Here is a 72,089-nt window from a genome sequence, read left to right as displayed (position 1 = left end):
CACATTCTGTTAAAGTTCCCCAAAGCACACACATCCCTGGGTCGCTCATCTTTTCAGTTTGCTGTAGCTAGTGACTTGAAAGAGCTGAAAAAAAACACTCAAACAATTTGATCTCAATCTCTTCATTCAAAGACACAATCAAGGACACTCTTACTGACAGTTGTGGCTGCTTCGTGTGATGTATTGCTGTCTCTACCTTCTTGCCCTTTGTGCTGTTGTCTGCGCCCAATAATGTTTGTACCATATTTTGTGCTGCTACCATGTTCTGTTAGTACCCTATTGTTGTCCTGTTGTGTTGCTACCCTGCTGTGTTTTTTGTCTTAGGTCTCTCTTTAAATAGTGTTGTGGTGTCCCTTTTGTCGTGATGTGTGTTTTGTCCTATATCTTACCATTTTTTTATCCCAGCTCCCGTCCCCTGCAGGAGGCCTTTTCCCTTTTGGTAGGCCGTCATTGTAAATAAGAATTTGTTCTTAACTGACATACCTAGTTAAATAAAGGTTAAATAAAAAATCTAAATGGTCAATATTCTGAGAATTTAATTGGGGCCTTAGATAGTGTATCCACATTGGAAATAAAAGCTCCAGAAGAAAGTTGAGGGTCTTTGTCTTCCACTCACTGGTTTCGGTCCTGGTCCGTTGCGTGGGCTGAGAAATTCTTCTCCACCATATCCTCCCTCAGTCTGACAAGCAGAGATTTACCTGCTCCCCCTGGCCACCTGAGAAAACAGCCCAGAATGGAGAAGGAAATTAACTCTCTAGTTATATCAAGAATACAATACATCTACAATGCATCACATTTCTGTTGATGTTTTTTGACTTTTTCTATTGTACATGGTCCCTGTCAAATAAAAGTAATAAAAATACATTTCGTTATAGAAATGATTCACTTGAGGGCCAGGGTAACTAAGCAGATGGAGATGGACATTATGCTACTTAAGTTAACGTTCTCATGAACTTCCCTGAATAGACAGGCCAAGTCCCAGGCCAGGCGTCCTCAAACAAAGAGCATTATTCACATAAACAACAGAGTCCAAACAGAATGTTGGCCAGGCCAGACAGGACGTTGACAGAAGTGTTCCATGCTCCTAGCCAATGCATCATAGGCAGATGGGAATGTATGATGCACAGAAGTAGTATTCTTTCCTCCTCAGTGAGATCCCATTGATTGGTCTCACTACTTCGACAGTGCTGTAAACGTTCTCATGTGTACAGAAATGCCAGCACCCTCCTGTATGATCAATAAAGTCTTAGCTTGCTACTAGATCCCTAAATGAATGATGTTATGTTGAACCATTCCTTTGTAGTTTCTTTCAAATACTAGCCTTTGTGGCAGGCTAGTTGTTTGACAGGTAGCTAGTTACAATGGCAAAAAGGGGCCATATTCAAATTCCGTTGATAGGAGCCAAAATACATGATTCAACTGACATGATGAATGTGTCTTATAAGCCTTTAAGATGTGAAACAAACTGCATTCGGCGTTTACTGGCAAGAAACACATTGTGCTGGTGTGATTCACTGACAGACACAAGCCTAAATATATGTTGCACGGCACAAACTGCTCCAAGAGTTCTATTCTCTAGTGCAGTGGTTCCCAAACGTGTTATTGTCCCGTACCCCTTCAAACATTCAACCTCCAGCTGTGTACCTCCTCTAGCATCAGGGTCAGCGCACTCCCAAATGTTGCTTTTTCCATCATTGTAAGCCTGCCACACACACACACACACACACACACACTATACGATACATTTATTAAACATAAGAATGTATGAGTTTTGTCACAGTGACAGGGAACAAATAATATTATAATAATCAACAATTTTGCTCTTTATTTAGCCATCTTACATATATAACCTTATTTGTTAATCAACAATTGTGAATAACTCACCACAGGTTAATGAGAAGGGTTACCACTCCACTATGTCTCCCAGTCATGGTTTTTGCACCATCAGTACAGATATCAACACATCTTGACCACCAACGTCCATTGGATATAACAAAGCTGTCCAGTACTTTAAAATATCCTCTCCTGTTGTCCTGTTGTCCTGGTTTCCAGTGGTTTGCAGAAGAGGACATCTTCCTTAATTGACCCCCCATAAATGTAATGGACATATAGCAGGAACTGGGACAGGCCCGCCACGTCTGTTTACTCATCCAGCTGTATTGCATATAATTCACTGCCTTGTATGTGAAGCAGTAATTGCTTCAAAACATCTCCTGCCATGTCACTGATGCATCTTGAAACAGTGTTGTTTGATGAAGTCATTGACTGTATAATTCTTTGGGCCTTTTCCCCCAGCATTGTCCCAGCCTCCAGTATTTATGCTGCAAAAGTTTGTGTCAGGGGGCTAGGGTCAGTCTCTTATATCTCGAGTATTTCTGTCTTATCCAGTGTCCTGTGTGAATTTAAGCATGCTCTCTATTTCTTCTCTCTCAGAGGACCTGAGCCCTAAGACCATGCCTCAGGACTACCTGGCCTGATGACTCCTTGCTGTCCCCAGTCCACCTGGTCGTGCTGCTGCTCCAGTTTCAACTGTTCTTCCTACGGCTATGGAACCCTGACCTGTTCACCAGACGTGCTACCTTGTCCCAGACCTGCTGTTCTCAACTCCCTGGACAGATACTCTGAATGATCGGCTATGAAAATCCAACTCACATTTACTCCTGAGGTGCTGCCCTGTTGCACCCTCTACAACCACTGTGATTTTTATTATTTGACCCTTCTGGTCATCTATGAACATTTGAACATCTTGGCCATGTTCTGTTATATTCTCCACCCAGCACAGCCAGAAGAGGACTGGCCACCCTGCATAGCCTGATTCCTCTAGGTTTCTTCCTAGGTTCCGGCCTGTCTAGGGAGTTTTTCCTAGCCACCGTGCTTCTACACCTGCATTGCTTGCTGTTTGGGGTTTTAAGCTGGGTTCCTGTACAGCACTTTGTGACATCAGCTGATGTAAGAAGGGCTTTATATATACACATTTGATTGATTGAAGAGATGCCATGAAATGAGAAGCACAACTAGTTTCCTTTTCACAGTATTTCCCCGAGCCCGAAACAACATTCAAACACACACACACACACACACACACACACACACACACACACACACACACACACACACACACACACACACACACACACACACACACACACACACACACACACACACACACACACACACACACACACACACACACACACACACACACACACACACACACACACAACATTTCTAAAAACTATATCCACAACCTGAACATATACTATATGAATGATTTTTCTGTTTTAAAGCGTTTCCGTCTGTTTGTTCCTACTGAACGTAAACCAGATATAGGCTCTGGCTCACTAGATTATCTGGTAGGTGAAGCAGTCATGCAGGAGACTCCTGGCCACAGTCTTCTCTAGCTCGCCCATCCTGGTGGCTTCCTCGTGTTCCTCGGAGAAGATCTTGTGCAGCTCTACTCTCCTCCACTCCACAATGTGCCTCTGGACCTTGGCAGCTTCCTCCTCGTGTCTCGCCAGCAGGGTGCGCTGGAGCTTCTCCAGGAGGGCACTGCATTGGAGGAGCTCCTGGAGAATCAACCAGACCTGCGTCAAAGAAAAGTGTGAAATACTTTATTTCTAAATATAAATATGTATTGTTTGTGCCATGGAGAGCTATTCAGTGTGCAGGCTTTTGCTCCAGTCCATACCTGCTTCAAATAATCACCTAACCATTGTCTTCAGCATTATTAGCTGAATCAAGGGGGGTTAGCGCAATGCTGGTGCAAAAGCATGCACACCCACACTTTCCAGGAACAGTGTTAGCCAAGCCAGCCCTGGACTAGGGGGTTGGTTCTCCATCTACATTTACATTTACATTTAAGTCATTTAGCAGACGCTCTTATCCAGAGCGACTTACAAATTGGTGCATTCACCTTATGACATCCAGTGGAACAACCACTTTACAATAGTGCATCTAAATATTTTAAGGGGGGGGGGGGGGTGAGAAGGATTACTTTATCCTATCCTAGGTATTCCTTAAAGAGGTGGGGTTTCAGGTGTCTCCGGAAGGTGGTGATTGACTCCGCTGTCCTGGCGTCGTGAGGGAGTTTGTTCCACCATTGGGGAGCCAGAGCAGCGAACAGTTTTGACTGAGCTGAGCGGGAACTGTACTTCCTCAGTGGTAGGGAGGCGAGCAGGCCAGAGGTGGATGAACGCAGTGCCCTTATTTGGGTGTAGGGCCTGATCAGAGCCTGGAGGTACTGAGGTGCCGTTCCCCTCACAGCTCCGTAGGCAAGCACCATGGTCTTGTAGCGGATGCGAGCTTCAACTGGAAGCCAGTGGAGAGAGCGGAGGAGCGGGGTGACGTGAGAGAACTTGGGAAGGTTGAACACTAGACGGGCTGCGGCGTTCTGGATGAGTTGTAGGGGTTTAATGGCACAGGCAGGGAGCCCAGCCAACAGCGAGTTGCAGTAATCCAGACGGGAGATGACAAGTGCCTGGATTAGGACCTGCGCCGCTTCCTGTGTGAGGCAGGGTCGTACTCTGCGGATGTTGTAGAGCATGAACCTACAGGAACGGGCCACCGCCTTGATGTTAGTTGAGAACGACAGTTTGTTGTCCAGGATCACGCCAAGGTTCTTAGCGCTCTGGGAGGAGGACACAATGGAGTTGTCAACCGTGATGGCGAGATCATGGAACGGGCAGTCCTTCCCGGGAGGAAGAGCAGCTCCGTCTTGCCGAAGTTCAGCTTGAGGTGGTGATCCGTCATCCACACTGATATGTCTGCCAGACATGCAGAGATGCGATTCGCCACCTGGTCATCAGAAGGGGGAAAGGAGAAGATTAATTGTGTGTCATCTGCATAGCAATGATAGGAGAGACCATGTGAGGTTATGACAGAGCCAAGTGACTTGGTGTATAGTGAGAATAGGAGAGGGCCTAGAACAGAGCCCTGGGGGACACCAGTGGTGAGAGCGCGTGGTGAGGAGACAGATTCTCGCCACGCCACCTGGTAGGAGCGACCTGTCAGGTAGGACGCAATCCAAGCGTGGGCCGCGCCGGAGATGCCCAACTCGGAGAGGGTGGAGAGGAGAATCTGATGGTTCACAGTATCGAAGGCAGCCGATAGGTCTAGAAGGATGAGAGCAGAGGAGAGAGAGTTAGCTTTAGCGGTGCGGAGCGCCTCCGTGATACAGAGAAGAGCAGTCTCAGTTGAATGACTAGTCTTGAAACCTGACTGATTTGGATCAAGAAGGTCATTCTGAGAGAGATAGCGGGAGAGCTGACCAAGGACGGCACGTTCAAGAGTTTTGGAGAGAAAAGAAAGAAGGGATACTGGTCTGTAGTTGTTGACATCGGAGGGATCGAGTGTAGGTTTTTTCAGAAGGGGTGCAACTCTCGCTCTCTTGAAGACGGAAGGGACGTAGCCAGCGGTCAGGGATAAGTTGATGAGCGAGGTGAGGTAAGGGAGAAGGTCTCCGGAAATGGTCTGGAGAAGAGAGGAGGGGATAGGGTCGAGCGGGCAGGTTGTTGGGCGGCCGGCCGTCACAAGACGCGAGATTTCATCTGGAGAGAGAGGGAGAAAGAGGTCAGAGCACAGGGTAGGGCAGTGTGAGCAGAACCAGCGGTGTTGTTTGACTTAGCAAACGAGGATCGGATGTCGTCGATCTTCTTTTCAAAATGGTTGACGAAGTCATCTGCAGAGAGGGAGGAGGGGGGAGGGGGAGGAGGATTCAGGAGGGAGGAGAATGTGGCAAAGAGCTTCCTAGGGTTAGAGGCAGATGCTTGGAATTTAGAGTGGTAGAAAGTGGCTTTAGCAGCAGAGACAGAGGAGGAAAATGTAGAGAGGAGGGAGTGAAAGGATGCCAGGTCCGCAGGGAGGCGAGTTTTCCTCCATTTCCGCTCGGCCTTCCGGAGCCCTGTTCTGTGAGCTCGCATTGAGTCGTCAAGCCACGGAGCGGGAGGGGAGGACCGAGCCGGCCTGGAAGATAGGGGACATAGAGAGTCAAAGGATGCAGAAAGGGAGGAGAGGAGGGTTGAGGAGGCAGAATCAGGAGATAGGTTGGAGAAGGTTTGAGCAGAGGGAAGAGATGATAGGATGGAAGAGGAGAGAGTAGCGGGGGAGAGAGAGCGAAGGTTGGGACGGCGCGATACCATCCGAGTAGGGGCAGTGTGGGAAGTGTTGGATGAGAGCGAGAGGGAAAAGGATACAAGGTAGTGGTCGGAGACTTGGAGGGGAGTTGCAATGAGGTTAGTGGAAGAACAGCATCTAGTAAAGATGAGGTCGAGCGTATTGCCTGCCTTGTGAGTAGGGGGGAAGGTGAGAGGGTGAGGTCAAAAGAGGAGAGGAGTGGAAAGAAGGAGGCAGAGAGGAATGAGTCAAAGGTAGACGTGGGGAGGTTAAAGTCGCCCAGAACTGTGAGAGGTGAGCCGTCCTCAGGAAAGGAGCTTATCAAGGCATCAAGCTCATTGATGAACTCTCCGAGGGGACCTGGAGGGCGATAAATGATAAGGATGTTAAGCTTGAAAGGGCTGGTAACTGTGACAGCATGAAATTCAAAGGAGGCGATAGACAGATGGGTAAGGGGAGAAAGAGAGAATGACCACATGGGAGAGATAAGGATCCCTATGCCACCACCCCGCTGACCAGAAGCTCTCGGGGTGTGCGAGAACACGTGGGCGGACGAAGAGAGAGCAGTAGGAGTAGCAGTGTTATCTGTGGTGATCCATGTTTCTGTCAGTGCCAAGAAGTCGAGGGACTGGAGGGAGGCATAGGCTGAGATGAACTCTGCCTTGTTGGCTGCAGATCGGCAGTTCCAGAGGCTACCGGAGACCTGGAACTCCACGTGGGTCGTGCGCGCTGGGACCACCAGATTAGGGTGGCAGCGGCCACGCGGTGTGGAGCGTTTGTATGGTCTGTGCAGAGAGGAGAGAACAGGGATAGACAGACACATAGTTGACAGGCTACAGAAGAGGCTACGCTAATGCAAGGAGATTGGAATGACAAGTGGACTACACGTCTCGAATGTTCAGAAAGTTAAGCTTACGTAGCAAGAATCTTATTGACTGAAATTATTAAAAATGATACAGTACTGCTGAAGTAGGCTAGCTGGCAGTGGCTGCGTTGTTGACTTTGTAGGCTAGCTGACAGTGGCTGCGTTGTTGACACTACACTAATCAAGTCGTTCCGTTGAGTGTAGTAGTTTCTACAGTGCTGCTATTCGGGGGCTAGCTGGCTAGCTAGCACTGTTGATTACGTTATGTTGCGTTAAAAGAACGACAATAGCTGGCTAGCTAACCTAGAAAATCGCTCTAGACTACACAATTATCTTTGATACACAGACGGCTATGTAGCTAGCTATGTAGCTAGCTACGATCAAACAAATCAAACCGTTGTGCTGTAATGAAATGAAATGAAAAATGTGATACTACCTGTGGAGCGAAGCGGAATGCGACCGGGTTGTTGAGTGCGGAAGTTCTATTCAGTAGACGTTGGCTAGCTGTTGGCTAGCTAGCAGTGTCTCCTACGTTAAGGACGACAAATAGCTGGCTAGCTAACCTCGGTAAATTAAGATAATCACTCTAAGACTACACGCTCTAAACTACACAATTATCTTGGATACGAAGACAGCAAAGACAACTATGTAGCTAGCTAACACTACACTAATCAAGTCGTTCAGTTGAGTGTAATAGTTTCTACAGTGCTGCTATTCGGTAGACGGTGGACGTTTGCTAGCTGGCTAGCTGCTGGGCAGATAGCAGTGTAGACTACGTTAGGACGACGAAATACGAAGTTGCAATAGAAGTGCTGACTGTTTCACTTTGTTGTCCTCTTTCTTTTCCTTTTTCTTCTGTCCTTCTTTTGTCCTTATTTTGTCTTCCTTTCTTCTGTTAACTAGATATTTTTTGTTGTATCCATCTGTGCCCGTAGGAGCCATTTCTGGCCTGTTTAACCAATTTCTTGTCCACAAGTCACATTGATCTCTACCTCAGCCAGTGATTTTTGGATTGGCGATAGTCCCTACAGACAGTACCTGTTGGCCGGCGTGCTGAAACAGCACCTCTGCCCGGGTTTCTCCTGGGCCTCTCTGCAGTGCTCCGCCGCCATCTGCTCCATGGTCTCCAGGTTACACTGGGCTGCCATGAACCACGTGCGCCTCCTTCAGCTTGCCCCCCATGCCCATCAGCTGGCTGTGAAGCACGCTCAGGAGGCGCTGCTCAGCCTGCTGGGACATGTGATTCTGGGAGCGCAGCGTGACCAGCAGGGTGGCGATCACATCCTTGTACATCTGAACATGGCTGCTCTCCAGACTGGAGGTAGCCCCCAGCAGGCTGTACCTTAACTTCTAAGCATCCTGACATAATGATGCTGACTAAATTGCAACTACTTCAGTCTAGTCAGAATATAAATATATCATATAAGTACAAGACACAATTGTAATGAACACGAGGGGTGACAGAGAGCTGGTTTCAAGCGCAGGGCGCAGCAGGTGTTTTACAAAGGACCACAGGAGGAGGCAGGTAGCTGGGTCCAGGGGCCGTTAGGTCAAACACACTGGTCCAAAAGGACAACAGTACAGGCAGGGAAAAGGCTAGTAACGTAGTCTGGGGGAAATCCGTCAATGGGTAGATAACAGGAAATCCGATAGGCTAAAGTACAAGCAGGGAATAGGCAAAAGGCGTCGTTAGTGAGGCAGGCAAAAACTATCATACATGGGAGGAGTAAATCACAGGAAAAAACAGAGCTACGAAAGAAGTCAGCAAAGTGGACACCGTGATTGGGGTGACTCTGAAAGTAGGTCATATGAGATATTTACATAATATTCAATATAGAGAAGGAAATTAGTATCAGGGCCATGGCCAAACCTGTGACCTGATAACTGTAATAAAACATCTGTAAGGTGAGGCAGGTTACTGTATTAAAAAGTCCATACTAAGTTACCTTGTCCATGGAGTTCACCCTTAGTGCTCAATTAGCCACCGCTGGACCAAACATACTGATGCCATTCTGTGGAGCGAGAACAGTTAAAGTTATCCTGAAATAATGCCTATCAGAGGAGGCTGGTGGGTGGAGCTATAGGAGAATGAGTTCATTGTAAAGACTGGAATGGAATTAATGGAATGGTATCAAAAACACGGAATCCACGTTTGACCCTGTTCCATTAATTCCATTCCAGCCCTTACAATGAGCTTGTCCTCCGATAGCTCTTCCCACCAGCCTCCTCTGATGCCTATGTACAGTAATGTAAAGTGTTTCAGATGACGAGAAGCAAAAAGAGCAAGTTAAATATGAAAAAATAAGTGTGAGTTCAGTACCAGTGAGGCATTGGAGAACATTAGGAGGGCTGACAGGTCCAGAATTTCACTCGTGACCATTGATGAGGGCAGTATACATCACAGCATAATGAGACCCAGCTGTAGAAACACAACCAAACCAATGTAAAAATCCATATTGTAATCATTCTCACAATGGTCATGTTTGATAGTTCAAGTGGAGCCTGAGGTCCTGTTCAGTGGGACACACTAGCAGAACCTTTTGAAACAGAAAACAAAAGTGAACCTAATCTGTTATTAGACAGGTTCAGGTGGAACCTAACCATTCATAATCTGTTAGTAGACAGGTTCAGGTGGTACCTAACCATTCATAATCTGTTATTAGACAGGTTCAGGTGGTACCTAACCATTCATAATCTGTTATTAGAAAGGTTCAGGTGGTACCTAACCATTCAATCAAATGTATAATAAAAATGTACTCTTCTTGCGTTTTATGGCTACCTAACACAAACTGTGTGACAGACAGACTGAGGAGAGACAGATTTCTCATGACTTACAGTACCAGTTAAAAGTTTGGACACCTACTCATTCTAGCATTTCTTTATTTTTACTATTTTATACATTGTAGAATAATATTGAAGACATCAAAACTATGAAATAACACATGGAATCATGTAGAAGCTAAAATAAAGTGTTAAACAAATCTAAATATATTTGATATTTGAGATTCTTAAAAGTAGCCACCCTTTGCCTTGATGACAGCTTTGCACACTCTTGGCATTCTCTCAACCAGCTATGAGTTAGTTACCTGGAATACATTTCAATTAACATGCGTGCCTGGTTAAAAGATCATTTATGGAATTTCTTTCCTTCTTAATGCATTTGAGACAATCAGTTGTGTTGTGACAAGGTACGGGTGGTATACAGAAGATAGTCCTATTTGGCAAAAGACCAAGTCCATATTATGGCAGGAACAGCTCAAATAAGTAGAGAGAAATGACAGTCCATCATTACTTTAAGACATGAAAGTCAGTTAATCTGGAAAATGTCAAGAACTTTTAAAGTTTCTTCAAGTGCAATCGCAAAAACCATCAAGAAAACTGTCTTTCATGAGGACCGCCACAGGAAAGTAATACCCAGAGCTACCTCTGCTGCAGAGGATAAGTTCATTAGAGTTAACTGGACCTCAGATTGCAGCACAAATACATTCTTCACAGAGTTCAAGTAACAGACACATCTCAACATCAACTGTTCAGAGGACACTTCCTGAATCAGGCCTTCACGGTCAAATTGTTGTAAAGAAACCAACACTACTAAAGGACACCAATAAGAAGGAGAGACTTGCTTGGGCTATGAAACACAAGCAATTGACATTAGACCAGTGGAAATCTGTCCTTTGGTCTCATGAGTCCAAATTTGACATTTTTGGTTCCAACCTCTGTGTGTATGTGAGACGGATGATCTCCGCATGTGTGGTTCCCACCTTGAAGCATGGAAGAGGAGGTGGTATAGTGTGGTGGTGCTTTGCTGGTGACACTGTCTGTGATTTAAGTAGAAGTCAAGGCAAACTTAACCAGCATGGTTATGACAGCATTCTGCAGTGATAAGCCATCCCATCTGGTTTGCGCACAGTGGGACTATCATTTTTTTCCAGCAGGACAATGAACTAAAACACACCTCCAGGCTGTGTAAGGGGTATTTGACCAAGAAGGAAAGTGATTGAGTGCTGCATCAGATGACCTGGCATCAACAATCCCCCGAATTAAACCCAATTGAGATGGTTTGGGATGAGTTGGACCGCAGCGTGAAGGAAAAAAGAAAATTAGCCAACAGCATATGTGGGAACTCCTTCAAGACTGTTGGAAAAGCATTCCTCATTTTCTATTTCAACATTATTTAACCAGGTAGGCCAGTTGAGAACAAGTACTCATTTAAAACTGCGACGTGGCCAAGATAAAGCAAAGCGACAAAAAGCAACAGAGTTACACATGGGATTAACAAACGTACAGTCAATAACACTATAGAAGAATCTGTATACAGTGTGTGCAAATGAAGCAAGGAGGTAAGGCAATAAATAGGCCAAAAGTGGAGAAGAAATTACAATTTATCAGTTTACACTGGAGTGATATATGTGTAGATGAGGATGTCTAAATAAAAAAATAAAAAAATAGAAATACAACAAAAACAAATACGGGGATGAGGTAGGTAGTTGGTTGGATGGGCTATTTACAGATGGGCTGTGTACAGTTCCAGAGATCTGTAAGCAATTCTGACAGCTGACGCTTAAAGTTAGTGAGGGAGATATAAGTCTCCAACTTCAGTGATTTTTGCAATTCTTTCCAGTCATTGGCAGCAGAGAACTAGAAGGAAACGTGGCCAAAGGAGGTGTTGGCTTTGGGGATGACCAGTAAAATATACCTGCTGGAGTGCGTACTACGAGTGGGTGTTGCCATGGTGACCAGTGAGTAATATTGAAGCTGATTGAGAGAATGAGAAGAGTGGGCAAAACTGTCATCAAAGCAAAGGGTGGCTATTTGAAGAATCTCAAATATAAAATATATTTAGATTTGTTTAACACTTTGGTTACTACATGATTCCATAGTTTTGATGTCTTCAATATTATTCTACAATGTAGAAAATTGTAAAAGAAAAAAAAAATTAAGAAAACCCTTGTATGAGTATCCAAACTTTTGACTGGTACTGTATACCTGGAAGTGAGTCGATGGTGAAGGTCTGGAAGCCTTTTACCACCATCTCCCCCACTCTGAAAGGGTGCTATCTCAGATATGAAGTCCCTGATGGCCAGTTTGGACAGGTTGGTGCCCCCTGTAGGCCGAATGTTGTGGGTGAGCAGGAAGAACGTCAGATGGGGGAAATCAGTCCCCGCCTCCACCTGTGTCCCAAAGGATCATATGGATAATAGTGCAATGGGAAATATGAGGACATGAGAGAGCGAGAGAAAAATATATATAGTGTTGAGGACATGATGTGATAGCTGTGAAGTCTTCCACTTTGACTACAAATGTCGCGTGGGCACACGTATAGACTACCACAAAGCCGGTCTACATGAACAGTAACAAGCAATAAGCAAAGGAAGCCTGTCCGTTACACAGTCAAAAGGACTTACCCAGGAACATGTGTGAAATGTGAGTCCAAACGCTGATGGCTGTGCATCACTCTGAAAATAAAGGAGAGCCGCACACTCTAGGAGCTCAGATGCAAAAATGTAATATCCTCAGGGTATAATCACAAACACTGCGGGATGAGTCGTTTTTATAGTGTCAAAAGACACACAGGTGTCTAATCATGGCCAAGAGTGGCCTAATATCATTGATTAATTCTCAAATATTAAAATGGCATACAAAGAACAGCATACAAAAAACAAATGGATAGCATACGATCATAGATTCATTTTAGACTACACAAGCTACAAACAATTACAATGGCAAAGTCACAAAATACTTATTTAACTTAAAGACTCTTGCTCCCTTCGGTCTCAACGTAGACTTCTGATCTGAAGCCATTCTTGTGATTATTGTGACTTTGCCATTGTAATTGCTTGTAAGCTTGTGTGAATGGCATGGAGTTTCATGATGGGTTACATTGTAGAACCCATACAAATGAAAGGGGAGGTGTTGTAGACGTTGCATCCAAAATATATGCCTATATTCTAGTTGAAAATAGTGAATACAGTGACTTCCATGAAGAAATGTACCTGAAGAATTTGTTTGTGTCCTAAAACTTTCACTACTTCTGAAATCAGTTACATCTTTCATCCTCCTGCTACTGTGACCGAAAGTTGCACATACAACGTCAACATTGTAATTGTTCTCTGATAACACGACATTGTGCTATATTATATAAAACAAATGTGTCAAGGAAAATAGACAAAAAACAGTAGGCTAAACAGTTTGTCCACTGTAAAAACCCTGGTCATGGAAGTTGGTCATCCAAACTTCCTTGAAGACTTCCCCAAAACTATGAAGAAAATGACAAGCTCCACCCTAACGTGCGTATCATCAAATCTGTTCAATAATTGGTTGAATATGACATCTGTGAAACATCGACTCTGTTAATCTAAAAAAAGGTACTTTGTAACCTTGGTGCCTTAGTATATTGCTGTTTTGTTATTTGCTGTGTCGTACCTCAAGTTATTACTTTCTCTACCATAAAAAGGTAATTAGAAGTAACTTTTAGGGTTGTTTTCTGTAACGCAATGCTGTGCGATGTTAATCCATGGTCAGTTTGAGTTGTTGTCCTGATTCATTCTATCAGACCTAGCCTAAAAAATTTTCTGGAGAAATGCATGTGTTTTTCGGCTATTTTCTTCCATTGCACCAGGGAATTATCAAAAAATGAACGACCAGGATATGATTACTGAATGCTCCAATGACGTCTTGGTTCAGTTTGCCGAATCTCTGCATATATTTACAGGATATGTATGCAGGGGTTTTCTGGAATCATAGCAGGAGCCCTTCTGTATGTGATTAACCTAAAGCCTATGCTTCTCACTCGACAATAAGTTTGTAAAGGTGATTATTATTAGTTTGTGTCATAGCATGTTGGTTGAAATGGCCAAATACTGTACTGAGAATACTAACAGCAATATTCAATAACAGTACAGTCATATAAGCACACTATTTGGCAAACATCAATGTAATATTAGCACTATTTCAACCAATGCGTTGTAACCGTTTAACTTTGGGATAGGGGGCAGTATTTTGACGTCCGGATGAAAAGCGTGCCCAAAGTAAACTGCCTGTTACTCAGGCCCCGAATATGCTAGTGTAACGGATGTGAAACGGCTAGCTAGTTAGCGGTGGTGCGCGCTAAATAGCGTTTCAATCGGTGACGTCACTTGCTCTGAGACCTTGAAGTAGTGGTTCCCCTTGCTCTGCAAGGGCCGTGTCTTTTGTGGCGCGATGGGTAACGATGCTTCGTGGGTGACTGTTGACGTGTGCAGAGGGTCCCTGCTTCGCGCCCGGGTATGGGCGAGGGGATGGTCTAGAGTTATACTGTTACACTAGGATATGCATATAATTGGTAGATTTGGATAGAAAACACTCTAGAGAAAATAATGTATGTGAGTATAACAGAACTGATACTAATTTAGTTTGAATTTGGCGCTCTGCAATTTCACCGGATGTTGTCGAGGTGTCCCGCTAGCGGCACGCCTTTCCCAAACAGGTTTTAACAACTTAAAGTCAGGAGTAGTCCTTTTGAATACACCCCGGTAAAAATATATCGTTCTGCCCCTGAACAAGAAAGTTAAAATCTAAACATACGCATGTTTAGCAGATGTTATAGCGGGTGTAGCGAAATGCTACCCACCGTTCCTTGGGCGCCAAAGACTTGGATGTCGATTGAGGCAGCCCTCCGCACCTCTCAGATACAGAGGGTTTAATGCGGAAAACACATTTCAGTTGAATACATTCAGTTGATCAACTGACTATGTATCCCCCTTTCCATGGTCATGTAATCTATGCACTGATAGTTGAACTGTCTTCCTTTCCACCAGGGCTATGATGCCAAAAGACTGTTTGAGGGAGACGACCTGAATAGGGAGAACAACCAAAGTGACTGTGTCAGCAAGAAGCGATTGAGATAAACGTCAGCTTCAAATGAGAACAAGTGTTTGTTGTTTGAAAAACTAAACCATAACATACAGTATGTGTTAAATAAAAGCTGATTTGGCTTTCATTGACTTTCCATAACAATTCACTGTGTTTATTAATTTATCAGGAAAAGAAGAAGCCACGCTTGAACTGCGATGTGGCTGCTTTTGCATCACAGGCAAAGGTGGTGTACCCCATAAACCAGAAATATAGAGTAAGATCCTTTATTTAACCTTTATTTAACTAGGTAAGTCAGTAAAGAACAAACTCTTATTTTATAATGACGGCCTACCCGGACAACGCTGGGCCAATTGTGCACCTCCCTATGGGACTCCTGAACCTGGCTGGTTGTGATACAGCTTGGGATCAAACCAGGATCTGTAGTGAGGCCTCTAGCACTGAGATGCAGTGCCTTAGACCGCTATGCCACTCGGGATATCTGTTTATATTACAGACTTCATACCACAGAAGCTATAAAAGGTTCTAAGAAAATCTATCCAGATTGTAACCCTAATTGGAAGGTAATTTTGCCTTCATTCCAAGAGCATGGGATGGGGCTCAAGGGATAGTTCAGCACAAATACCTATTTTATTTCCCTTTCCTTGAAAGCAGTCTATGGCTGAATTTTCCATTTTAAGACCACATTAATTAAATAGGACTGAATACATCTGGCAAACTTTGACTTTGATGCGAACTGTCTCTTTAATGTCAATTCCCAACGACAGCCCTTAGCGGATGGAGCCTCCATCCCATCGCTGCACGAGCACTCCAAGCTTCCCATCCTCCCCAAAGGAGTGTCCTCATCTGACTCTAGCGGGGTCACTGAGCCATGGCCAGGACGATGATGACAGCAGCCAGTTAATCTCCTCGCTGGTCCCCAAGAGCCTCCAGAACGAGAGTTTCACCCGGGTGGCCCACTACCCCCACACAGTCTCTCAGACAGTGTGAGCTGATGTGGGATAGATATTCAGTTAAAGGGATAATTCAGAGAAATTACATATTAAGATATGTTTTTGCTTACCATGAAATCAGTCTTCACTCTTAGAAAAAAGGGATCCAAAAAGGTTATTTGCCTATCCACATGGGAGAACCTTTTTGGGTTCCATGTATATCCCTCTATTGAAAGGTTTCTACATGGAACCCAAAAGGGTATAGACAATCCTCAATTTAATGTAGATAAACTATCCCTTGGACTGGATCATCAAAGTTCTAGCTATGTATGATGTCATATTTCTGAGTACCTTTAATGCGTTCTACTGTATATACAAGCTGTTTCTAGTGTAGCTGTTATCATTGTAGATTTGAGTGCAGGATCAGCCTATACTGTCTGGCTCTGCAGGAACATGCAGCAACACTGTTCACAGGTCCTGAAGGAGAAATGTGTGGTGGGTGACCTCTTTATTTCATCACACACGAAGCAAACTATTTATAATGCTAACATTGACTGACTGGTCTGTTGTGACAAAGCTCTTAAAAGAAAAGGAGAAAAAAAGTGAGAATGGACTCTACCTACGTGTGTATTTATCCTACTGTTTTTTACCAAACTAAGCCAAATATTCATGTTATGAATTCTCTTATAGTGCCTATTATATCCCCATATAGCATTATAAGACATGATATAAGCTTTTTTTTGTCCATTTCTATCGATAATACTTGCTATGTAATGTCAAATCAAATATAAATGTATTTGTCGCGTGCCGAATACAACAGGTGTAGTAGACCTTACAGTGAAATGTTTACTTATAAGCCCTTAACCAACAATGCAGTTTTAAGAAAATACCTAAAAAAGTAAGAGATAAGAATAACAAATAATTCAAGAGCAGCAGTAAAATAGAAGCCTCCTGGACCTAGACTTGGTGCTTCGGTACCGCTTGCTGTGCGGTAGCAGAGAGAACAGTCTTTGACTAGGGTGGCTGGAGTCTTTTACAATTTTTAGAGCCTTCCCATGACACCGCCTGGTATAGAGGTCCTGGTTGGCAGGAAGCTTGGCTCCAGTGATGTACTGGGCCGTGCGCATTACCCACTGTAGTGCCTTGCTGTCAGAGGCCGAGCAGTTGCCATTCCAGGCAGTAATGCAACCCGTCAGGATGCTCTCAATGGTGAAGCTTTTGAGGATCTCAGGACCCATGCCAAACCTTTTCAGTCTCCTGAGGGGGAATAGGTATTGTCGTGCCCTCTTCATGACTGTCTTGGTGAGCTTGGACCATGTCAGTTAATTGGTGATATGAATGCCAAGGAACTTGAAGCTTTCAACCTGCACCACTACAGCCCTGTCAATGAGAATGGGGGCATGCTTGAATGAGGGCATCCTCTAGTTGCAGAGGGAGGTGTTTAATCCCAGGGTCCTTAGCTTATTTTTTATTTTGAAATATTTTTTGAACCATGCCTCGAACAAAGGAGATCTCAGAAGACCTAAGATTAAGACTTGTTTACTTGCGTAAAGCTGGATATTGTTACAAAAGTATCTCTTAAAGCCTTGATGTTTATCACTCCACGGTAAGACAAATTGTCTATAAATTGAGAAAGTTCAGCACTGTTGCTACTCTCCCTAGGAGTGGCCCTCCTGCAAAGATGACTGCAAGAGAACAGCCCAGTATGCTCATTGATGTTCATAAGAATCCTAGAGTGTCAGCTAAAGACTTACAGAAATCTCAGGAATTTGCTAACATCTCTGTTGACGAGTCTACGATACATAAAATACTAAACAAGGAGAATGTTCATAGGAGGACACCACGGAAGAAGCCACTGCTGTCCAAAAAAAACTTTCTGCAAATCTGAAGTGCACCTGGCTGATCTACAGCGCTACTGGCTAAATATTCTGTGGACAGATTAAACTGCAGTTGAGTTGTTTGGAAGGAACACCCAGCACTATGTGTGGAGAAGAAAATGCACAGCACACCAACATCAAAACCTCATCCTAACTGTAAAGTATGGTGGAGGCAGCATCATGGTTTAAGCAGCCTCAGGGCCTGGACAGCTTGCTATCATTGACAGAAAAATGAATTCTCAAGTTCGCCAAGACATTTTGCAGGAGAATGTTAGGCTGTCTGCCAATTTAAGCTCAACAGAAGTTGGGTGAAGCAACAGAATGGCTTCAACAGTAGAAAATACACCTTCTGTAGTGGCCCATTCAGAGTCCGGACCTCAACCTGATTGAGATGCTGTGGCATGACCTCAAGAGAGGAGTTCACACCAGACATCCCAAGAATATTGCTGAACTGAAACAGTTTTGTAAAGAGGAATGTTCCAAAATTCCTCCTGATCATTGTGCATGTCTAATCTGCAACTACAGAAAATGTTTGGTTGAGGTTATTGCTGCCAAAGGAGGGTTTACATAAATCCAAGGGTTCACATACTTTTTCCAGTCTGCACTGTGAATGTTTACACGGTGTGTTAAATGAAGACATGAAAACATATAAAACGTTGTCTACGTAGTAGACTAGCACAATCAAACCTTTCAACCCGCATAGTATGTAATTAACATTATACAAATTAAACCGCCAAGTCTGAACCATATTATTTGCTCAGGCAAGTAAGACTTGATTTAAATGGGGTGAATTAACCTTATGGGGAAACTTTAAAAAATACATCTTGAAGTTTGTGGGATTTTTTTTCTTCGAAAAAGATCTTAAAGTTTGGTGGGAAACTGTAAGTACTGTATGTGTCGCTCCACAGACAAAGGGCTTTTAGCAAACAGGTGGAGGCCTTCTGCCAGAGACTGCTGGGCAGGTCCAGTATTCTCCCCAGAAACGAGGCCCAGGATGTTATCCACACCCTCATCCACTGTCTCCTATTGGTGGAAAACCAGTTGACTGAGACTCAGGCCGCAGACATGAAGGTGAGAAACTGTAAGAATGAGTCAAAATAAGGGAGAGACATCATCTCTACTCAATACATTTCTATCTGGACGTTCGGTAACGTCTGTAAAGTCTTCTGATCAGGCCCCAGGCTTCACTCATCATGGGTCGTATTCATTAGGTACCAAACTGGAGAAAATTGACTAAAACAGGAAGGGATAACCTGGACTTGTTCAATTAGAACCACTTGTTTTTGCTTTCCATTATAAAACGTTTTGCTACGGTGTGCCTTAAGGAATACATCCCTGTTTTAATACTGTTTGTTTGACTCACTCTAGGTATGGCATACACGTATCCAGTATTATAGGCTTCTCAGATCTAGCTACACAAGTGAATTTAAATGATCAAATTGATTCATAAAGTCCTTTTTACATCAGCAGTTGTCACTAAGTGCTTATACTGTAACCCGAACTAGACCCCAAAGGCATTGCAAAAACAAAAGCAATGCCACGGCGGTAAGGCTTGTTTCTAGATCCATATCTCTCTTCCCACCGGCTCTCCCAGAGGACACAGGAGAAACTGCTGTGGTGGGAGGAGTTGAAGGGTGTGCTGCGGGACAAGCAGGCCCTGCTCCTGCGGTATGCATCCCCCAGACAGGGCCCAGTGACCCGGGGCCTGGAGCCTGGATCAGCTGACCAGTGACGGACACCTGACCTTCGCCACCATGGATAAGACCATGGCCGAGCTGCAAGCTCCCCTGACCGATGGGCTCCAGTACTGCAGTGAAGGTGACTCGTGACGCAGACACAGATGCATACTCGCAGGAGCATGCACACTCACACACACACACACACGTTTTTCGTTAATCTGTATGTGCACTGCTAACCGGGGGATTCCTGACACATTATTGTTCTCGCGGGCCGCCAACTTCAAATAGCCAACCGGTGAAGCAAAGAAACTGATGTGTGTTTTTAACAAAAGAGTGACCTTGAATTCAATATCAGGTCAAATATTGTGTAGTAGATTAGCATTCTAGTTCATGTGAAATCAGTACCCAGAGGGTAGAATTTGGAACATAGTATCATAATGACGTCTTTGCAAGCAGTTATGCCCACTGGGAAGTTGTGTAATTCTGTAATACCCTGCTGGACGTCCCTCCTGAGGAATATGGTGGCAATCTTTCAGTATTATGTGGCCTAGTTCCTCATCTTAAATGAACTGGTGTCTTAAAATATCCCATTTTACGGCCTCTTCTCCATTGCTAACAAGATTGCATCAAATAAATGTATGGAAGTCTCAAGTGATCAGTCTTTGAGAGCACCAATGCAAACCAAAATCAAATATAATTGTATAGTAATACAGTCTTGACATAGGGAAAGGGGGATATCTAGTCAGTTGTCCAACTGAATGTGTCTTCCACATTTAACTCTCTGAATCAGAGAGGTGCAGGGGCTGCCTTAAACGACATCCACGGTGCCCAGGAAACAGTGCCTTGCTCAGGGGTCGAACAGCAGATGTTTACCTTGTTAGCTCGGGGATTCGATCCTTCAACCTCCCGGTCACTGGCCCAATGCTCTAACCACTAGGCTACCTGCAGCCCCATCATAAGTACATTTGTAGTAATGACATGTACTACTAGACTATAAATGGTCAGTGCATAATGATACACAGAAGAATGAAGTGAATTGTGTTAAACTGGTCATATTCTGTGCCGAATCAGCAACTTAGTGTAGTAGCATTGTGATCAAAACTACATGTTGCAGAATGCAGGATAAAGACCAAGGAACTTCAGTATGAAAAGTGCAAGAAGATCGACTCCAAGAAGAAGAAGCTCTTGAGGACTCTTGAGGACTCAAGGAGAGAAGCCTGCACAGACTCACAGTGAACCACAGAAATGTGTGAAGGTCAATATCTCTCTTTTAGTAGGCTCATTCATTCCCTATCATATGTCCAGTGCCACAACAATAGTAGTAGTAAACTACTGCTCACATTGATCTATTCAATCACTTCACTTTAAAGTCTACTTTGGATGAGTGCCACCTCTGTGTAAGTCTATAACAGTTATCCATCTCATTACATTACATTGTTAATTGCTCCTGATAGCTGCATGCTCCAGGTTTAACAGTTCAATTTTCCTCTCCAGTTGTATCAAGAGCAGGTAGCCTAGTGGTTAGAGTGTTGGGCCAGTAACCGTAAAGGTTGCTAGATTGAATCCCTGAGCTGACAAGGTAAAAATCTGTTCTGCCCCTGAACAAGGCAGTTAACCCACTGTTCCTAGGCTGTCATTGTAAATAAGAATTAGTTATTAACTGACTTGCCTAGTTAAATTTAAAAAATCTTCTGAAACAAAAGATGCAGAGCAGTGACTTGGAGCTGCATCAGGGTGGTAGAGTGGCATTCTGGGGTCTTTGGAGGGTAGTTTGTCATTAATGGTACACTACATGATCAAAAGTATGGGGACACCTGCTCAGTTGAACACCTCCTTCCAATATCATGGGCATTACTATGGAGTTAATCACCCCTTTACTGCTATAACAGCCTCCACTCTTTTGGGAAGGCTTTCCACTAGATGTAGGAACATCGCTGTGGGGACTTACTTCCATTCAGCCACAAACGCATTAGTGAGGTCGGGCACTCATTCTGTATGGACCTTGCTTTGTGCACAGGGCATTGTCATGCTGAAATAGGAAAGGACCTTCCCCAAAGTTATAAGCACAGAATTGTCTAGATCCTGTAGCATTAAGATTTCCCTTCACTGGAACTAAGGGGCCTAGCCCGAACCATGTAAAACAGCCCCAGACCATTATTCCTTCTCCACCCAACTTTATAGTTGGCACTATGGATTGGGGCAGGTAGTGTTCTAACGGTATACGGCAGACTAAAGATTTGTCCTTTGGACTGCTAGATCGTGAAGCTTGATTCATCACTCCAGAGTATGCGTTTCCACTGCTCCAGAGTCCAATTGCGGTGAGCTTTACAGTTATAGAAACAGCCGAAGCTTGACACTGCGCATTGTGATCTTAGGCTTGTGTGCAGCTGTTCGGCCATGGAAACCCATTTCATGATGTTCCCAACTAACAGTTCTTGTGCTGTCGTTGCTTCCAGGGGCAGTTTGGAACTCGGTAGTGAGTGTTGCAACCGAGGACAGATGGTTTTTATGCACTTCAGCGGTCCTATTCTGTGAGCTTGTGTGGCCTACCACATTGCGGCTGAGCGCTGTTGCTCTTAGACATTTCCACTTCACAGTAACAGCACTTACAGTTGACTGGGGCAGCTCTAGCAGAGCAGAAATTTGTTGAACTGACTTGTTGGAAAGGAGGCCTCCTATGATGGTGCCACGTTGAAAGTCACTGAGTTCATCAGGAAGGTCATTCTACTGACAATGTTTGTCTATAGAGATTGCATCTGTCGTGACTTTACTTTCATTAATCTGTTATTTATCTAATCAACTAACTATTTTTAATTGTTACCTGATTAAATGAATTATGTAACAATTGACTCATTAGAATTTGGGGCACCACGAGAGTAGTTCTTTAAAGAGTTACAATCTCCCAAATTAAACTCTAAATGTCTTATCATCCATAAACAGTGAACTTATTAATCATAACCTTGTATCATATCATCATTCTGAACAGACGTAATCTCCTGTATCTGCAAAAGTACTACACAAATTGGTTTAATTATTTATTTACTAGCTAACTAAATGGTAACACAGGATAAACATACACTTAATAAATTAGAAACAGGTCACTAGCGGACTGACACAATTTGGTGGCTTGTTACAAAAGAGGAGGGCAGAGAGGGACAGAGACATAATACTTTGGTACGTTTAGAAACTACTCTCACAGTAATCATATACTTTGTACACGAACCACCGCCCGTTTGAAGTAAGAAATCATGAATGTATTTACATGTAAATGCCTTGGTTCTTCGTGTATACCTGTCGGACCAGGCCACCTTGGAAATGGAGTTCAGCCTCTGGTGTCGTCCGGTATCCGGTGACAGAGTTTATTCTACTTCCATTCTCTACTTCCAAATAAGATGCTTATTTGAAGATAGGCTAGCCAGCCGTGTCAATGGTTATCAGTGGGGTGATGAGAATAGCATACTAAGGTGATTTGAGAAGAGTAGTAGAATGGTCCCACTTAAATTTGCTTCTCTAGATACTTTACTTAGGACAGCTAATCAGCAGTATCAGTGATTCTCCAGGAGGTGACTTTATCGTCTCTACCTTGTGTTGAGATTCAGAGTTCGAACCACTTTGGATGTGAGCTGCAGCTCCACGTCTTTCTAGTCTGATATGTTCATTCTTAACCCACTTTTTTTATACAGTTAATTCGAAAACACGGTTCTGTCAGGCTGACACACTCTCTGACCTCACTCAAGGGGGCGGTGAATACTTACTTGAACAAAGTTATAGAAACAATTTCCTCTTATAGTTTCTAAAATCACATCCCTCTCTATTTCATGCACAACGCATCGGAAGGACACTTCACACATATAGTGTGTGTACTTTTCAAGTTACAGTATATCCTTTATAACATTTTTAATGACATCACAAAATAACAACAGAAATGACATTATTATTCTTTAGGTCGCCTCTGACCATTCCCCATGTTCTACGTTAGAAATATTTTTCCAGTATTTGTTTTAGAAAGTGTTAGAGTTTTGGCGGGAAAAGTGTCTGTGAAACAAAGGCACATTCCTGTGGTGATCATTGGAGAGGGAGATATGTGAATGTTCTGTCCTTTATTTACAACAGGTTGTGAGCTGTCAACTCCCACCAGTTCCCTTATCCCCTCTCTGTGGGTGAGAGAGGTTCTGTTGGAAGTAATTTGTTGCTAAGCTGATCTGACCTATTTGGATCCTTACAGGACAGTCATGACACATGGCTGGCTGTGTGCTCGATTTTATACAACTGTCGGATATGGCTGAAATAGCCAAATCCACTAATTTGAAGGTATGTGCACATACTTTTGTATATATAGGGTATTTCGTGTAGCACCCACCTAACGTCACAATATGACAACATGACGTCACAGTTCCAACACAATCAGAACGATTGGGAACTACAGTGCCTTGCGAAAGTATTCCGCCCCCTTGAACTTTGCGACCTTTTGCCACATTTCAGGCTTCAAACATATAAAACTGTATTTTTTGTGAAGAATCAACAACAAGTGGGACACAATCATGAAGTGGACGACTTTTTTAACAAATCAAAAACTGAAAAATTGGGCATGCAAAATTATTCAGCCCCCTAAAGTTAATACTTTGTAGCGCCACCTTTTGCTGCGATTACAGCTGTAAGTCGCTTGGGGTATGTCTCTATCAGTTTTGCACATCGAGAGACTGAATTTTTTTCCCATTCCTCCTTGCAAAACAGCTCGAGCTCAGTGAGGTTGGATGGAGAGCATTTGTGAACAGCAGTTTCAGTTCTTTCCACATATTCTCGATTGGATTCAGGTCTGGACTTTGACTTGGCCATTCTAACACCTGGATATGTTTATTTTTGAACCATTCCATTGTAAATTTTGCTTTATGTTTTGGATCATTGTCTTGTTGGAAGACAAATCTCCGTCCCAGTCTCAGGTCTTTTGCAGACTCCATCAGGATTTCTTCCAGAATGGTCCTGTATTTGGCTCCATCCATCTTCCCATCAATTTTAACCATCTTCCCTGTCCCTGCTGAAGAAAAGCAGGCCCAAACCACGATGCTGCCACCACCACGTTTGACAGTGGGGATGGTGTGTTCAGGGTGATGAGCTGTGTTTTGCTTTTACGCCAAACATAACGTTTTGCATTGTTTGCAGGGGTTTGCACTTTTTGGAGTATTCCCATTGGTTACATTGCAGCCAAGCAACCTCAATCAAGCAACCTCAATCAAGTGCAGCTAAAATTCACATAAAAATGCTAAATAAAACAAATATTAAATGTAAAATATTACTTCAATCCAGGTCTGATACTGTGAATATATTATACAGAGAAAGGCTCACTCTTTTTCATTGCACACGACAAGTAATACTTATATAGAGTTGAACTGCAGAAGAAGAGGATGTTGGAACAGTATGACTTGGAGCTGGACGTTGCGTGTGAAACTTTGAGAGCAGGAAGTTATCCCAGCAAAAAAACATGGAGAAATTCAAAGGACAGTTACAGGCAAGAATCACTCTATACAACCTGAATGACATTGTGGTTCTTGATTAGGATCATTTAGATGTGAAAGCAGAGAGTGTTCATAAGAGTTGGCAAATATTTGATTTGAAGAATGATATATAAAACAGTAAATTACCAGCCTTACCAACAGTTACATAATGCATTTTTGTGTTTGTTCCATCAGGAGGCAGAAGAGGCCTTCATAGCTAAACTGTATTCTGCACCAGACATAACTGTTTCGGTTTCGTTCGTTCACTTTGTTGTTTTGTATTTTAGCGTTCAGTTTGATTCATTAAATATTAACATCATGAACACTTACCACGCTGCGCTTTGGTCCTCACCTTCTTCCACCAACAACGGCCGTTACAGATACCAAGAGCCAGATATTGTGTCTAACTAGTATTTGGCTATATATTTCTATCTTATGGTTTATGAGGAGTGTCGATAAAAAGAGACAAAGTTACTTCAGGATGAAGACACTCACATTATAAGAACTGTTCTCTGGTCTTTGGCTTTGGAGGCAGTAGAACTTCCACTGTATTCACTGCAGACACACAAACACATTCACAGAGAGAATGTTATGATCATATTACACACACGTAAAGCACTGGCTATACGACCTCATTGGTCTAAAGTGTTTCACAATTTGTTTTAGTATTGTTTTAGTATTATTTTAGTATTCAATTATCAATATATCCTTTAAGGAATCATTGTAGTTTATTTTTCAGCTCAGCAACAGCCTCAGTCACATCTTCAATGTGAAAGAGGATGGAAAACAATGCTAGGTAAGTCTGAAGATATACTGGGGCTGGAGAGAGACTGATAACTCGAGAGAGGGAGAAGAAAACTGTCAATCTGGCAGCTGCTGGTCTCCTGCCATTGCCCTTGAGAGAGTTTCTCACAGAATGGACAGTAAATGATCTATTCTATTCTTTCCATATCACCTGTATCAACCAGGAGGAAATGGATGTGATCCTCTGTGTTTGAGAGCTGCTCCAGCTCAGTGCTTCTCCTCCTCAGCTATCTCCTGCTCCAGTTGCCCCATGAGTCCTTCAGCTTGACTCACTTGAGCCTTCTCTTGGACTCTGATCAGCTCCTTCACCTCAAAGCACCTTCTTTCAATGGAGTAGATCAGATCAATACATATCCTCTCACTGTCCTCCACTGCTGCCTGTGCAGAGTGCTGTTAGGACAGAGAGAATGAGAAGACAAGACCACTGTTAACTGGGGGACAATATGACCCTGTTCCCCACATTGGGGCTCAGTAGGATTGGAGAGGGGCCTCTCTCATTGGCTGACTGGAGGAGAGAAGTGGAATTGTCTCCTCTGATCAATCATACTCACCTTGAGAGATTTCACAGCCTGTTGGAGCTCCTTCAGCACATTCACTCTCTCCTGGACTCTCTGCTGGACCTTCTGCTGACTCATGTACAGGTACCTCTGTGGACAGCAGTCTTCATTGAGATGTCACGATATTTGCTCAATATTATAGTAAAGTGATTTAAGGCCCATAGAGCGTAGGGATTCAATTGTTATGTTAAATTATATTATCTTATAATCGAAACAGTTCCGTGTGGAACATAGACACGGAAAATAAGCACCCATCACTCAAAAGTGAAACCAGGCTACCTAAGTATGGCTCTCAATCAGGGACAACGATTAACAGCTGCCTCTAATTGAGAACCATACCAGGCCAAACACAGAAATCCCAAATCATAGAAAAAAGAACATAGACAACCCACCAAACTCATGCCCTGACCATACTAAAACAAAGACATAACTAAATAACTAAGGTCAGAACATGACAATTAGTGAGGTCCGGCACTGATGTTGGGTGATTTTGCCTGGTTCGCAGTCGGTGTTCCAATTCATCCTAAAGGTGTTCGGTGGGATTGAGGTCAGAGATCTTTGCAGGCCATTCAAGTTCTTCCACACCGATCTCGACAAACCATTTCTGTATGGACCGCTTTGTGCACGGGAGCATTGTCATGCTGAAACAGCCAAGGGCCTTCCCCAAACTGGGGCCACAAAGTTGGAAGCACAGAATTGTCTAGAATGTCATTTTATGCTGTAGCGTTAAGATATCCATCCACTGGAACTAAGGGGCCTAGCCCGAACTATTATTCCTCCTCTACCAAACTTTATAGTTGGCACTATGGATTGGGGCAGATAGAGTTATCCTAGCATCTGGCAAACCCAGATTAGTCTATTGGACTGCCAGATGATGAAGCGTAATTCATCACTCCAGAGAACACGTTTCCACTGCTCCAGAGTCCAATGGCGGCGAGCTTTACACCACTCCAGCCAACGTTTGGCATTGCGCATGGTGATCTTAGGCTTGTGTGCGGCTGCTCGGCCATGGAAACCCATACCATGAAGCTCCCAATGAACAGTTATTGTGCTGATATTGCTTCCAGAAGCAATTTGGAACTCGGTAGTGAGTGTTGCAACTGAGGACATACAATATTTACAAGCTACGCGCATCAGCACTCAGCGGTCCCGTTCTGTGAGATTGTGTGGCCTACCACTTTGTGGATGAGCCTTTGTTGTTGCTCCTAGAAGTTTCCACTTCACAATAACAGCACTTACAGTTTTTTGCCTTACAGAAATTTGCCAAACTGTTTGGTCGGAAAGGTGGCATCCTTTGACTGTGCCATGTTCAAAGTCACCTTACCCTTTTCTTAGTCCTCTCTGCTGCAGCTGACACTGCATCATGGCCTTTATGTTCATCCACTATAGAAATATAACAAACCCACTGCTGATCGGTATGGCAATAAATATGCAGCAGTTTGTTATGACGAGAGAAGATCTTCTACTGTAGATGTGCGGTGGCTTTGACCAGATTGTGTTTATTTAGTCCAGAACTATCATAGTGAGGCTGGAGGTGAGTCTCACAGCAGTCATCAGACACACCAGACAGGACATGAGGGCTTTCTGCATTTTGGTCCCAGTGCAGAAACCACATGCCACATCTCCAGGTCCAGCATCGTACAGAGCAGGAGCAGCCTGGAGTCCTGTCTTCTTCAGTTTTTCCACCACCTCAGCCAAAATGTTAGAGCAGACCTTGGAGTGAAGGTCTGTGTGCAATGGGGACTGTGTGCAATTGTCATCATCCTGATCCCAGCAGCCTTGAATACAGCTCCTACAGTAACTGCGTCCACAGTGAATAGTAACCGGATCATTCGGTTGAACCAGACAGACAGAACAACAGAACTTGTCCTGGTCCAGCAGAACTCTCTGTTGTGCCATTTGGACTGTTGTTGTTCACACAGACAGAAAACTCATAAACTCAAGAAAGTTTGTAGGAGGTACTTCTTGTCTTCTTCTTCTTGTAACTTTCCGATGCATTGCTGCCTTTCACAGGTTGGCGTAGTTATTATACATGTATACATCTCACATTCCAGCCTCGCACCAGTAAGTGCAGGCCAGTGGTATAGAGAAAAGCCAAAAGCTGTCAAGCTATTTCGCACTGCCGGTCATATTGAACCCAAGAGACTTTCTAGTGTAATTGTAGCCAGCTCACAGTACAATTCCCTCCTAATCTCTTTATACCACCTGCATTATAGCAGGACATGCTGTACAGACTCCACCTCCCAACAGTTCTCACACTTCCCAACTGTATGTTTCCCTACTAAAGCTAACCCACCTCCCAATCCACAATGACCTAACCTCAGCCTTGTTAACAGGAACCCCATTCCCTTTCTCTCCCCAGGTTCCTACTGACCTTCCTCACAGAGTTCTGGATAGAGAAAAACAATCCTCCGTTCTCCTTTCTCTCCCCAGGTTCCTACTGACCTTCCTCATAGAGTTCTGGATAGAGAAAAACAATCCTCCGTTCTCCTTACTCTCCCCAGGTACCTACTGACCTTCCTCACAGAGTTCTGGATAGAGAAAAACAATCCTCCGTTCTCCTTACTCTCCCCAGGTACCTACTGACCTTCCTCATAGAGTTCTGGATAGAGAAAAACAATCCTCCGTTCTCCTTACTCTTCCACTCACGTTGCCACTTCTGAGTCACATACTAGGGGGACTTCCTGGTTCTGAGAGAGATCGAGATAGAGAGAGATTTTGTGGAGTGGCACATTTTTCTACCTCTAACTCTGTATTGCCCGCTATGCACCACCACACCATCCTTGCAAGGAAATCTGGGCAAACTGTAAAGGCACTTAGCTGATTCTGGTAGATGAATTGCCATGTCAGCTCACAAGGTTTAACTCACTAGGACTGATGTCTAATAAAGCAGTTGGTGGCTGACCTGACCGGAGTATCTACATGTAAACCTACTAAAAAACTCAATGGTAAGAGAACTGTAAATTAAAGTCACCCATTACAATACCTTGTAGCAGTGGTTAGAGATAGTTTATAGTTCTTTACTATTGAGGGTGTTGCAACATTATTACCCAGTATCTATATATGAAATTACTCAATAACACCATGGTAAGATATCTGTTGGAGAGAGATCTGTTGGACGGAGCTCATTGTGGCCTTGTGTCCCAAAGAGATGAAGAGAGGATTATTAACTATTAAGTTAATTTCACAGTATGATGAAGAGAGGATTATTATCTATTAAATTAATTACACAGTATGATGAAGAGAGGATGATTAAATATTAAGTTAATTACACAGTGTGATGAAAGACGATTATTAACTATTAAGGAAATTACACAGTATGATGAAGAGACGATAATTAACTATTAAGGTAATTACACAGTTTGATGAAGAGATGGTTGTTAACTATTAAGGTAATTACACAGTATATTATAATTGTTTTCAAACATTGTACAAGCAATTGCCAGAAATGACCTGCTACTATCATGTTATTTCTAGGCAAATGCATCATAATTGATGTACTGTAGAATAAAATCTTATATAAAAGCTCTTTCCTATACCATCTACTCATTTTATGGATCGAAAGGGATTCCATCATCGGTATATAATAGATTTATTCCTATATGGCTGACAGGTGAAACTGACAGAGATGTAAGAAGCTGAAAGCTTTCCTCTCCTCTCAGTCTAATGGGGTTTTAAGTATTGGCCTTTATGGATGCTAATGTTTGCTAATGATGACAGATCCAGGAGAACTGGCCGGTGTGTGTGTGTGTGTCTGATCAGGTCATCCACGCCTTGGGGTTTACTGTCAAGCTAGATGTTGTTGAGGAGTCTGAATTATGAAATCATACATTTTTAATCTGTTTTCTCCTTCACTCAAACACACTTTTGTCATCTGACAGCCTAAAAGAAACACTCCCACACTCCATCACACACAGAGATATATTGTGCCAACCTTTATTTTAGGCTAGAGTATGATGAATATGATTAGCCTACATGTAGCCTCTAGTTTGTGTTGACATTTCAGGTGTCATCAAGCTATTCTATTCGGGGAGATTATACTTAGTTGAATGGATACTTTTTTGAGGCTCCTTTGGGGACTTAGGGACGAGTGAGAGGATGACCTGGTTTCTAATTTTCTACTCTCAGCCTGGTCTGTAGCTACCCATTTTAACAGAGCTCATCCAGGCAGATGAGAATGAACTGTGCAGTGGATTGGATCTTTCTTTCCAAAGGAATATCATCCTTTTATTAATCTGCAGACAATATGATAACTCAGGTTGTTTTGCGATTCTCAAAGCCAGTGCTGTTATTCTAACGGAGGTGCTGCTGTTGAAATTCAACTCTTCTCTGTCCAGAGATAACAGGTAGGCTAGCTAAGTCTCTGACTTTGTGTGACTGTTATTTAAATCCTGACTGTTGATAAAATATTGTTTCTAAATAGGCTAGCCTACTTTAAAGGCTTTTCAACCTTTTCAACAAGCACAAGTGAAGATGATTTCATGTTCTCATGGGATGGATTATTCATTGACACCGACTGGATTGACTCCATGACTGTTTGATTCTGCTCTCCCAATTGTTAAACTTTTAGTGCTTCTGAGATGGCTTAAAAACTACTACATTATCAGATGAATGTATGTCATAAGTGCTATTTTATTTGTTTAAGATGTATTTTAAAACGCTGCTATTTAAGTTTGGCTTTTCATATAGCCTAGATTTCTTTTCTGGTTCATTTCGAGTTAACCGGTGTACAGTATATGATAGGCTATGCAGCATTTCCTCATCATATCATCTGGTCAGTTATTTTAAGGCTCAAATTAAGGTCACTTGCTGTAAAGTGTGACTCTCGGTGAGATAGATATTTTTACATCACTGAAGTAAAACACCAGGGTCCACATATTTTTGGTTTGAATTCAATAAAATTGCAAGAGTGTGCATGCTTCATTAATTAGCTATATATTGTGATTTCTTGTTATTTTGATATATGATAAATAATATTCTACTAATATGTTATTTAGGCTAGCACACACTTTAAACTCCAGAGGTTTTACTCTGGCTTAGTGGTATTCAAGTGGTAATAAATTAGTGGTATTTATCCTAGGAGTTATTTCCAACCACTTTGATTGTTCTCACATCTCCTGTTGATTTTATTGTTGATATGAAGGTAATATTGGCTCATGGCCAGCCTGCAACAGGAGTACCCCCTGGTCCTGCTGGGTATTCTGGAGGAGCTGGCCGCTATGCGCCACTGGCTCTCCTTCCAGGATCTGTGTCGAATGGTCAGCACCCGCTTCGACCTGCAGCACCTCACAGAGCTTAGGAGCCTGCTGTTCTCCGCAGCCTGCCGTGACCCATGTTTCCCCGCCACCCTCTTCAGAGACAGGGTCACCCCCAAGGGACTGGGGACATCCCCGATAGGCGTGGCAGCTGACATCGTCACTATATTCAACCTCATTCAAATGACGGGTGGGGCTCCCGATGAGGCCCAGGCTGCTCAGCCAATAAAAGCCAAGCCCGCCCCTCACATCGACCAATCCCCAGAGCCCTCTTTGCAAAGCTCTTTGCCCATCACTGATGAAGTGAGATTCTCCAGATGTGATAGGGTGTGTACACTTTCAGACTCTCAGACCATCTCAGGCCCCATCGACCCAAGCTTGCTCTGGCCCAAATCAAATTACTCGTTCCGCAAGCGCGCCAGTCTCCCTCCTGATCCCCTCTCTCTTGTCTCCTCATCCCCTCCGAGCCGTGCCAGGGCTGTGTCTTTCGACTGGCGCCACAACACCCCACTGTTCGCTGGCAGCGGCAGCATCACAGGCATGCAGAGCATCTACCTCCCCCTGGAGACGGACAGCGAGTCCTCCAAAGATTCCCTGAGCGGAGACTCGGCACCCAGAGATCCCAGATCGGAGCCGGGATCGGAGCCGGGATCACAGCCGGGATCGGAGCGGCATTCCTGCATGAAGAAGAGAGACATCTTCAAGAAGGACTTCCACAACCAGTCGCAACTGGTTCCCCAGGTGACCATCAGTACTGAGTCTCAGACTCCAAGAGGAGGAGTAGGACGAAGAGGGAGGCAGGAACTGTTTTCCAACCGCAGCTTTGAACTGCTATCCAACCCGTATCCTTCCCCCACTGTTGGTCGGTCTTTGCCGGAGCGCCGGGCCAAGCATGAAAGCTTGGACGACCTCCAGGACTCCACATACTTTGGCCCAGGGGATACTATTCAAGAATGGTCCTCCCTCCACCTCCAACCCCCCAGGGCCCAGAGGCCAGGGTGGGCCGACAAGAGCCTGAGTCTGGATGACAGGGAGGTGGGCTTAGCAGGGGTGGGTTTGGATGGCTCCGAGGGCTCTCTTCAGGTTAGACTCACTCCTAGCCCCACTACAAACAACGTTGGTGGCGGGTTGTCCCCTCCAAAGGGATGGGAGGGGAACACCATTCCCGCACTTGGAGGAGGGGGGTTGACGGCCTGCAGCAGGGGTACCCAGACCGACACCATGCCGGACCCCCGGCGCCTGCGGAGCCTAGTGCACGCCGACCGGCTGTCCTTCATGACCTCGATGGATGACCCCGACATGATGGGCGAGGATGACATCAGCGCCATCTTCCGCTTCCTGGATGACATGAGCATGTGCGGCTCCACGGGGGTCCTCCACCCCCACGACGTGGGCCCCTCGGCAGCCCAGGACACACCAGAGGCACGACGTGGCCGCCTGGGCCAGCTCCAGAAGCTCTTTCACTCCCTGGATGGCAGTGACGATGGCGGCCTCAAGGCCAGCGTATGTAAACTCCTTCTGAGAATGGGCCAGATCGAGAGACGCCTGGAGTCGCTGTCCGAGGTCAAGGCCGAAATCTCCCAAGTTCTTTCCTTCCTCCAGCGACTGGATGAGAAGATACAAGAGCAGGCCATTAGAGGAGGAGGAGGGAGTGGAGGTAGGTGGCTGGGACCGCCCAGCGGTGGTGGGTCTTCCCTGGGTAGTCTGAGCCATTCGCTCACTCCTGGGTCTGGTGGCTCCTCGGAACCCCAGCCCCTGTCTGTGTCTGGGCATTCGTTTGGCAGCCTGGACTTCAACCAGTGGGGTAGCAGCCAAGGGAAGACAGAGACAAACGGAGGTCTGAGCGAGACCGAAGGGGGGAAGAAGGGGGTGTTCTCTCGGCTGGCCTCCTCCAAGCCTGAGGAGAAAAATGCCGTAGACACCAAACGGCCGAGCGTCGTCTCCAACTTGTCTGCGCGGGATTGGACGGTGTCGTTCTCGAAAAGTAAAGATGGGAAGGCCCAGCCCGGGAAAAAACGGCAGGTGATGTACGACCTAAGTCAGTGCAACAGTGTATGTCAGTGTGTGTGTGTGTTGGTATGCATGCATCAATTGAGTATGTGTGTGTTATTGAGTGTGATCATTTTGTTAAGTCGGGAGTTTAACTGTGTGGGCTGTGAAGCAGTCTCAGGGTTTAACCTGTTATCTGCTCTGTATTTTTGTGTGTTGGTGTTTGGGCCGAGCCTGGTAAAGGAGACTGGTTGCTACTTCTCACGTTTCATTTCACATTAAGTGATACAGAATGTGAGCTATTGTAAGATCAGTCGGGTTCAGTTGTGGAAAAAGTACTCAATTGTCATACTTGAGTCCTTTTCTATTAAGGGATCTCTACTTTTACTCAAGTAAAAGTGAATCACCCAGTAAAATACTACTTCAGTAAAAGTCTAAAAGTATATGGTTTCAAATTGACTTTAAAAAGTAAAAAGTTAACATAAATGCTATACCAAAAATTCTGTATATTAAGCAAACCAGATGGCACAATTCTTGTTTTTTTGATAGCAATGGGCACACTCCAACACTCAGACATCATTTACAAACGCAGTATTAGTGAGCCCGCCAGATAAGAGGCGGTAGGGGTGACAATGCATTATATTTATAGGTGTATGAATTGGACTATGTTGTTGTCCTGCTTGAGCATTCGATATGAAACAAGTACTTTTGGGTGTCAGGGAAAATGTATGGAGTAAAAAGTACATTTATTATAATATAGTGGAGTAAAAGTAAAAGTTGCCAACAATATAAATAGTAAAGATACCCCCAAAAACTACTTAAGTAGTTCTTTATAACACTGGTCGGGTTTCACAAGGCCAGTTTGGACCTGTGTGTGTCAAAATAAGGAAATGTAAGCTCTACGGATTTTGGGATTTTAGGCAGAGATGGGAAAGAATAATACTCAAACCTAAAGCAGAACTTGAGTCAGACATGCAATTAGCTGGCTTATTGGTCAGACTGCGGTTTAGGTAGTCAGTTGAATACATAGTCGATTAGTATAACCCATGGCTCTTTTACTTTCAATGCAGGACTGGCTTTCATCGTACACTCTTCGAAAAAAGGGTTCAGCTTTCCCCATAAGAGAACTCCTTTTGGTTCCAAGTAGAATCCTTTTGAGTTCCATGTAGAATCCTCTGTTCAAAGTGTTCTACATGGAGCCAAAAAGGGTTCTAGTTGGAATCAATAAGGGTTCTTCAAATAGTTATCCTATGGCGACAGCTGAAGAACTCTTTTAGGTTCTAAATAGCACTTTTTCTAAGACTGTAAACAGTCATTTTCCACTTAGGATAAGAAGGCAAGAGAAGGTCTGCTTGTGTGTATCCAGTTTGATCACGCTTATTCCAATATGACCACTTTTGTTTCTGCCTTTACGTTTGCTCCATGCAGATGGACCAATCAAAGAACTCCACCCAGAGTCATAAGCTCCCCCTTCAAAAACACTCCCACCTGGTGGAGCCAGTATTCAGTTCCTCTCTCTTGCGTCAGAAGGGTGGCGGGTTGACCAATCCTGGGTTGTCCTCTGGGCTGCCCTGTGACCCCAGATTGGCTGGGGGGAGAGGAGGAGCCCCGGTCTGGACCGTGGAGGACAGAGAGGCTAGAATGTCCCCTCTGGAACTGCAGGTACATTAGGACCTTATTGGCCTTTTGGTAACACTTTCCTTTAATTAAACCACAGACCACATTTAATCAACTTGCCGGCCATATCTGGCCCATCGGCCCCAGGTTTGAGACCCCTGCTTTCCAAGAGGAAATATTTTGTTGTTATTATGAGCACTTAAAATGTCTTATTATAAGCTTAAATGTATTAATATGCTGTTTATTCAACAGACTGAAAACAGATGTTATTCAGTCAGGGTCTGCATCATAAAGCATTCGGTAAAGTTTCACAGAGCTTTCTCCTAAAATGATATAAACCAGGATTAGTCATTGAATCTTTAGAAAACATATATTCAGAAAATGTATATTCACTGGGATCCAAATGGAACTCCCAGTGAATAAGACTTTTAAGGAAGAAACTCGAACAGTTATCTATCTGACTGTCTAACATCTGGCATGATAGAGTGGTGGTGGCCTTATGTTTTGTCTCGTAGGCCCAGGAGTCTCTAAACCCCAATAATCTGGAGTTTTGGATGGAGGACATCTACACGCCAGGTTACGACACACTATTGAGGCGCAAAGAGGCTGACCAGCGCAGAGCCAAAGCCTGCAAGCTGGGGGCGCTCATCTTCACAGCCGTTACCATAGTCCTTGTCATCGTCATCCCAATCGCCACAATGAGCTCCTGAGGCTCTGACAGGAAACCTCCAAACAAAGACTGACATGATTGGTTGATTAGCGATGACGAGATGCAGGGATTCTGAAGTCTGAATGCAGTGTTTATCTGATATATAACCATTTTTTCATACAACGATGTTGGGGACTAGTATGCCCTACATATACCATGCTTTGCACCACTTCTCTCAGGAGAGAGTAATAACAAAAGACAAAGCTAAACTAATGCAAACTCTTTGTGAATCCCCATGTTATCACAGTCAGTTATGCCCTTGAGTGCTATTTTGGCCTTATCCTTTTGCCCACAAACCGTACAGGGCTCATTTCTTTCAAGCACAACTGAAAAAATTATAAATTGTAAAAAGCACAGCATTTGTCTACTGTCTAACTTTGAATGCCTTTGTTTCTCATTAAGCAGTATGGTGCAGTAAGTTATGTTGAATAAAACAACTTTGTTGTCATTGTGGTTTTTCAAGTGGGAAATCTGGGATTTCTGCTATTTTTCGCTGGCTAAGGCAATGTATTTGTTTCATGAGATATATGCCACCCCTGATTGCAGGGCCGGTCCTTGCTGTTCTGTGCCCTAGGCAAGACCAAAAAATGCCATCCCCCAAAACTAGAATAGTGCCAGTAAGCAAAATCACATTGAAAAGACATCTAACATATGTATTTTCCAGACATAGAAGTTAGTTTTAATTTAGATCTGAATGAAAGGTGAAAATATGTATTTTCCATACGTTTAAAATACATATTTTCTAGGACATTGAAAAGGCATATTTTCCGGGAAGTTGAAAAATACATATTTTCCTGACGTTGAAATAAGGTTTATTTTCGGTTCTATTGAAAGTTGAAAATACTTATTTTCCGGATGTTGAAAATACTTATTTTCTGGATGTTGAAAATACGTATTTTTAGGATGCTGTTTGTTAACATGACAGTAAAAAAATATTAGTTTATGCTGTGTGATCGGAGAAACCTGCATGATGTAAAAAGTGTCTTAGGTTAGGCTATTTGATTGAAGAAATTTGCATGATGTAAAAAAGTGTCCTTGTCATTAAATTGTCATATATTTGATCACCAGCCTGTAGGCTACAGAAAAGGCAACGTGCTCTTTCTACCATATCCTATATCTGCTACACAGGGGTGCAACTTCACTGTGTCTCCCCCACATTCTGAAATTGCATTTTTGTTCCCCACAGTTTTACCATTGGAATGTGATACAAAACTAGGCAACGGTGTGCTTCAGGACCATGTGGATGCCTCAGAGCGGTCGGATAGGCTGTTTGGAGTGTTAATCCGACTGGATAAAAACATTACAATAATTATAATTTTGTCCCCCCCACTTCTAAAACCAAAGTTGCGCCCCTGCTACTACATGATTTATGTTTTACATTGGTGTAGCGGCGCAGCAATGCGTCTCTCCAACAGAACCCCGGGGGGGGAAGACGGGAATGGACAGGCAAAATATTTTGCGGCGCTGCCTTTGACAAAATGGCCACTGCTTATCACAGGACGGTATCAATGTTCACCTAAAAAGCCCATATGCTACTGGTTGAAAGAAATTTCCATTGTTTTGGGTCCGGATAATGTGAGGTTTTATATGTTGTTGTTGGAGGTGCATCTTGGTCAGTTTAGCTCAGAAAATGCCGCCCTCATCAATCTGCCGCCATAGGCGGACGCCTAATCCTGCCCAATGAGCGGGCCTGGCCATGTACCTGTTTGTTGAGTTGTTGTTGATGTTTTGGCTCTTGGGGATATGGAAAAATGAATCCTCTGCCAGGAACCACTTTGTGAATAGGGGATTCACTGTGTAATCTAATTTGTGTGATACCACTCTACCATGTTACTGTATGTACACACACACGCATGCACATCACATCACATTAATAAAATCGAGGCCTGTATAATACACACAGCTAAAGTTCCTATGACGTGATTGCCAGGGAACCTCACCCACCCACACACGCAGAATGTTGAGAGCATTGCTTCCTCTTAAGTGGATGTGTGTCGACGAAGTGGTCCCCTCGAGTCTAGTTGCAGATCCATTACCGTTGTTGTGTTGGAGCCACAGGAAAGCTGTTGTGCTCAGCACAACGCTGCCAGTCTGTGGGGATTCAGTAATACTAATGACCTGAAACTCTCCACACCCTTGGATCCCAAACGTATCAATGGGACCCATCTAAAGCTTTTGGGTCTTTTCCAGTGACCCACTAAATACAGAAAAGCTATATTCCTATTTTAAGGAACAACACAAAAGGGGTTTCCTGCAGTCAACCATCTTTGCTCATACCGGATGCACATCAAAAGCGTTATTATGCCCCTTGTACACAACACAGTTTTTGTTTTGTGTTAAACAATAGACTTGATGTTTTGTTACAACGAACGGCAGAACACATTGCCCTTTCCTGCAGTAAAATTACCAAATCGCCTTCTGGAGCCCTCATGGTGGAATGTTATTAATATTTTCAGTGCTTAAAAACCTCTTAAGTATTTTGGTCTAAAATGACATACCCAAATCTAACTGTCTGTGGCTCAGGACCTGAGGCAAGGATATGCAAATTATTGATACCATTTGAAAGGAAACACTTGGAAGTTTGCGGAAATGTAAAATTAATGTAGGATAATATAACACATTATATTTGGTAAAAGATAATACAAAGAAAAAATGATGCATATTTTTCCCCCCCATCATCTTTGAAATGCAAGAGAAAGGCCACAATGTATTATTCCAGTTTAGGCACCATTTAGATTTTGGCCACTAGATGGCAGCAGTGTACATGCACAGTTTTAGACTGATCCAATGAACCATTGAATTTCTGTTCAGAATGTTGGATCAAGTCTGCCCAAATGTGCCAAATTGGTTTATTGGTACATTTTCAAGTTCATAACTGTGCACTCTCATCAAACAATAGATTGGTATTCTTTCACTGCAATAGCTGCTGTAAATTGGACAGTGCAGTTAGATTAACACAAATGTAAGCTTTCTGCCCATATCAGATATGTCTATGTCCTGGGAAATGTTCTTGTTACTTAGAACCTCATACTAATCACATTAGCTGCACGTTAGCTCAGTGTCCCGAGGTTGAGACCGATCCTGTAGAGACTTGTAAATCAGGAGGTGCCAGAACAAAAAGTGAGCGTGTAGAGGTGGTTGAACTCGGGAGCTCTGAGGTCCCGAAACGCATGAGAAATAAAGTCATGCATATGCACTGTATATCATCGCATTTGTGTAGTGGAATTGAGCAGCATAGAGGCACTTACAAAAGTTGCACACATGGGGAACATTTTTTAGTAGCCTAAGGTCTGGGAAAAATGTCCTTTTATAAACGCATTTTATGCAATTCTACGTAATTTTACATGACTGGAGGCTTTGGCAGAATATTTTTTCATACCGCACAAATGATCAAAATGACAGGCTACTTTGACACCAACAAACTGAGAATCTGAGATCAATAAAAATGACCTTGTTTTGAATACATAAATAGCCTAGGCCTAGGTGTGTGGAGACATATTGGCTACAATATGATAAGGAAACTATAGTCCTTAAAATGCTTTCCAGTTTCACTGACCCACCCAATGATGAGCAGCTCTCTCGCTGGTGATAGCCAATGCACTGGTGCCAAAAGCCTATCTTACTCTTCTTTTACTTTGTACACTAATATTTGGAAGTTGATCAAATATTTTGGTAGCCTGCAGCAGTCTCATGTCTATCAGAGCAGAGAAAGGGAGAGAGATCATATAAAGTGATTATCATTCTAGTTCTGTGAGAGACACATGCGCTCTCCTCACACAGCCAACGCCAGGCGTTGGTCTCAAACATGCTGTAGGTTACAGTGTTATGCAAACCATAAGCCCAGATCGGCCCAACTCTTAGAATATCAGGACCAGGCTGAAAATCTTCTTTTTCACACTGTGTTTTTAAGGGGGGAAGAAGAATTAACAAAGAGGCAACTCGAATGAGCTTTGATCTCTTTTATTAGAATTTATACATGACATGAGGTATCAGATACAGATAGGTTCCGGGAAAAAACAAATGTGCTGACCCTGTTCGGGCAGGATCCAGCTCAAGATAAGCACTTTCACAATTAAAAACATGATTATTTTTTTAAATATCAGATTCTGTGTCAAACAGTTTTGTTATACATTATTTCAGTCTTCTGTGATGTATATAAAGTGTAATATTGGAATGCAAATTTAACATGGAATATATCTACAGAAGTTGACTGTTTGTCTGTTACCCTCTTTGTTTTATTCCTGAGTCTGATAGTGACCCTGACAGGGGAGATGAAGGCTTTTTCTCCTGTACCCTCTTTACTGCAAAATACTTGATCCAGCCACACTGTGTTACAGGTAGTTTCATTTTTCACTCTAATCAGTTTAACTCATGTGTGAACACATGCTTGTAGGTGGCGGGAAGCCCTATCAGCATTATATGTGTGGATAGTATGCATTAGAGTTGAAGGATTGGTCTGTGTTTAAGTGCTACAATGGATGGAATATTGTGTGTACAAAGAATGCGTACACATTTAAGTGATGTAGGGCAGAAGGAGTGGTGTATTTGAATAGAAATCTGTTGGTAAAACTCTTCACTGACATGATAGGTGGTGGCTTATTTCCCAAAATGCCTTCTCTGGGTTGTTTGGTAATGCAAAGTCAATTCATATTCTCTTTCCATATCACAGTCTTTGTAAGACGGATGCCAAGCTTCCTAGAGAGGAAACTCACTAACTTCTCTAGTCAGTCCAAGACCAAGTAGACTGATTTGAGAGGAAAGAGAGCGTTCCCGGCAGTTAATTGATGCTTGATTAGTGGAATATTTGCCAAGCCACGGAAAGGGCCTCTAGCTGTTGTATAAATAATAGATATAGACAAAGAGTCAGTATTATTGACTGACAAGTCCAATGATCTCAAATCAAGACGAATGGATCTACAGTAGTGGAAGAGCAATGTGAAACACAAATAAGACAATTATGAGTGAGCGACTAGCGTAGCAGAGTTAATGCTCGTGGTGTGTGTGTACAGGTGTGTGTTTGCCTATTTGCATGTCGTCCTATTTTTTACAAACACATACAATTTTCATCCAAATGTGTTTGTATGTTAGCGTGTGTCCGCAAGTGAGTGAGTGTCTGTCCTCCTCATTATATGGCACAGTAAAGCTGATGCAGGGCCCAGATACGCCAGCATGGTTTGATTAATGATGCTGTGGGGTATGTCCCATGTGTGACAGACAAACTAAAGGAGAACAGGCAGCAGTGTCTGAGTAAAGACCTGATCATTCACAGACATTCCACCCTATATCTCTTTGGTGTCTTTCATCCCAGAGCCTTGAAGAATGTGACATGGAACATTTCTCTCTAATGCATTCTCTATTTATTTCTACCTTCACTGGTTTTTACAAGGCAGTTGTATGTTCCCTATTCCAGGGTTTCCCAAACTCAGTCCTGGGGACCTTCCTGAGTGCACATTTCGTTTTTTTACTCTAGCACTACACAGCTGATTCAAGTAACCAACTCATCATCAAACTTTGATGATTTGAATCAGCTGTGTAGTGCTAGAGCAAAAAAACAATATGTGCTCCCAGGGGCCCCAGGAGCGAGTTTGGGAAAATCTACCCTATTCGAATGTATTTAGCCTCTCGTTGTGAGCGTAGTTACACTCCAATTCTCATGGTGGCGATAATGCCCAAAAAGCTGCCATCTGCATAGTCAGAAAACCCACCCGAAGAAACGCCTTCTTTCTCGGCGCCTGGTTTTTGAAACGCTTGGAAAGGTTGGACCAGACAGGTGTGGTAGCTTGCGTTGCTAGAGACAACGTAGCCCACTTATTGTCACGATTTACAATAGATGTTGCCTTTGATAGCAGCTGGAAACATCCGCCGTGGGACACTTTTCCAGGAAGGACCGAAGTCCGTAAGTATCTGCTCATGTTTGTTTTCAATATATTTGTATTAAAAAAAAATTAAGTTAGCAAAGGTTAGCTAGCTATAGTAGGTGATACCCTGCTTGATTGCTAAAAAGTGGAGGTGAGTCCGTTTCAAATCTGTTGAGCTAACTTTGGCAGCTAGGCTAGCTATCTATTATTTATAATCTTGCTAACGTTATAACTACCTAGCAAATAAATAAAGTCGGAGAGAAAAGGCTATACTAGAAACAGTTTCTAAAACATACTGTACTGTCTTTGCTAGAAAATCTTTGAAGTCCCCTGCTGGGTTTCTGTCATGTGCTTTATCAGGACATGGAATCGACCGTGCTGAACCTGCACAACCATTTCCAGAATCTTTGTGCATGCTCCGATATTCTCAACGAGGGCCTCGAACCACGTAAGTGACCAGTGTAGCATGCTTTTGGTGGATTGTTGAGTCTGTGCCCATGCCATTGCATATCAGGGATGGCAGGTTTTCAGCAGACCAGAAACTCGTTGAAAGGACTGCAGGAGGAAGTGGATGCAGTGGGAGGAGGAACTGGGAGCCTGCAAGGAGGTGCTGACCAAAACAGAGACTGAGAGGGGGGCTCTGGAGATCAAGCTGAAGCACGCCCGCAGCCAGGTAGACGTGGAGATCAGACGGCGCCAGCGGGCAGAGGCAGAATACGCGAAACTGGTTGGTAAACAGTTTATAAGACTGCTACAGTTTTTTTTAAACTTTATTTTTTACCTTTTACTTAACAAGGCAAGTCAGTTAAGAACAAATTCTTATTTTCAATAACAGCCTAGGAACATTGGCTTAACTGCCTGTTCAGGGGCAGAACGACAGATTTGTACCTTGTCAGCTCGGTGATTCGAACTTGCAACCTTTCAGTACAGGTCGCAGGTAATTCTACGTCATAATTGTACATGTTGTGGTGGCTTCTATTGCGTAATGCTGCTCATTTGTGATGTTTACTGTTAAAAAGAGGACAAAGTTTGAAGAAATCTATGGTTAGATGAATTAGTTACTAGTTATGAGTTGGTAAGAAATTCACAGAATCACACTGTTTGGGTGGCTATGATATTGTGGGGTAATTTAATCTCTGTGTGTAGGAGCGTCAGATCCAGCTGATCCAGGATATGCTGGTGGCGGAGAGCTCCAGCAGCAGCCTCCACCTGAGTGAGGAGCAACGCTCTGCCCTCACCTTCCTCAACGCCCACTCCCAGGCCGCACATGCTGCCAAGAACAACCCCAACCTCAACACCTTCCACAGGCACTGTACACCCCTTTACTAGGCCCTCATCAGCCATGCCTGGCCTGCGTTCATTGGAGCACCCAACGGAAATAGTTTTGAAATGCAAAACAAATATATATGTTACCTTGAAGACGTAATTAGATATGCCTATCCTGTTTCGGAACGTTTGATTCCGTTTTGTGTTTAGTGAATATGACCCAGATTGTTCAGGTTCAGAAAGGGATCGTAACCAAGCCTACCGTCATGTCTTTCAGGTTAACCACCATAGATGAATCTGCTTCCTTGTTGTCAGACATTAGCTATGACAAAACAGATGATTCTCTGGTTAGCATTACATTTTACATTTCACCTTGTCCCCAAGGGGACATTTGTCTTGGACATCATAGTGACACATCACAAAAATACATGAAAACAATATGCCAAAATAGAAAAAGTGACAAATGGATATAGCCACACTAATAATACCTATATAAACATGAACTATTGGGTTGTCATCGCTCTATATTTCCTGTAGGATTGGGACTCTTCTGTGATGAGGACAGTGCGACTGAGAACTGCAGAAAAGGGTGAGTGGATAGTTACTGTTTAGTTTAGTGCTTGACAGATCATCAATGGAAATGTAGGTACATTTTTTTGTTATCATTTTATATCTAAAGTGTCTAGTCAAGGTTAGTGTGGGAATGTAGTGCTACAATGCGCAGTCATTTGAAAGTACTGTTAGCTCAGTCATTCCTATTTATTTCCACAGCGTTCCTCCAGAACCCTTGCTGAGCCTCCACAGCAGGTGGTGAAGAAACCCCGCTCCACTGGCCGCACTTCCGAGAGGGTACTACACAATGCATTGCCTGACCACTCGCCCTGAATTTAATTCCTTTGTTTCTATTGATCGCTAAATGCATTCAGTCTGAAACTGCAATCCTGGAAGTTGTATGTGTGACTTCAAAATGAGGGGTATTGAACAAAATAAATTAATAAGTGATTGGATCTTCTCTAACCAATCGAAGTTGATAACGTCATGTAGGCTGGCTCCAACCCAAAGAATTGGTTTCTGGGACCAGTCAGAATGTGTTCGCATTCTAGACATGTTTTATTTATTTTTATTTAACCAGGTAAGTTGACTGAACATTCTCATTTACAACAATTACCTAAGGAATAGTTACAGCGGATAGGAGTGGGGGGATGAATGAGCCAATTGTAATCTGGGGGTGATTAGGTGGCCATGATGGTATGAAGACCAGATTGGGAATTTAGCCAGGACACCGAGGTTAACACCCCTACTCTTACGATAAGTGCCATGGGATCTTTAGTGACCACAGAGTCAGGACACCCGTTTAACGTCCCATCTGAAAGACAGCAACCTACACCGGGCAATTTCCCCAATCACTGCCATGGGGTGTTGATGTTTTTTTAGACCAGGGGAAAGAGTGCCTCCTACTGGCCCTCCAACACCATTTCCAGCCGCACCTGATCTCCCATCCAGGTACCGACCAGGACCATCCCTGCTTAGCTTCAGAAGCAAGCCAGCAGTGGGATGCAGGGTTTTCAGCAGGCAAATTCCAACTAATCGTAGAGAAGAACTGTCGGTTTGGCCGGAGCGGTGTGGGTGGGTATCCAGGCAACTCCTTGCAGGCTTCTGAAGTTAATGCCAATGTAGCTAATGCTACAGAAAAACTGAATTTCTAACCGTAGTTTCACTTGATTTGGATAGCACTCAGCACTAGCACCAGCACTAGCTATTCAATGTGTTGAATTTCAGTCAAAAGACCCGTTTCCCGCCCGTGAAAAGTTGCGTGCTCAGTTTGGCACCAGAAAGAGGCTTGTTTACATTGAAGTGAATTTGACAACATCCAAATTCAGATGCAGCACATTTTAAGTTAACAAAGTAGTCAGATGGTTTTCATCTCCAACATTGCAGATGTCAGAGGATTGATTACCGAGCAACCCAAGCGAGACCAGGTAAAATATCACAAATAGAGCTAGATAAAGCCAGAAGAGTAATATACTTGTTGAACATACAGTAGCTATAGCCATTGTGGGTTTTCATGGTCATCACTCACTGCTAAGTTTGTCAAGGTCCCAACATCGGAGTAAAGCTATTCTGCAACAGGGTTTTTGATGTTAGCATGTGCGCGCATCACTCGAACGTTTGCATGTAAACAAAACATTGCTCTGTAGAACTTTATCAGTTGTTTCAAATTGTTTAAAAAAAATATGCTTCTGTTTTGCTTTCTCCTTTTTCAGCATTATTTCAAGTGACTCAAGTTTTATATATGTATTATTACAGGTGAACGAGTCCATAGTGACCAAGACCACCATCACAGTGCCTGTCAATGGAGTGTCACGCCTTGGTCTTAGTATTTTGTGTTTTCTTTCTTTATTTGGTCAGGCCAGGGTGTGACATGGGTTATTGTGGTGTGTTTTTGTCTTGGGGTTTTGTGGGGTGAATAATTAGTCTATGGCTGCCTGAGGCGGTTCTCAATCAGAGTCAGGTGATTTATCGTTGTCTCTGATTGGGAACCATATTTAGGCAGCCATATTCTGTGAGTGTTTTCGTGGGTGATTGTTCCTGTCTCTGTGTAGTTGTTCACCAGACAGGCTATATAGGTTTTCTCGTTCCGTTTGTTGTTTTGTAATATTATAAGTTATTTCATGTCTCGTTCAGTTTCATTAAAGAACATGAGTAACCACCACGCTGTATTTTGGTCCGCTTCTCCTTCAGACGAACGCCGTTACATGGAGGTCCGGTAGAGGCCTTGTCCACCATGGAGACAGTGCCTGGTTACTGGACAGGCAGGAGGACCGGTGAGACTGCACTAACAAGCCTGTAGTACCTTATTCTTGACAGCCATGTTCAGATGCGCACAATGTATTAAAATTTGAAGAAAATTAAGTAGTTCTTCCAGTTTGAGGGGTAAAAACTTGACGTTCTCTTGTTTTTCCAGCTGCTCAGGGCTGGGACACTACTTCTATTGACCAATCAGAGGCAGCGAGCGAGGCTCCCAGCACCCCATGCAGTAAGGCTCCGCCCCCAACCAAAACACCCAGAGCCAAAGTGGGGGCCCGAAAGCACGAGTTCCTTGCCAAAACGGTACACGTTCTGTTATTACTTTTTGTTTGTAACACACTTTTGTCTGTAATACACTTGTTGTTCTGTGGGGATCTAATTAGCATAATAATAAAACAATTCCATCAAAATCCATCAGTTTAAGGTAGACTTATGTTTTTTTCCATTGGGTGCGTCTCAATCCACCACATCTGCCTATGTCGCACTCCCACATCAGGTGACAGAGCTAGAGCGATGTTTGTCAGACCATGAAAATCGGTGTCTCATGAAAACGTCTTTAGCGTCCGAAAGGTTTGGCCTACAAACCTGTGTCACCAGCGTCCGTCTGTCCTGTCCCCTCTCCTCACACAGGTGATCAGGTCAGAGTTCTGTGTGCCGTGTAGAAGGAAGACCAAGTTTGGGAAGCTCTACCTGAGGTGCCAGGACTGCATGCTGGTGGCTCACCCAGAATGCCGTGACAGCTGCTCCCTGCAGTGTAACCCTATCTCTACAGGCAGCACCCCCATCAGGATCAGAGAGGTATTACACCTGGGGAGTTAGTTATATATTCTTAGATTGACAACACTTCATATTTGCAATGCTTATACAGCAATAACTAATAATAATTTTGTATTTATGAATCAGGGTCCTGGGTATGGTTAGATGGATTATGACTGGTTTGTATCACACCATATGTGTTTTGAATGCCTTCTCCAAATGTCCCATGTCATGAGTGTTTATCTTGTGTTGCAGCTAAGCACCCTTGCAGACTACGCTCCCTCCTCCTCTCCCATGATCCCTGCCCTGGTGGTCCACTGTGTCAAGGAGATCGAGCACAGGGGTTTACACGAGGTGAGCAGCCATTTCAGCACTTAAATGTTGCCACTTTAGCACATACAAAATTCACTTTACTTTTTTATGCATATCAGCACTTTTTTTTACAAAATTTACCTTGATTATTTCCATTGAACTGATGTCATCATTCCTATCCTGACTGCCAGTTAATATCCCATTCTTTCTTTCTCTCTCCCTCCCTGTCAGATGGGTCTGTACCGTGTGTTGGGCGAGGGGCGCACAGTGAAGGAGCTGAAGAAGAGCTTCCTGCGGGGGAGGACAGTCCCTGTCCTGGCCAAGGTGGAGGACATCCACTGTGTCACGGGCCTCCTCAAGAACTTCCTGAGAAACCTCTCGGAGCCTTTCCTCACCTTCTGCCTCAACCGCGACTTCATGGAGGCTGCAGGTCCATCTTCAGCTGTTGGCTGACGCATTGGTTTCTTCACCTTGTAAGTAGTCTATGGAGCTCTTATCTTATTCCTCTTGTCTTGAACACAGAAATCCAGGACAATGGCAATAGCCTGTCGATGATCTACCAGACCATCAATGAACTTTCCCATCCTAACAGAGACACTCTGGCCTATCTGGCCATCCACCTGCAGAGGTATGGCAGAGCTTCAATCCACCTCATGGTTACTCCATCAAACCGCCATTTAAGGCACAATCTGTAACTTGCAAAATCAGTCAAAAGTGGAGCCCCTGCCTGCACGTGTTACTGTAGTTGTGAATGTAACTGTTAACGCTATTTAAATTCTGTAGTAACTGCCCCCCATAATAAAAGACAAGTTTAAAAGCAAGTCCTGATTTCACAAGGCACTGGAGGAGCTTGAACCTGACTTGAATCCCTCTGAAATGGTTGACGATGTTCTATCAGGGTGGCCCAGTGTGTACTAGACACCAAGATGGACATCACCAATCTGGCAAGAGTGTTTGGACCCACTCTGGTGGGTCATGCCGACCCCAGACCCCGTGACCATCCTGCACGACACCAACAGACAACCACAGGTATGTAGAGATCTATATAAATATATATTTAGACATTCATATGTAAAATAAGCTGAATTTAAGTTATTTCTATATTATGTGGACACTTATTTATCGGCTGTGTAGTTGAACAGAATATTGTTATTATATTACAGTACCCTTTTGAATACCCAATAACAATGATTATCTCCACACAGAGAAAAGTACTGTTCTTTCTACACAAGGCTATTCTTAAGTGGTGAAAACAGTTTTGAGAGATTCCTATTGATGTACACAGGTGATGGAGCGCTTGTTGGACCTTCCTTATGAGTACTGGAGCCAGTTCACAGTGGAGCAGCACACCCATCCAGACGATGTGGTCAAAGACGATGCTAACTGCTACAACACTCCAGACCACAAAGGTAAGCAGCTTTGAGAACCCGTCTCTCCTGGCCTATAGGCATACAGTAGTGTCTAGGAAGGTCTAAAATACCAAACATACAGTATCCTTTACCATTGCTATGTTATTAGTTTAAAAGGGTACTGAATGAAGTAAATGGCATGCTCTTAGTTTCACTTTGGAGCTACAGTACAGTTTCACACGTGTGTGTGTGTGTGTGTGTGTGTGTGTGTGTGTGTGTGTGTGTGTGTGTGTGTGTGTGTGTGTGTGTGTGTGTGTGTGTGTGTGTGTGTGTGTGTGTGTGTGTGTGTGTGTGTGTGTGTGTGTGTGTGTGTGTGTGTGTGTGTGTGTGTGTAATGCTTGAATGTGGTGTGGAAATACTGGGTGGGCAATTTTCCAAAATGATCTCACATTATTGGCCAGTCTGAAATAATAATATTCTCCTAAATATGTTAATTCTCTGGCCACACAGTGAGCATGCTGGGACTAGTGGTCACTCCAGAACACCAGATGACTAAAACACCCTCTTCCAGCTCCCTGTCTCAGCACATGAAACATACTTTCTCCAGCACCACCATGTAAGCACCACACTCCAACCATAGGGCACATCTCAGATGGGTCTAATGTATTTTAGGGCTGTCCCCGACAACAACAAAAATCTTGGTAGACCGAGAGTCGTCTGGTCAAAATTTGAAAACATGTATTTTTCCATATATAAACAAATCCTATGTGTTTTACTCAAATCAACTATATGCACTGAGCTTGTCTGATGCTTTAAGTGCACTGTTTGATGAAACTGTGCACTTATAGTCACACTGCACTTCTAGTCCCAATAGTTAACACGCATGACTAGAGGCAGTCTGACCACAATTGATTTGATTGTGCCGGGCTGGACTCAGACTTGCAGCTCTGTGTTAAAAAACAAATGACAGTGAGTGACTGTGTGACTAACACCTGTTGTCTCTATCTCTTACAGTGCTGCAGCGACCACCATAGAACATCAACAGTGTTTATAGTGTTCTCTCTCTCTCTTACCCTGCTGCAGCGACCACCACAGAACATCAACAGTGTTTATAGTGTTGTCTCTCTCTCTCTTACAGTGCTGCAGCGACCACCACAGAACATCAACAGTGTTTATAGTGTTGTCTCTCTCTCTCTTACCCTGCTGCAGCGACCACCACAGAACATCAACAGTGTTTATAGTGTAGTCTCTCTCTCTTACCCTGCTGCAGCGACCACCACAGAACATCAACAGTGTTTATAGTGTTGTCTCTCTCTCTTACCGTGCTGCAGCGACCACCACAGAACATCAACAGTGTTTATAGTGTTGTCTCTCTCTCTTACTGTGCTGCAGCGACCACCACAGAACATCAACAGTGTTTATAGTGTTGTCTCTCTCTTACCCTGCTACAGCGACCACCACAGAACATCAACAGTGTTTATAGTGTTGTCTCTCTCTCTTACCCTGCTACAGCGACCACCACAGAACATCAACAGTGTTTATAGTGTTGTCTCTCTCTCTTACCCTGCTACAGCGACCACCACAGAACATCAACAGTGTTTATAGTGTTGTCTCTCTCTCTTACCCTGCTACAGCGACCACCACAGAACATCAACAGTGTTTATAGTGTTGTCTCTCTCTCTTACTGTGCTGCAGCGACCACCACAGAACATCATCAGCGTTTATCGCTTTGTCTGTGTTGCTGAAGCTGCAACATAATTACAGCCATTTCTGATTGAAAAGTTCTGTTATCGAAATCCCTCTTTGTTTAGGAAAAACATTCCGTATTCCCTCAACCCTTACCTTTCTTTACGTTCCACGTATGCATCGCATGCACGTGACCAATGGGGCCTGAACTATATCATAATCGCATCAATAAATTGCATATAACAAACTCTGAACACGTAGCACTTGACACCAAATTTGATGCAGAGGACGTGACAAAAAAAAATGTTGAAACTGGGCAATGTTTACTGCTTCCTCGGGAGGTTAAGGGGAAGTCAGATGTGTGGAATGAATTTGACTAGTTGTGGGAAATAATAGAGGTCCAGAAAATAAGTTAAGTAGCAAGCGCTGAGTGCGTATTATGTGTGCCGAACAGGTTCTGTATAGATTACAATATATTTTTCTCACCATTTGTAACAATGAATGCAATTTCCGAAATGGAACTTTTTATTTATTTATTGTTTACGCTAATTACTCTTGGGTCGCTTATTTTAACTAAAATGCTTGATTGCATTTCAAATCATGAATGTCTCGTATGCTGTGTGATGACATGAACAAATAAATGACTTGATTGATTGATACAGCAGCCTGTATAAGTATTGAAATATAGGCCTCGGTAAGTTATGGTATTAAGACTCAACAGGATGGGCTCTTGGGCCTACAGCTCGATGGTGGTTATTCAAGGCTGCTATACTAAGCCTACTAATGATAATGACATTACTTATTATTATAATGATGATCATAATAACTATAAGAAGGAATTTGGACCAGCGTAAACGGCACTAAATCAATTCTAAATGATACCAGAGAGGCTGTTCTAATTGGAAAATATATAATTTAAGCCATTACAGCATAGCAAAGATCAAAACCAGTTTCATTTGGGAAATTGTTTATCTAACATATTGTGTGAGTCTTGGCGCTCACGGAATCACTAGGCTATTAAACAAATCCTGCTTTTGTTGCCTGTTTGTCTTATTTCGGTAGATGTATTGATTATCTATTTAACCAGGCACATGTAAGTTAGGCTATTGATTATCGATCGAATTAAGTTGGTTTCCTCTCATCTCCTAACTCCACTGCTGCCTCCACCACATTGTTCTCAACACAGATATGCTGGTTAACTTTGCTATTATGCACATAGCAACATGGTCTAGGAAAATGCACTGATGTTTCAGAACAAGAAAAATAGAAAGCACATTTATAAAATAATATATTTATTAGTGTTGCACTGCTGTTCTTATGTAATATGACCATATACATTTTCAGCGGCACATGTCATAGAGTGATGGACTGTGTCATCCCCACGGCCTCCACAATGGATTAGTCCACTCAGACATGCACGAATCAGGCAGGTGTCTTGTACACCATGATTACATTTTTTTTGCTACTGCTCAACTAAGGAAATCTCGACCAACAGCCTATTGACCAAACAATCGACCAGTCAACTAAATGGAGTCCGCCCGAAATGTGTTTTATTGGGTGATAAATCTGCCTGAATGTATTTTTAATATTCTCGTTAGCTTGGATTATGTTATCTGTTATCTGTTCTTAATTTGCTTAATCTGTGGTTATATCAGAGTGATGGAGTTGAATGTTTTTTATTCTTATATACATTTACAGATTTGGAAGCAAGAGCAAGGCATCCACTAGCTCAAGTCGCCAAGAAGGCTTCTTTGCCTCCCCTCAGCTGAAGTAATGGTCAAACCACGGTGTTATGGTGTAACATTATTTTAAACTCTTTTTCTAAAGAACCAATAATGAGGTTATGTGGTCAAGGAACAAAACTGTTCATTTTTACATAGCCACTGTACATGGGAAACCACTGCAATGTCACAATGTCTTTTTACTATTTTATATCAAACATATTTTCATGTATTTTTTGTGCAATATTAGATTTTGCTTTAAACACGGTCATTCTTGTTAACATATCTACTACTGTAATATGGGAAGCTACTGCTGTATATTTTATACCAATTTATATCACAAACTTATTTTAAACTTTATTTTCTAACGAACTACAATATTTGATTTTGCTTTAAACACTAATGACTTGAAATAGCTTTATTTAACGTTAAACTAAAATCATTATTACACAAATCACTTAGCCTAAAATATCAACATAAAAAGGATTGAGGTTTGAACCTCTATATTTAATGGGATACCTTTTGTATTTACGATAATTAATCAGTATGATCTGATGCATCTAATCATGGAAGAACGAGTAACTGTTAGCCAGTGTGAAGTTGCTGCTACATCAAACCAAGGACCTTTGGTGATCTGACATGGGCTCAAATACTTTTTTCAAATCTTTAAGTACTGTTATCATTTACTTTAGCCTGCCTGGAATGCTAAATGGACAGGATTTTCAGTTTTGCCACTATTCTATTAGTTCCATTGTGCCAGGCAAGCTCAATCAAGCCAAGCTAAAGTATTTGAAACCAGGTCTGGTATTGACCAGTATACATTACAGTACATAAAGTGTTGTGTAATGCATTAGTTAATTAGGTCTATAAATGGTGCATTGGTAGTGGAACTCTTTTATTCTGTGATTGTAATCACGGAGTTGGAGGGACACAAGCATTGGATTGGAACAGGAAAAAAACTAACATTTGCACAGTCCTGTAAACGTTAATGTGATCTGTATTTTGGAATGCAATGATAGTATGTTATTCTTTATTGATGATTTAAGTAGTTTATTTTGTGGTAAAATAATAATGCTAACCTTTATTAGATAACACATAAGAGGGGATTATGTAAACTTTCTAACCAAAGATGGCAAAGACCACCAGAATGTCCCTCAGGCTATATCTGTAAGAATTTGAAAATGGTTGTAATTGTCCTGTTTATTGATACACAATTTTCCCAAACAAATGTACAAGGTGATGTAGAACGAGTTGAAGATTTCAATACAATAACACTGAAGTGATTTCTCTTTCAGGCGTGTTTAGCTGAGTAGTTTCAAGGGGATCCAATTGCACCATTTGACACACCATCAAAATGCTCTGTTTATACTATCTTTCCCCCTCTAAAAATGCAATTTGTTGATCATGTGAATATAAAGCTTGTACCAACTTTTTTTTGTATGCTCAGTTTCTTGTTTATGACGACAGGATTAAAGGGATATTTCACTCAAATCGGTTTTTCGGATCTAAAAAGATTTGTCTGTTTACTTCGTCTCATTCTATCGGTTGTATAGATTCAGACTATCTCAATCCCAAATAAAAGGAAGAGATTGGCACACAATTATTTTCCTTTCAACTGTTGTACTGGCTTCTTTTATCCTTACTAGCACAGATTTTGAAGACTACAACTATTTTTGAGGAAAGTTTTTTGGGCTACTTGCAATGATCGGGATATGCAAAGTCTTATTAGTGTGCACCACATCCCATTTGAAACCAATGTACTTCCGTCAGACCTCATGCGTAATCTATGCATGGCGTAATTCACATCTAGGATGTTTGGAGGGGAAGCGAAGGAGTGATGGAGACGGAAGGGGGTGGAGAGAGTTTGGACCAGCAAATCACTTTATTTCCTCCAATTTGGTATCAAAAACAACAGGCTGCTGCTACAGAATGCCTGCTACTGCTGTGGTGCCCCATTAAAACAGAATGTATTGCTGCCTTAAGAGCAGCACACATGACACATTTTCTCCTCCCTCGCTCTCATTTGCACTTCTTATCCCTGGCTGGCTGTTTACGGTTAGAAAGTTTTTCTCACTGACTGCTGTTAGACAAGCTCGTCAGAGTGGCTCATTACAGGCCCAAATGGGTGGAGATATCACCATGCATACCTACCCATCAGCGCCTGCAATCCCTGGCATAAACGTCACCTGAGAGAATGCCTCAAACAGCCAGGCTTGCCAGCCCAGAGTCTCTATGCCCATCATGGCTTCAACAGACATCATACCTGGATGCTTCAGAAAGGTGCAGTTACCCAATTTTTTTCAGATAGAAATACACTGCTCAAAAAAATGAAGGGAACACTTAAACAACACAATGTAACTCCAAGTCAATCACACTTCTGTGAAATTAAACTGTCCACTTAGGAAGCAACACTGATTGACAATACATTTCACATGCTGTTGTGCAAATGGAATAGAAAACAGGTGGAAATTATAGGCAATTAGCAAGACACCCCCAATAAAGGAGTGGTTCTGCAGGTGGTGACCACAGACCACTTCTCAGTTCCTATGCTTCCTGGCTGATGTTTTGGTCACCTTGAATGCTGGCGGTGCGTTCACTCTAGTGCACATATGTCAGAGTCAAGGCCCGCGGGCCACATCCGGCCCGCGAGAAGGTTTTTTACGGCCCCTGGGATGATCTTGATTTATTATTAGAACCGGCCCGCAGACCGCAGCAAGCCGGCAGCCCGCAGATCTTTTACACGCACCAATACTACATTTCCCACAATGCAACGGTGACGCACCGAGCAGTAGGCTGCTTCATTTCAATATTTATTGGCACAGCAGTTGTCAGCATCACAGTAAAATTAACTTTCAGATACCCATCAAAAATGGCAAAACGGAAGGTGGACACTGAGAACCGGGGGTTTCAAACAAGGTGGGAGTCGGAGTATTTGTTCACGGAGGTAGCTGGAAAACCTGTGTGTCTTCTGTGTGGAGAAAGTGTGGCGGTACTGAAAGAGTATAATCTGAGACGACATTATGAAACGAAACACGCGGACAAAAACAAGAATATGGACATGGAACAAAGGCTACAAAAGGCAGAGGAATTAAAACGAGGCCTCAAATCTCGACAGGCTCTGTTCAAAAAAGCCAAATCACAAGGCCAGGCTGCTGTCAAGGCCAGTTTTATTTTGGCAGAAGAGATCGCTAAATCAGCCCGGCCATTTACGGAGGGGGATTTCATCAAAAACTGCATGATTAAAGTTTGTGACGAAGTTTGCCCAGAAAAAAGGCAACTCTTTTTAAATGTGAGTCTGAGCAGAAACACCATTGCCGAGAGAGTAGACCAGTTGTCCATCAATCTAAAAGAGCAGCTTGTGAAAAAGGGAAAAGATTTCATTGCATATTCCTTGGCTGTGGATGAGAGCACCGACATTTCTGACATTGCCCAGTTGTCAATTTTCATCCGCGGAGTGGACTCCAGCCTAAGCGTGACAGAGGAGTTTTTGGCTTTACGTCCTATGCATGGCACAACTACGGGGCATGATTTGTATGAAGAGGTGTCAAGATGTGTAAATGAGATGGAGCTGCCTTGGGAAAAACTCGTGGGTTTGACAACCGACGGAGCACCTGCGATGTGTGGACACAGGAGCGGACTGGTGGCGAAGATACGGGAAAAGATGCAAGAGGAAAACGCGACAGGTGAGCTGACAGCTTATCATTGTATCATACACCAGGAAGCGTTGTGCGGTAAAGCCTTGAAAATGGAGCATGTAATGAGCATCATCACGCGCACAGTTATCTTTATCAGAGCCAAAGGTTTGAATCACCGCCAGTTCAAGGCATTTCTGACAGAGTTAGAAACGGAGCATGGTGATTTGCCTTATCACACAGAGGTGCGATGGCTAAGCCAGGGAAAGGTGCTTCAAAGATGTTTCGAGCTTCGTGAGGAGATTTGTCTGTTCTGGACAGCAAAGGGAAAGACACAACACAACTCCGAGACGAAATGTTTCTGTGTGAAATGGCTTTTCTGTGTGACATTACGAGTCATCTGAATGCAATGAACTTGCAGCTGCAGGGTCGGGATCGTGTCATCTCTGATATGTACAGTACAGTGAAGGCATTTAAAACCAAACTGACTCTGTGGGAGACGCAGATGCGGAAAGAAAATTTGAGCCACTTTCCCAGCTGCCAGACCATGAAAGAGAAGCTCTCTACCAGTGCGTTCCCGAGCGCACAGTTGGCTGATAAAATAGGTATGCTTGCCGCTGACTTTCGACGCCGATTTGCTGACTTTGAAGCACAAAAAAGCAGGTTGGAACTGCTCGGTAACCCATTTGCTGTTGACGTGGAAAGCTCACCACCAAACCTCCAAATGGAGTTGATTGACCTCCAATGCAATGATGCACTGAGGGCAAAATATGCGGCAGTGGGTGCTGCGGAGTTCGCCCGTTTCCTCCCCGACACAATGCCCCAGCTGCGCATCCAGGCTGCTCAAACGTTGTCTATGTTTGGCAGCACATACCTGTGTGAACAACTGTTTTCTTTGATGAACTTGAACAAAACATCACACAGAAGTCGACTTACTGCTGAACACCTCCACTCAATTCTGAGGATTTCCTCAGCTCAGAGCCTTACCCCGAACATTGATGAACTTGTGGAAAAGATGGGACACCACCAAGTATCACCCTCAACCTCAAACAAGTGAACATTACTGTGCAATCACATATTTAGAGTTTTTACTGAGTTCAAGTTTAAAAGTTCAAGTTTAATATTTGTTTTCACTGCATGTTACTTCTCCTTAAACAAAGTGTTGTTTTTGATTAATAGATTTTTGCACTTTATTTTATTGTATTTCAATCTTTCAATCAATATTTTAAAAATATTTCAGTTGAGTGGATGATAGAAAATTGCTATTATTGTTTTTTTCTTTGAAGTAAATTTAGCCCACTTTTGCTAAAATAGAAAATATAGGCTACTGATGGTGCCTTGAATACCGGTTTCTTTCATTTAATGTTCATGTTATGGGGATTTTTATATAAAGGAAATTTGTCTTTTGTGTCTGTTGAAAATTAAAGATTACTGACAGAGCCATAAGAAAATATTGCTTTATTTATCTGATCATATTGGAATATATTTGTTAGGTTTTCAGTAGGTTCAATTAGGTTCACTAGACTATATGCGTCATTTAAAAAATTTTCAATGAACATTCGAACAGTCCGGCCCTCGGCTTGTAGCTAAATTTTTTATTTGGCCCTCCGTCCATTTGACTTTGACACCCCTGCTCTAGTGGTAGCATGAGACGGAGTCTACAACCCACACAAGTGGCTCAAGGTAGTGCAGCTCATCCAGAGTGGGACATCAATGCGAGCTGTGGCAAGAAGGTTTGCTGTGTCTGTCAGCGTAGTGTCCAGAGCATGGAGGCGCTACCAGGAGACAGGCCAGTACATCAGGAGACGTGGAGGAGGCCGTAGGAGAGAAACAACAGAGCAGCAGGACCGCTCCCTCTGCCTTTGTGCAAGGAGGAGCACTGCCAGAGCCCTGCAAAATGACCTCCAGCAGGCCACAAATGTGCATGTGTCTGCTCAAACGGTCAGAAACAGACTCCATGAGGGCCCGACGTCCACAGGTGGGGGTTGTGCTTACAGCCCAACACCGTGCAGGACGTTTGGCATTTGCAAGAGAACACCAAGATTGGCAAATTCGCCACTGGCGCCCTGTGCTCTTCACAGATGAAAGCAGGTTCCCACTGAGCACGTGACAGACGTGACAGAGTCTGGAGACGCCGCGGAGAACTGCTGCCTGCAACATCCTCCAGCATGACCTGTTTGGCGGTGGGTCAGTCATGGTGTGGGGTGGCATTTCTTTGGGGGGGGCCGCACAGCCCTCCATGTGCTCGCCAGAGGTAGCCTGACTGCCATTAGGTAACGAGATGAGATCCTCAGACCCCTTGTGAGACCATATGCTGGTGCGGTTGGCCCTGGGTTCCTCGTAATGCTAGACTATGCTAGACCTCATGTGGCTGGAGTGTGTCAGCAGTTCCATGCTTGAGGAAGGCATTGATGCTATGGTGTGGCCCGCCCGTTCCCCAGACCTGAATCCAATTGAGCACATCTGGGACATCATGTCTCGCTCCATCCCCACAGACTGTCCAGAGGCTGGCGGATGCTTTAGTCCAGGTCTGGGAGGAAATCCCTCAGGAACCTTCCGCCACCTCATCGGGAGCATGTCCAGGCGTTGTAGGGAGGTCATACAGGCACGTGGATGCCACACACACTACTACTACTACTACTGAGCATCATTTTGACTTGTTTTAAGGACATTACATCAAAGTTGGATCAGCCTGTAGTGTGGTTTTCCACTTTAATTTTGAGTATGACTCCAAATCCAGACCTCCATGGGTTGATACATTTGATTTCCATTAATCATTTTTGTGTGATTTTGTTGTCAGCACTATCAACTATGTAAAGAAAAAAGTATTTAATAAGAATATTTCATTCATTCAGATCTAGAATGTGTTATTTTAGTGTTCCCTTTATTTTTTGAGCAGTGCAATAACATTTAGACTGAGTGAGCCTTTGCTTGGTCCTGAGACAAGTCTCTTATCTTTTGGTGCATAGAACCATGTTTAATCTAAATGCTACATTTCTATCATTACTGACGATCCCTCTCCTTAATGACTACAAAGGTTGGACTATTTGCCCTCTAACAAGGGCTGTTCTGATAAAGGGACAGAATGCGTGTCCACATTCTCACTTTACAAGTAATTGCGTCTGTACTTAAATAATTCCCTCAACCAGGTTCATTCATTTTAAATACGAATAAAGAAGATTTATCCCAAGTGTTCAAGGTCAACAAATGTACCACATCCATATTTAGGATGCTTGCTATTTACTCTTCTGTTCCGTATGATGGGACACACACGAGCCGAATGAGACTACTTCTACCACAGTTCTGGCTCTCTCACACACACACATGCACATATAAACGATGTACCTTATGTGTGTGTTACATGTGATTTTATCTGAGGACTTGTAAGTCAATCAAAAGAGTGAATGTGAATATGGGATACTATGTATCAAAACTAGATGTTCAGAAGACATTGTTCTGTTAATGATTAAACTAGGCTTTTATTACACACCTAAAACCTCACCACTCATCTGTTAATGATTAAACTAGGCTTTTATTACACACCTAAAACCTCACCACTCATCTGTTAATGATTAAACTAAGCTTTTATTACACACCTAAAACCTCACCACTCATCTGTTAATGATTAAACTAGGCTTTTATTACACACCTAAAACCTCACCACTCATCTGTTAATGATTAAACTAAGCTTTTATTACACACCTAAAACCTCACCACTCATCTGTTAATGATTAAACTAGGCTTTTATTACACACCTAAAACCTCACCACTCATCTGTTAATGATTAAACTAGGCTTTTATTACACACCTAAAACCTCACCACTCATCTGTTAATGATTAAACTAGGCTTTTATTACACACCTAAAACCTCACCACTCATCTGTTAATGATTAAACTAGGCTTTTATTACACACCTAAAACCTCACCACTCATCTGTTAATGATTAAACTAAGCTTTTATTACACACCTAAAACCTCACCACTCATCTGTTAATGATTAAACTAGGCTTTTATTACACACCTAAAACCTCACCACTCATCTGTTAATGATTAAACTAAGCTTTTATTACACACCTAAATCCTCACCACTCATCTGTTAATGATTAAACTAGGCTTTTATTACACACCTAAAACCTCACCACTCATCTGTTAATGATTAAACTAGGCTTTTATTACACACCTAAAACCTCACCACTCATCTGTTAATGATTAAACTAGGCTTTTATTACACACCTAAAACCTCACCACTCATCTGTTAATGATTAAACTAGGCTTTTATTACACACCTAAAACCTCACCACTCATCTGTTAATGATTAAACTAGGCTTTTATTACACACCTAAAACCTCACCACTCATCTGTTAATGATTAAACTAGGCTTTTATTACACACCTAAAACCTCACCACTCATCTGTTAATGAGATGACATTAGATGTTGACCACACATTATTGCATCCCAAGATCAACTGTACACCCAAACTAGATTGCAACAGAGCTACTCGTCACTGGAAAGGTTCACAAACAACACCTGTTCTAAGGATCTCTCCCAAAACAGAAATGAAGATATTTCAGTGATTTGACATGTTCTGTTTGGGATTTCAGACCACAAGGTAAGGACCCAACTAATAGTGAAATGTATTGTCTGTTGCTTAAACTATAGTGAAATGTATGGTTATAGTAAATAAAATGTATTGTCTGATGCTTAAACTATAGTGAAATGTATGGTTATAGTAAATAAAATGTATTGTCTGATGCTTAAACTATAGTGAAATGTATGGTTATAGTAAATAAAATGTATTGTCTGATGCTTAAACTATAGTGAAATGTATGGTTATAGTAAATAAAATGTATTGTCTGATGCTTAAACTATAGTGAAATGTATGGTTATAGTAAATAAAATGTATTGTCTGATGCTTAAACTATAGTGAAATGTATGGTTATAGTAAATAAAATGTATTGTCTGATGCTTAAACTATAGTGACATTTATGGTTATAGTAAATAAAATGTATTGTCTGATGCTTAAACTATAGTGACATTTATGGCTATAGTACATAAAATGTATTGTCTGATGCTTAAACTATAGTGACATTTATGGTTATAGTAAATAAAATGTATTGTCTGATGCTTAAACTATAGTGACATTTGTGGTTATAATAAATAAAATGTATTGTCTGATGCTTAAACTGTAGTGGAATGTATGGTTATAGTAAATAAAATGTATTGTCTGATGCTTAAACTATAGTGAAATGTATGGTTATAGTAAATAAAATGTATTGTCTGATGCTTAAACTATAGTGACATTTGTGGTTATAGTAAATAAAATGTATTGTCTGATGCTTAAACTGTAGTGGAATGTATGGTTATAGTAAATAAAATGTATTGTCTGATGCTTAAACTGTAGTGGAATGTATGGTTATAGTAAATAAAATGTATTGTCTGATGCTTAAACTATAGTGACATTTATGGTTATAGTAATTAAAATGTATTGTCTGATGCTTAAACTATAGTGAAATGTACTTATATGTAAATGTAAATGCTTAAACTATAGTGACATTTATGGTTATAGTAAATAAAATGTATTGTCTGATGCTTAAACTGTAGTGGAATGTATGGTTATAGTAAATAAAATGTATTGTCTGATGCTTAAACTGTAGTGGAATGTATGGTTATAGTAAATAAAATGTATTGTCTGATGCTTAAACTATAGTGAAATGTATGGTTATAGTACATAAAATGTATTGTCTGATGCTTAAACTATAGTGACATTTATGGTTATAGTAAATAAAATGTATTGTCTGATGCTTAAACTATAGTGAAATGTATGGTTATAGTAAATAACACTACTCAATATCACTACTGACCACAGATGTACAAAACATTAAGAACAGCTGCTCTTTCCATGCTCTTTAGACTGACCAGGTGAATCCAGGTAAAAGCAATGATCCCTTATCACTTGTTAAATCAACTTCAATCAGTGTAGATGAAGGGGAGGAGACAGGTTAAATAAGGATTTTTTGACAATTGAGACATGGATTGTGTACGTGTGCCATTCAGAGGGTGAATTGAAAAGACAAAATATTTAAGTCTTTGTATGTCTTTGTATTTAAGCCTTTGTATGTTATATTTTTATGGATCCCCATTAGCTCTACTCTTCCTGGTATTAGGTGCCAGGAGCTTTGGTTTGAGTCATGAACTGCAACACTTCTTCATGCTCAACAGTTTCCCGTGTGTATCAAGAATGGTCAACCATTAAACCTCCTCATGTTAGTTACATAGACATTTCTTGGTTGTAACTATAAACTAGTGGGTGATTGAGACAAGATGAACAACCACAGATTTAAACCAAAACATGTTACATTTTTAGAACTGTATTGTTTGATTGCATTTTCATGCAGGTCTATTGGGAAGGCCTAATGTCATTTTCTATTGTAAAAATGACACAAAATGGACTTCACGTTCATGTTCTTAGTAAACTGAACAAGAGTTTAATTCTCTCAAATTTGGTGCACAAACTTGTTTACATCTCTGTTTGTGAGCATTTCTCCTTTGCCAAGATAATCCATAAACCTGACAGGTGTGGCATATCAAGAAGCTGATTAAACATAATTATCATTACATAAGTGCACTTTGTGCATGGGACAATAAAAGGCCACTGTAAAATGTTCAGTTTTGTCACACAACATAATGCCACAGATCTCTCAAGTTATGAGGGAGAGTGCAATTGGCATGCTGACTGCAGGAATGTCCACCAGAGCTGTTGCCAGAGAATTTCTCAGTCCAATTACGCTTTAGAGAATTTGGCAGTTTGTCCAACCTGCCTCCTCGCGCCAGGAGCGCTCTTGGGGGTTGTCTTATCTTTCATTCGTCTGGTCTTGTTGCTGCCCCTCTCCCTCTCTCCCTTCTCTCGCTCTCTTTCTCTCTAAGTGGTTCCGTTCCTGCCCCAGGTTTGATCTTTCTAAAAGAACATTTAGTCTTCCCGCACCTGACGTCACTAGACTTTTGTCCCTGACAGAGTCGTGGGAGCCATTTCTTCCTTTGTGTTCCGTTCCTGTCCTTGTCGGTTATTTTTCTAGAATTCACCTCGCAACTGCAGACCACATGTAACCACACCAGCCCAGGATCTCCACATCCGGCTTCTCTACCCGCGGGATTGTCTGAGACCAGCCACCCGGACAGCTGAAGAAACTGAGGAGTATTTATTCTTCACATGCGTTATCATCTGAGGGGGAGTAGTTACAATCATATCGTCCAATTACGTTTCAATTAGCATGCTGTCTGCAGGTTTAATGCTGCATTCATAATTCATAACAAAGTATATATTTCGGTGTAGTGTTGGCTGTTCTCTAAAAATAATTTGAGATCCTGAATATAGTAAATCAAAGCTCTGGTAACATGTATGTCCTCTGCATTGGTTGGTGTTGTATATACGCTTGTCATGAGGAGTCAATGGAAGCTAAAATCTTAAGTTTTAAAGTGTTATTGAAGGAATAGCTTAACAAGGAAACCCAACAATTCTCAATAAGATCTACACAGAGCTCTACATCACAGAGGGTGGAAGTGGAGAGGGCAATAATGAAAATGAGGTGAGACAGATTGAGACAGCATCCAGCAGAAAAGCAACACAAGAGATACCAATCAAATGCAATGACATCTTTAAACCCTTACCTGGACAAGACAAATCTATCAGAAATATGCCGACAATGTGAGTCGCTGGCATTGGAAAAACAGTCTCTATGCAGAAGTTCATTCTGGACTGGGCTGAAAGAAAAGTAAATCAGGAACTTCAGTTCATATTTCCACTTCCATTTCGGCAGCTGAACTTGATGAAGGGGAACAAACACAGCTTGATGGAACTTCTTCATAACTTTTTTTTGGAAACCAAAGAATCAGGAATCTCCAAGTATGTTTGTCTTTGATGGTCTGGATGAGTGTCGACCTCCTCTGACTTCAAAAACAACGAGAAATGGTGTGACGTCACAGATTAAACCTCAGTGGATGTGCTTTTGACAAACGTCATCAATGGCAATCTTCTCCCCTCTGCTCTCCTGTGAATAACTTCATGACTTGCAGCAGCCAATCAGGTCCCTCCTGAGTGTATTCACCAGGTGACAGAGGTACGAGGATTCAATGACCCACAGAAGAAGTACTTCAGGTACAGATTCAGTGATGAGAACCTTACCAGCAGAATCATCTCACACGTAAAGACATCAAGGAGTCTCCATATCATGCGCCAGATACCCAGTCTTCTGTTAGATATCAGCTACAGTTCTTGAAGACATTTTAAATTCAGATAGGAGAGGAGAGATTCCCAAGACTCTGACTGAGATGTACACATACTTCCTGGTATTTCTGTCCAAATTAATGAATGTGAAGTATCATGGGAAAAATGAGACAGATCTCCACTGGAATAAAGAGAGCATCATGACAATTGAGAAACTGTTTTTTCAACAGCTGGAGAAGGGCAATCTGATATTCTAATAGGAAGAACACGAAAGAGTGTGGCATTGATATCAGAAAGCCTACTACCATTTTAAGGTGGTAGTAGGTGACATGGTAGTTGCAACAAAATACTCTGTAAAGTATCTTGGATGTGTACTAGATAACCATCTGGCATGGCACAAAATGTTATCGCCAAAGTGAACCATAAAATGAGGTTCCTGGCTAGAACCTCCACATTCCTGGATTGGAATGCAATGGGGACATTGGCGGGGGCTCTTGTTCAGTGCCACTTCAACTATGTATGTTCCTCCTGGTACTATAGTGCCCCCAAGATATAAAACAATTAATTGCAGACATCTCAGAACAAATTAGTCAGGATTATTATTAAACTTCCAGCACTTACGCATCTTGACTATTGCCACTTTGAAAGCCTTTGATGGCAATTAGTGGATGAGAGAGTCGCTCAGATAAAATTATGTCTTGTACATACAATTGTCCACTGTATGGTCCCCAGATACTTATGTAACTACTTTAACTTAGTAAGGGATAACAATAACTATTCCACTAGGAGTGAAACTGACGTTGTTCCTTTTAGATTTAAAAGTGGTATAACCTCCGGAAGTTTACATTCACTTAGGTTGGAGTCATTAAAAACATTTTTTCAACCACTCCACAAATTTCTTGTTAATAACAAACTATAGTGTTGGCAAGTCGGTTAGGACATCTACTTTGTGCATGACACAAGAAATGTTTCCAACAATTGTTTACAGACAGATTATTTCACTTATAATTCAGTATATCACAATTCCAGTGGGTCAGAAGTTTACATACACTAAGTAGACTGTGCCTTTAAACAGCTTGGAAAATTCCAGAAAATGATGTCATGGCTTTCGAAGCTTCTGATAGGCTAATTGACATCCTTTGAGTCAATTGGAGATGTACCTGTGGATGTATTTCAAGGCCTACCTTCAAACTAATTGCCTCTTTGCTTGACATCATGGGAAAATCGAAAGAAATCAGCCAAGACCTCATGTTATGGCAGCATCATGTTATGGGGGTGCTTTTCTGCAAGAAGGACTGATGCACTTCACAAAATAAATTGCATCATGAGGGTGGAAAATTACGTGGATATATTGAAGCAACATCTCAAGACATCAGTCAAGAATTTAAAGCTTTGTTGCAAATGGGTCTTCCAAATTTACAATGACCCCAAGCATACTTCTAAATTGTGGCAAAATGGCTTATGGACAACAAAGTCGAGGTATTGGAGTGACCATCATAAAGCCCTGAACTCAATCCTATAAAAAAAATTGTGGGCAGAACTGAAAAAGCGTGTGCGAACAAGGAGGCCTACAAAGCTGACTCAGTTACACCAGCTCTGTCAGGAGGAATGGGACAAAATTCACCCAAGTTATTTTGGGAAGCGTGTGGAAGGCTACCCAAAACGTTTGACCCAAGTTAAACAATTTAAAGGCAATGCTACCAATTACTAATTGAGTGTATGTAAACTTCTGACCCACTGGGAATTTGACTTTGTCCAATCAGACTCTCCTCTGAGGCCTTCTGACACAGACAAGAAGCCTCTCACTGGAGTCCAATCAGACTCTCCTCTGAGGCCTTCTGACACGGACAAGAAGCCTCTCACTGGAGTCCAATCAGACTCTCCGCTGAGGCCTTCTGACACGGACAAGAAGCCTCTCACTGGAGTCCAATCAGACTCTCCTCTGAGGCCTTCTGACACGGACAAGAAGCCTCTCACTGGAGTCCAATCAGACTCTCCTCTGAGGCCTTCTGACACAGACAAGAAGCCTCTCACTGGAGTCCAATCAGACTCTCCTCTGAGGCCTTCTGACACAGACAAGAAGCCTCACACTGGAGTCCAATCATACTCTCCTCTGAGGCCCTCTGACACAGACAAGAAGCCTCTCACTGGAGTCCAATCAGACTCTCCTCTGAGGCCTTCTGACACAGACAAGAAGCCTCTCACTGGAGTCCAATCAGGCTCTCCTCTGAGGCCTTCTGACACAGACAAGAAGCCTCTCACTGGAGTCCAATCAGACTCTCCTCTGAGGCCTTCTGACACAGACAAGAAGCCTCTCACTGACCAATAAGATGATACTCAAGTACATCAAGGAAAAGATCAGAGAAATACCCTCCTCAGAGAGATGCATGAATGTGTTCCACTGTCTGAATGAGCAGAATGACTATTCCCTGGTGAAGGAGATCCAACACTACCTGAGTTCAGGACGTATTTCAGAAGCCAACATTTCCCCTGCTCAGTGGTCAGCTCTGGTCTTTGTCTTGCTGACTTCAGAAGAGGAGCTAGATGTGTTTGACCTGAAGAAATACTCCAGATCAGAGGATGGTCTCTGAGGCTGCTGCCAGTGGTCACAGAGGAAGGTTTTGATTCTCTACCCTCAGCTCTAAGGTCAAACCCCTCCCACCTGAGAGAGCTGGAACTGAGTCACAATTACCCAGGAGGTTCAGGTTTGAAGCTGCTCTCTGGTGGACTGGAAGATTAACAGTGTAGGGCCACTCAAGTATGTTAAGGGATTGTGTCAATCGGGATTCATGTTAGACACAAGACCAGTTTGTTGACAGTTTGTGTGTGCACTTGTATGTGAGTGCATAAGTGTGCATAAGTGTGCATAAGTAAAGGGCGATGCATACAACATACAGACAGCTCTCTCTGTCTGAGGAGAACAGAACAGTGAAATGGTTGAGAGAAGGGCTGCCCTGTCCTGATCACCCAGAAAGATTTCAGGACATGAAAAAGGGATCAAAACGTTCACCTAGATTCACCTGGGCAGTCTATGTCATGGAAAGAGAAGGTGTTCCTAATGTTTTGTATACTCAGTGTATTTCCTCTAGCTATGTCTATGAATATTTACAGGTTTATGAATATTTACAGGTCTATGAATATGTGTAGGCCTATATGTGTTTCTGTCTGTGAATTGCTGATTGTTCTCCCAATTTAGATGCAGCACACCTTCTACCTCAGTTAAAAATGGACAAACACAAAAGTCTGGAAGGTTGTATATGGTGTGTATCCTATCCCCCTCGTTGTAATAACAGTTATCGCTCAGCCTAAAGAGGAACAGACTGGCCTTCATCTGAAATGTAATGTAACATGCTATTCACCCTTCCCTGGTTAGAAATTGTTGAATTTGTCACTGTCAGTTAGATTGATGTTTGTGTTTTTGTAACGTAGGCCATACCAGTGTTATTACATACTGACCATGAACCAATCATCAGTAAACCTCTCTCTCTCTCTCTCTCTCTCTCTCTCTCTCTCTCTCTCTCTCTCTCTCTCTCTCTCTCTCTCTCTCTCTCTCTCTCTCTCTCTCTCTCTCTTTCCCTCTCTCTCTCTCTCTCTCTCTCTCTCTCTCTCTCTCTCTCTCTCTCTCTCTCTCTCTCTCTCTCTCTCTCTCTCTCTCAATTCAATTCAAGGGCTTTATTGGCATGGGAAACATGTGTTAACATTGCCAAAGCAAGTGAGGTAGACAACATACAAAGTGAATATATAAAGTGAAAAACAACAAAAATTAACAGTAAACATTACACATCTCTCTCTCTCTCTCTCTCTCTCTCTCTCTCTCTCTCTCTCTCTCTCTCTCTCTCTCTCTCTCTCTCTCTCTCTCTCTACAAGTCTAACGGAGGAGTACTCTCTCTCTCTCTCTCTTCCCTCTTTCCCTCTTTCCCTCTCTCTCTCTCTCTCTCTCTCTCTCTCTCTCTCTCTCTCTCTCTCTCTCTCTCTCTCTCTCTCTCTCTCTCTCTTTCCCTCTTTCCTCTCTCTCTCTCTCTCTCTCTCTCTCTCTCTCTCTCTCTCTCTCTCTCTCTCTCTCTCTCTCTCTCTCTCTCTCTCTCTCTCAATTCAATTCAAGGGCTTTATTGGCATGGGAAACATGTGTTAACATTGCCAAAGCAAGTGAGGTAGACAACATACAAAGTGAATATATAAAGTGAAAAACAACAAAAATTAACAGTAAACATTACACATCTCTCTCTCTCTCTCTCTCTCTCTCTCTCTCTCTCTCTCTCTCTCTCTCTCTCTCTCTCTCTCTCTCTCTCTCTCTCTCTCTCTCTCTCTCTCTCTCTCTTGGGGGGTGGTGTGGGAAAGAGAGGCAACGCAGGGCAGATCAGACACATTCCATATAGACACCCCTCCATCACTACTGCTACTGGATGGTTATGTAACTAAACAACGTGTGGAAAAATCTATTTGGTGTGTAATTACAAATAATGGCCACTATGGGATAGTGTTGTACTATGTGAGCCATTCTAAAATCAGGTGACAGTTTATTCCTCTGTCATCTCATTGAGCCTAGCATGAACACATAATCTTTTCCTAGAATATCATCTCATTTGGGATAAGTTCTCGATAGTTGCTGGTGATTTACAGGAAAGACTATGTTCTTGTCTTGTCAAAGGTCTGTTTGAATTGAAAAAAAGTATTCATACGGGTAGATGTAGCCTACTACATGAGTTGCTAATTTGCCAACTTTCCTAGAGCTAAAGGGTGTACAGGCTTTTTCCCAGCCCTGCTTTAACACCCTGGTTCTTCCAATCAGCAGCTCAACAGGACATTTATTCAGTGAATTTGGAGAGTTAAGGTAGGAATGGAACAAAAGTCTGCCCACTATTCAAGACGAGGGTTGGGAAGTAGGCAACCTCTTATGTACTGCATCTCAGAGTCAGATGACATATATTACATTGCTGTTGAACAATGTTGTCGATTTTCAAGACAGAGTCCACAAGACACAGAACTCTTTGTTATTTTGCAAAACAGTAAATGTCATTGCTTTCTCAAAACATATACACAACAATTACACTGTAAAAGTACATTCATGAAAAGAACACGACTGCCTGAAAAAATGATGAACACAACATTTCTTTGTTGAGTCCAAGCACACAAAACAGAAAGTTAGTCTGTCTTTTTAAAAATCTCAGTAGATCAATACATTTTCATTGCAGTCACTCAATCATGATAATCAAAATTGGAAGTACAACTATGTAGAGGTGCATATTTTTGAGCAATTAGTCTCCTTTTATGCACATTTCACTAAACAATTTCATACCCATCAAATTAAATATTATTCCTGATTTTTTTTATATTGTTTTTATTAAAAAGCACATTGTGTGCAAGATTCATTCATCGGTATCATCACAATCCAATACACTGGCTGATTTGCTCATTGTTTTGTAGACTTTCCATTGGCACACAGAAACACAATCCACGATAGAAATAAGGAAAGGTGAATACAATGGAGGAGCACATCTTATATGACTGGATAGATCTCAATCCACAACAAAGCAAAGCTCTATACTGGAAGGTCACAATGTTTGAGATGTAACTTCCTTCTCTGCATCTCAACATAGAATCCAAAAAATGCTTGTACACGATTGAGAAAAACTGTAAGATCGTAACCATAAAAATAGAATATGTTCTATAGATTATATTTCTATGGCTAAGATCCATCTGTCTTGGTCGAAACCCCCAGGGTCAATATTGTGCGAGGTGGATCAGAATTCATACATAAATACATATTCAATCGACATTGAGGTACGCATGTACCTCAATATACATGTACTTCATGTGTATGTTCAGGATTGATTTACACGGAAGAACAAAAGTAGGAGGCATGGTCTCAGTCACCCTTCATCAAGTCTCACGGCGGATGGATGATGTCAAATTAAAAAACAGGGAACTTCAGACAAATATGTTTTCATCAACATGATGTGAGATGCTACACCATTGAGCAATGCAGTCTTAATGCTATCCCTCTGTGGCACATGCTGTAACATCCTCTGTTCAGGAATAAAGAAATAGAGGGGCTTTTGTCTTAGGGTGGAGATGTCCTAAAATGTGCAATGTACAGGTGGGCCACAACTTAACGCTTATTCCTTGTCATGTTTATCACGAAGCCGCTAGGGATGAAAGGCGCATATGTTTATGATGCCATTAGCTGTGTGTCTATGAAGTTATTGTTGTACCAAGGTTTTCTAACGTACCAGGGCCCAATGACATCCAGCAGGTGGATAAACCTTAAGATTGCTTGACAATGATTGGAAAAGGCTGCATAAAAGGTAGTGGAAAAGATGAACCACACACAGATTACCATTTGCTTTTTACAGTTACTTGATAGTTACTGTAGTCTGCAACATTTATGCCTGACTTTTTGTGTTAATCTATGCTAATGTTAGCATTGTGGGGCTATATTAAAGTACTAAAAGCCTGGGTTGTGTTCATAAGGCACCAAATGGAAGAAAAGAGACTGAAACAGGATGCGACTAACTGGGCTAAGAAACACACATTTTTGTTTTCCATTGCAAAACATTTTAAAACCTTTTCCAATGGGTTCCCCAATGGACACAACCCAGATCGCACTTGCAGGTATTCTTGTCCCAGAAGAGAATGTCAAGGTAAGAAAAAAATTCGCAAAATACTAAACTTGTTTGTGAAGGGTCACAGAGCATTGACTGTTGCTCTGGACGAAATCCAAAGGCCAGCATTACAGATCAATTTACCACAAGATTTGGACAATTTAGTTCAAGATAGTGTAATAAACTGGTCTCCTCTCCAGCATAGGGTAATTTGTAAGTGCAAACCATGAACCGATTGTTTAACAACTTTGGCATATAAATATGAACCCCAGGGATGCCATCCAGCATACATGTCTTCTGTTATGAATTTTATACCAATTGAAACCAATGGGCATCGAACAAGCCTCCAATGTGTCTACCCACCTCTCACCATCCTCTTATATTCACGGCTCATGCTGACAACAACACTACGCAGAGAAAATAGCTTTTGTACACATATTTGGCCATTTTTATAAATGGCACATTGGCCATTTTTATTCATTTCCTGTTAATTTCTTGAGCATACATGAATGCAAAATAATGTGTCATTTTATGTGGATAACGCTGAAGTTGGAATTCAAAAAAATCATCAGTGACAAAGAAAAGGCATTACCGAGATAAGCAAATAGCCGGGTTGAGTAGAAGCAATGGATAATTTACATCTAAGGAAAAATGCTTTTTTCTTGTTGAATAAAAGGGCTTGTATTTCAACTAATTAAACTAGTTCAATCAAGACGTCGGATAGAGAGAAAGCTCTTTTTACTGACTTGTCAGTTTAAAAGAATGAGCACACTGATGTTTTGTAGAAGATTGAGAATGTTCCCTACACAAAAGTCCCTGTCTCATCTTCACCCATCTAACTTTCTCACTTTAAAGCTCATTCGCTCTCTCACTCTTTCACATAAATAAATGAACAATAATACATTTGTAGTCATTCACTGATCTATTCAGAAATGTCCTTTGCTTGTGTCTGTAAAATGAACAACAAAGAATGTCATGAGTTTAAGTCCCAATGCACAATGCTAGGTTGTTGTGAAAAGCACATAGGCTCTATAGTGCCAGGTAGAAATTGCTTGTAAGCAACACAAACCAAATACCAGGTTGTTAGGGGCAAAGCAAATGGAACTAACCCTGCCATAATATCAGGGTGTGGTTTGACCTGCACACTGTGTTGCTGGGGGATTTGTTGAACCACAGTCGGAAACATCATTGTGCTGTTAGGTAAAATGTTTATTTTTAGGGACATTTGGTCAGACATTTGGGAAATATGGGTTGATCTGTGTCTGTCTGAAGGGTGGAATTGATAAGTGTTGGAATAATTATATACACAAATGTATAGTGTAAATGTTTGAGGTCCTCAAATCAGGGGCAAGGGCGGGGATGGGACTATTTGATTTTCATTTTTTATGTTTATTGTTTGGTGGTGCTGGTATTATGGGTAGTTTCATGCTGTGATCGGTGTGTCTGCTGGTTCTGGTATTATTGGTAGTTTCATGCTGTGATCGGTGTGTCTGCTGGTCCTGGTATTATGGGTAGTTTCGGTGCTGTGTTCCTGGTGTGTCTGCTGGTTCTGGTATTATGGGTAGTTTCATGCTGTGATCGGTGTGTCTGCTGGTCCTGCTAGTTATGGGTAGTTTCATGCTGTGATCGGTGTGTCTGCTGGTCCTGGTATTATGGGTAGTTTCATGCTGTGATCGGTGTGTCTGCTGGTTCTGGTATTATGGGTAGTTTCATGCTGTGATCGGTGTGTCTGCTGGTCCTGCTAGTTATGGGTAGTTTCATGCTGTGATCGGTGTGTCTGCTGGTCCAGGTATTATTGATAGTTTAATGCTGTGATCGGTGTGTCTGCTGGTCCAGGTATTATTGATAGTTTCATGCTGTGATCGGTGTGTCTGCTGGTTCTGGTATTATGGGTAGTTTCATGCTGTGATCGGTGTGTCTGCTGTTCCTGGTATTATTGATAGTTTAATGCTGTGATCGGTGTGTCTGCTGGTCCTGGTATTATGGGTAGTTTCATGCTGTGATCGGTGTGTCTGCTGTTCCTGGTATTATGGGTAGTTTCATGCTGTGATCGGTGTGTCTGCTGGTTCTGGTATTATGGGTAGTTTCATGCTGTGATTGGTGTGTCTGCTGGTCCTGGTAGTTATGGGTAGTTTCATGC

At 42.5% G+C, this 72,089-nt stretch overlaps 1 protein-coding gene and 2 pseudogenes across 1 annotated transcript; 2 read left to right on the top strand and 1 right to left on the bottom strand.

Annotated features, from left to right (window-relative positions):
• Positions 1-25,498: 25,498 nt before the first annotated feature.
• LOC124016491 lies at positions 25,499-28,067 on the bottom strand (annotated as a pseudogene).
• Positions 28,068-31,317: 3,250 nt separating this feature from the next.
• On the top strand, positions 31,318-36,282 carry LOC124018763 (major intrinsically disordered Notch2-binding receptor 1-like). Its single transcript, XM_046334116.1, has 3 exons — positions 31,318-33,445; positions 34,841-35,074; positions 35,545-36,282. The coding sequence occupies exons 1-3, from the start codon at positions 31,325-31,327 to the stop codon at positions 35,737-35,739; spliced, it is 2,550 nt and encodes an 849-aa protein (XP_046190072.1). The 5' UTR covers positions 31,318-31,324; the 3' UTR covers positions 35,740-36,282.
• A 5,286-nt stretch (positions 36,283-41,568) lies between these two features.
• LOC124016481 lies at positions 41,569-53,114 on the top strand (annotated as a pseudogene).
• The last annotated feature ends 18,975 nt before the right edge of the window (positions 53,115-72,089 follow it).

Source organism: Oncorhynchus gorbuscha, linkage group LG03 (genome assembly GCF_021184085.1).
Source record: "Oncorhynchus gorbuscha isolate QuinsamMale2020 ecotype Even-year linkage group LG03, OgorEven_v1.0, whole genome shotgun sequence".
Taxonomy (NCBI): Eukaryota; Metazoa; Chordata; class Actinopteri; order Salmoniformes; family Salmonidae; genus Oncorhynchus; species Oncorhynchus gorbuscha.
Note: the sequence above shows the minus strand (reverse complement) of the source record. Positions and strands in the feature narration are given on the sequence as shown.

Coding starts and splice junctions, on each gene's coding strand:
- LOC124018763 (XM_046334116.1), top strand. CDS start 31,325: ATGGCCAGCCTGCAACAGGAGTACCCCCTGGTCCTGCTGGGTATTCTG. Junction 33,446..34,840: donor AGCCCGGGAAAAAACGGCAG/GTGATGTACGAC, acceptor TGCTCCATGCAG/ATGGACCAATCAAAGAACTC. Junction 35,075..35,544: donor TGTCCCCTCTGGAACTGCAG/GTACATTAGGAC, acceptor TTTGTCTCGTAG/GCCCAGGAGTCTCTAAACCC.